General features: G+C 42.3%; 2 protein-coding genes and 1 long non-coding RNA gene across 4 annotated transcripts; 2 read left to right on the forward strand and 1 right to left on the reverse strand.

The window, feature by feature from the left end:
- The first annotated feature begins 7491 nt into the window (after window positions 1-7491).
- On the forward strand, window positions 7492-24147 carry LOC115358262 (meprin A subunit beta-like). 2 transcript variants are annotated; one of them, XM_030050155.1, is made up of 15 exons: window positions 7492-7562; window positions 8129-8156; window positions 8681-8731; window positions 8856-8899; window positions 9843-9921; window positions 10047-10164; window positions 10989-11167; window positions 11767-11985; window positions 12823-12975; window positions 14349-14564; window positions 15530-15786; window positions 16133-16343; window positions 19412-19588; window positions 21078-21240; window positions 24002-24147. In XM_030050155.1, exons 1-15 carry the CDS (start codon window positions 7521-7523, stop codon window positions 24054-24056), a joined length of 1992 nt encoding a protein of 663 aa, XP_029906015.1. In that variant the 5' UTR covers window positions 7492-7520; the 3' UTR covers window positions 24057-24147. The 2 variants fall into 2 exon arrangements, with proteins under 2 accessions (XP_029906015.1, XP_029906016.1); XM_030050156.1 differs by lacking the exon at window positions 7492-7562 and adding an exon at window positions 7869-7878.
- Window positions 24148-45275: 21128 nt separating this feature from the next.
- LOC115358264 (meprin A subunit beta-like) lies at window positions 45276-68861 on the forward strand. Its single transcript, XM_030050160.1, has 15 exons — window positions 45276-45347; window positions 45898-45925; window positions 48671-48721; window positions 48824-48867; window positions 49704-49782; window positions 49893-50010; window positions 53472-53650; window positions 54382-54600; window positions 55425-55577; window positions 56558-56773; window positions 57603-57859; window positions 60680-60890; window positions 61734-61910; window positions 67468-67630; window positions 68735-68861. The coding sequence occupies exons 1-15, from the start codon at window positions 45306-45308 to the stop codon at window positions 68787-68789; spliced, it is 1992 nt and encodes a 663-aa protein (XP_029906020.1). The 5' UTR covers window positions 45276-45305; the 3' UTR covers window positions 68790-68861.
- LOC115358266 (uncharacterized) lies at window positions 56578-65090 on the reverse strand. The gene is made up of 3 exons (XR_003928172.1): window positions 65035-65090; window positions 61719-61982; window positions 56578-56708 (listed from the first exon to the last, which is right to left on the reverse strand). It is a non-coding gene; the product is annotated as an uncharacterized LOC115358266 (long non-coding RNA).
- Window positions 68862-72089: the final 3228 nt, after the last annotated feature.

The raw sequence follows: 72089 nt of genomic DNA on the forward strand, positions 1-72089 counted from the left end.
CCTCTACTATCATGTCCGATGGCAAACCAATAGGGGGCGCCACCGACTAGTGTCAAAACATGGAAAAAACATGATTTCACTATCTTAAGAAAAAAAAAAATTAAAATCTGACCATTCAGGCGTTCTTCCCACACCCAAAAACTTTGATTAAGATTGCAAAATTAGTGATCACCACTTCATATAATAGACATAACATGTTAGAACTACAAAAGCTATGGCGCAGGACAGCTCTGTGTGTTGCAACTCTGCACGAATTGTAGTTCTGGTACCCCTCTTCCGGGTTAGGATAAACATTGTGAATTTAGGTTTAAAAACCATACATACGGTAGTTTTTCAACAGCAAAAGCATAACCTTAACATGTAGCCTATGTTTATACCACGAGTAAAGATGTGTTATGAAAAAAAATATATATATATAGACTATATAAATCTTTAGTGCTATTTTTGACGTGTTCCGACGGTTTGTCCACCCGCTCTGTTTCGCTGACTGAAAGGGTTGTGTTCAATGGCGTAACATATCAGCACATTATCAACTTTCATGCACTTTATTAGATTTTATTGACTTTATTGATGAAAGCTGTCGATTCAGACACGTCGCTGATAAACACTAGGATTATGGGTAATGTAGTGCTTCTCCGTGATATGATATTGCAAATAAAACGTGTTTTCTTAAAATAAAGTTGATATTATACGGGACTTGTGGACACATGCCATCGTTACACATCCTCATAGCTCGTGGTAAGTCTGCCTTGGGTGGTTACAACGTTATGGCTAATAATCAGACCTTTTTTTCAGAATACCGATTAAATTTGCACTTCCGGGATCTATGAACCACCACCCACGGCGTGACGTCTTTGAAGCCGAGAAGCCGGGAGTCACCAGGTAGCATGAAGCGCGTTGCCTTGGTAACGCCGGTGTTTTTCAGATTAAAATAAAATTTCGTTCATTGATTTCAAAATGGCTTAAAATGTGATTTTTGTGGACTAGAAAAATATGAAAATGATGACATTATAAACTATACAGTGGCGGTTCTGCCTATGTGCCGCCCTAGGCGAAATTACTGGCTTGCGCCCTTCCATGTTAGATACTACTCCTACCGGCCATGGCACCAGGCGGGCCGACCGCGGCACTGACCGCTCACCTGTCAGATCCCGCAGACCTGACCGGGTGGGCGCGGTACCAGCCGGTGCCGCGGCCGACCCGCCTGATGCAGGCCGGTGGCTTTTTTATTCAAACAAGATTTTGTCCATATAAAAAGTAGGCTAGCCTATTTTCCAAAAAATGGTCTTGAAAAAGAGGGGTCATCTTAATATCAGGGTCGTCTTTTATGCGGGTCAATATGGTAGGTCTAGTCTAGAAAACTGGCGATTTTTTATTTTTTATTTTATTATTTTATTTTGATTAAATTTGCACTTCCGGGATCTATGAACTACCACCCACGTGAAATTGACTTTCAGTGGACAGCGTTTGCGTGGTGGCCATACGACACGGATCCTAATTGACTTTCAGTGGACGCTGTTTCTGTGGTGGCCAGACGTAATTATAACAGGTTATGTGCCAGGAGCACGCAATGCGTTGTTAAGAGGTCGTGCTCATTTCACGGATTTCTGTGAGATCAGGTTGCATAAAACACATCACTTCCTGTGCAGGAAACGGCTGACACACACACACACACACACACACACACACACACACACACACACACACACACACACACACGTTGGTTTCCATCACTTCTGGGGACATTACATTGACTTACATTCATTTCCTGGAGATTTATCCTAACCTTAACCCTAACCACTACCTGCCTAACCCTAACCCTAACCCTAACCCTAACAGCTATATATATATATATATAATTTCACACACATTATATACATTTACCTTTTCTTACCTTTTACAAACTTCTGTTGTTGTGCGTCCTTCAAAAAAAAACGTTCAGCTTCGGCTTGTTGCTCAAAATCATCTTGTTTGCTGGTCCAGATCGACTTCATTCATTTTAGAGACAGGGAACGAGCTAATAGGTCAAATCTGGAGGATCTATTACACTCTATAATTGTACAGTATGATAATAACTATATGTTTGAGAGCATAAACTACTTTAATCTGACCTCAAATCCCAAATCCTAACCATAAACAGAACCTTTATACAAATGACAGGCTCATTTTTGGAGAATTTTCCCTCCTTGTTCATCCTGATGAGGACGTCTGATCCTCACAACTCATGATACAAGAATGTACAAATACACACACACACACACACACACACACACACACACACACACACACATTCATCTTCTCTGCTGCGCTCATGTCCCTGTTTGGTGGGCAGGAAAATGGAGGGCTAGCTGTGTCATTTTCTCTTCTCCAGCCCTCCTGTGTCTTGAGCTTCCGGCTGCTTGTGAATAAAAACTCCCTCTCACAGGCGGTGCCGTAACTCCGAGGGTGATTTACACTATTGATCGGGCCCTTGGGGAAGTTTCTGCTCTACATACTGACAGTTTGCACCGCTCTGCCTGCGTCTGAGTCTTTGATGCTGAATAGTGAAAGAGCGAAGAGCTCCGCTGAATGAACACTTGTCCGATTTATTTATTAATCATTCAACATTTTCTGGGCTCCGTCTTTTTACAAGGCAACTTGCATGTAAAATCAATGATGAGGACACTACATCCAGTTTCTGCAGCTGCATATTCCACTTGCAAGATGGAGGCACACAAACACCCCTACACTGTCGCAATTACCGCACAATTGAGTTGTGACAATGAAAAAAGTCTTTGCAGAGACATGGATGTTGCGTCTGTTGGTTAGTGCTGTGTTGTAATTTTGTTTAATTCGAACTTCTATGCATTTGTGCACATTCATCTCCACAGAGCTCAGAAACTGCGGCCTCGAAGCTGTCGTGTCATTTTGTCCCAGCAACACAAACTGTCTTCCTCCATGTGGTTTCTTGATTTGGTCTGACTTGCTGATTTCATTTGATCATTCACACTCCTGCCCGGTCTCTCAGTGCTCCCTCTAAAGATTTCTCCCATTATTCCCAGTTTGATCTGTGGGTTCGTTTGTTTTTTTTCTTGGCCATGAAGAGAGCGCTGAGTAAATTCAAACTTGGACGTAGGAAAAACATAACATAACAAAGAACTAAACAAAACGTCACAAAGTAAATCACACAAACCAACACACAAGAGCAGTGGTGAATGAATGAATATATGAATGAATGAAAGAATAAAAAGGTTAGGGAACTGAATATGGCTCCATTGACCTGTTCAGCTGTCAAGGGGAAACAGGGTAAGCAAGGCATTTCACAGCTATGGAGACTTTAATCCCTCTCACTGTGGACTCTATATGTCTGTGTATGTGTGTGTGTGTGTGTGTGTGTGTGTCTGTCTCTGTGTGTGTATAAGCATCAACAGCTCCAGACAATCTGTAAAAGGAAAAAACAAAAGTTGGTCCCTTCATTTTCCACAGAGAAAATGAAGAATCGGATGAATAAATGAAATAAAAGAATGTCATCATGAGGCTGCGTCTCTGGATCAGACACACACACAAAGCACCAGGAAACACACATTTCTGTCACATTTGGTCTCATTCATTTTAGTCTAGATGGAAAGGGGGGGTCCATGTGCATAGGGTGGGTTTTTCATCGGGACCTGTTTTTTCTAAATCCTTGAAGGGTGTATTTTAAGATTCTGCCAGGTACCAGGTTGAAATAATGTCCCATGAGGTTCATTTTTAACCCTTTTTTACAAACCCTGGTACAAAACCCAAAAATGGAAAAAATAGAAAATAGCAAAACTTTTGAACCATATGGGCTCTAGTTTCGCAGACCAGGCGAGGCGGGGGCGTAGCGCAGATGTGCTTCGCCAACTGGGTGTGGCCAGGCGGATTTTCCAAGTTTGGCACGCCGTTCTCGGTGGCGCAAGTACTCCGCCGTCCCTCCTACCGGCGCAAGGGAGGAGAGAAGGCGTGGAGTGGGTTTGACACAGCCGATTCACATGTAACCAATCAAATGAGCCCCTGTCCTCGCCTTTAAAATGCGCTGCGCAAAAGCGTAATGAAAGTTTACACAGCTGACAAAGAGGTCTATTGCTGCAGGCGGAGCGGAGCTCAGGAGACAGGCGCAGAGCGGAGACCGGCGAGCAGTGCGGACACGTCACCAAAACCTCACAGGCAGGCTTCCGGAATGTCAGACACATGAACGATGCAATAAATACCGAAAAAAATACTATTCAATGCTACGATCACAATCAACACATACATATATCTCCATATCAACTGTCCCGTCACAGCTGATGTCAGATCAAAGGAGATTGGCACCGTTTGTGCTGATTGTGAGGTTTTGGTGATGTGCGCCAGTCAGCCAAACTTCCACTGCGCCGGCTCCGCTCCGCCTTGCGCTGAAAGTAGACGTGGTTTCAGATGGCGAGCTTTTGGCGCACCTCGGCGAAGCCTTTTGGCACGAAACTGTCACTGCGCCAAGCCGAATCTGTCGGCACCTCCCCCCGCTGCGCCGCCACTCCCATCTCGGCAAACCTCCGCTTGCGAAACTTGGAAACTGTCCGCCTCTGCCGTTTCGCCGGTCGAAACTAGCTCTGCGCGGGGTTCGCCTCACTGCGCCACCCCGCGCTGCGCCGGGAAACTAGAGCCCTATATGTTACGGGGACAAATGAACACATTTTCCATAGAATTTGGACCCAGGGAATCCATTAAAATTGTTATTATTAAGATTCAAGCACTTTTTGACTCCATTTCAGGACAAAAACTACAAAAAAACTAGGCGAAAATCATCAGATCACATCTATATTTCTCTGTTTACTAAATATTTTGAGTGGATATTTCTTGCCAATTATTTTTTCTCAATCCTTGAAGGGTGCACTTTAAGATTCTGCCAGGGACCAGGCTGAAGTAATGTCCCATGGGGTCCGTTTTGAACCCTTTCTTATCCTAACCAAACCAATAGAGAATAGCATAACTTTTGAAGTTCTCATCATAAAGAGTCAAATGAACACAGTTTTCCATACAAGTTTGGCCAAAGGAATGCATTAAAATGGTTATTACAAAGATTCAAGCACATCTTGACTCCATTTCTGGACAAAAATCACACAAAAACAACAAGCAGACTGATAGTCCAGCGGCTACATGCAATATTTTGATGGAATCGTCACTTTACGATACAAGCATGAAATTTGGCACACTGTTAAAGCATGCCCTAAGCATAATTTTTGGCTATAGGGCCATCGCAGATTTGTCCCATAGTAACCGTGGCAACCATTTTTCAAAATGGCTGCCACCTGCTGTGATTTTACCTGTAACTCAGGTTCTAGACCACCAAGGATCTTGATCTTGGTGGCTAATCCTACATTTTCAAGGATGAGGAATACAGTGGTACTATTTACAACATACTAGCAACTACCTAACTAGATATTTCTGGCATTCAGTTAATTGAACAATAGTAAAAACCATCAAAATATGTATTTTGGTAGAGTATACTGTACATGTTTTCTAAGATGTTGGCAGATACGCCATGAAACGTGTGTGTTATGGCAATGGCCAAAGTGGAACTACACAGCAGTACAGAGACAGGATACCATTTAGCCTAAAGGCATATTTAATAAAGCCAAAGAGGAAAGAAAGTGTGACAACACAAAGTTGCGCATGATGACACAGTCCACCACAGTGACAAAGGGCAGTGGGCTGAAGTGCTGCCTTGGCAAATATGCATCTTCCACAACATCCCTTTCTGCAACCACAGCGGAGGAGGTCGCAACATGCCAGGCTTGCTTCTGGTAGTGTGGTCCAGTCAACTTCCCATCCACCTGTCAGAATCAGAATCAGAATCTTTGTTGTCTCATGACAACAAAGCTTGGGAGGCTGCCCTCTTTGTATGTAGTGCTGCTTCGAGTCCATCAATCGTTCTACCTTTTTGGGTGAACAGCTGCTTCCATGATTCCTGGCTGCTAGTGCGGTCATACGGCAACACCACAAATCACTCAAGAGGCTCCATCCAGTCATTTACGGCGTCTGGTGTAGTCGCCAAGGCACAGAGGGCACGAGTCACATCACTGAAGTTCTTCCATGTATCCCACGTCGTCTTCTTGCCACTGCCTCCAAATGATGACAGTGTCACAACCAGTAAAGGCAAGGAACATCTTGGCAAGGCTTCACATTGATCTGAGCCTAATGCCGTCGCCATCTCATGAGTTGCTAAATGCCGGAAACTCTTCCCAGCTCCAAAGGCAACCCACAGCTGAGCAATGTTGAGGCGTTGGGCTGCCATCACTGCCAGTACCAGCACATCTGTGTCAACGGTGCATATAGAAAGGTTGTCATACCCTTCCTTCACAGCATCTTCCAGGTGTAGTATGATACACGTATCAGCCTCCACATGTGTGCATGGTGCAAGACCTGATGTATCTCAATACATAGATCCTCCAGCCAGTTTCCAGGAATGCCACTGGATGGCTCAACACGTTGACGAATTCCCTTCCCTCTCTTGCTGCGTGTTTCAGCCTTCAGCCTTTCAGGGAAATATTCATCCCACACAACATCGACTCTGCAGACATGCTCCAGCTGAGACTGGATGTATGGCAAGAACACTTGCTGTGCATAATCTGAAAATGTCTTTGCAGCACCAGGTCGCAGCATGTTCACTACAGCAGCCCCATTAAGAATGATGACCTGGACAGTGGGAATGGATGCATTTTCATGTGAAGGAACCAGGTCCATCGAACAGCCCACCAAGTCCGACTTGGTACCAGTTCTCAGCTTGCCCATTTGTGACAGTGCTGGTGGACATGCCTGGTTTTCATGCTCAAAGAACTCACAGAACAGTCATTCTTCAGGGATGATATTTGTTGTTAAGACTTGGATTTTTCTTTGACTAGAGGCCAGCTGAATAGAGGGAGGTTGTGTCTCTTGATGGGATTGTTGATGGGCTTTATCTGGTTAACTAGAAACCCCCCCAACAGAAGCAGCACTACATACAAAAAGGGCAGCCTACCAAGCTGGTCACTGCTGGGGACAGCCCGTGGTTGCAGTCCCTGAACTCCCCTCCCCAGGTGACTGGGGGTGGAAGAGGAAGGACAGAAGTGGGTGAATGAATGAATAAATGAATAATTGAACCCACTTTTTTACACCTGTAAAATGTGTCATGTGACAACAAAGATTCTGAGTCTGATTCTGACAGGTGGATGGGAAGTTGACTGGACCACACTACCAGAAGCAAGCCTGGCATGTTGCGACCTCCTCTGCTGTGGTTGCAGAAAGGGATGTTGTGGAAGATGCAAATGTGCCAAGGCAGCTTCAGCGCACTGCCCTTTGTCACTGTGGTGGACTGTGTCATCATACGCAACTTTGTGTTGTCACACTTTCTTTCCTCTTTGGCTTTATTAAATATGCCTTTAGGCTAAATGGTGTGTGTCGGCTTTTCTATAAAAACCAAATCAGACATCTGCTTCGTCCAGAACGACACACACCTTCGACTGAGTGTGTGTGTGTGTGTGTGTGTGTGTGAAGCTGCAGCCATGGCCTCCAGGTGGACGATCCTGCTCTTTGCTCTGGGACTGGTGAGTCTGGTCACAGTCTGCTAAATGCATGTTTCAATTCATTAGTGGGTTAATTACCATAGTTAAATATAAAAATATGCTTAATATAATATTCTAAAATAGAATTTATCTCCCCTATTGAATCTACTGTATGGATCACAAAATAATAATACTAATAATAAGAATAAGAAGAATGTTGTCATCCATTAAATTATAGACCCGATATTTTTGCAATCCCAGTTTAAGTGACCAAATGTTAACATGTCAGCTGTGAGGTATGGATTTAAGAAGCACCACAGAAGCACCACAGGTGCAGCCGATCCCAGCAGCCTGACGAGTAAATATTCAGTCAGGATCAGATGAGTTTGTTTATTGGTAGCAGCTCACCCACCGTGCCAAAATGTCCTGTTTCTTGTTTGTCTGATTAATTCTCTTTGGTCTAATTTTGGAGCTCCTGTCAGTTTCTGCATCTGTACAGTCGGGCTTTGTCTTTTAAGCACTGAGATTGTATGTTTTAAAACCATTTTTAACTCATCTGATCTCTTTTTTCTCTCTCTGATGATTGATTGTACTTTCTAATCCTGCAGGCAGCAGCCAAGCTGACAGGTGACACAGGTGAGTCACATGTTTAGAGGCTTTTTTTTTTTTAACATATTCCACTGAAGCGGTGAAGGTTAAATTACACTCAGATCAGAGAAGAGCAAGATCTTAAAATAAGTCAACGAAACACAAAGAGAGCGACTCACAAAAAAGTGTTCAGATATTACTTTCTGCAGCTGCTCCAAATTGATCTGAACCTGTTCGTCTTAAAAAAAAAAATGTATTATTAGTGCTTCTGCTGTGGCCATTGCAAGTCACTCCAGTTTTAAAGACGTTTTTAAGGAAAATAATTGTGAGGTAAAGCGTTTCAGTCAGCTGCAGGAGGAAATACTGAAAGAAATTCCCCATGTATATAAGAAAACAAAGAAATTTACATATAATACTAATTTTAAAAAAATCAACAACATCTACTCAAGAACAGCAGCTAGAGAAGTTAATTATTAATTTGTTCCTTACCGGTTCTGATGCTGATGGTGTTGATACTGTGAAATATGTGATCCTGCTTTTTGAGCAGCAAATAATTGTTGTTTCCTGTGCAGAGACGGACGTGGACGAGGGCCGTGACTGGGACATCTTTGACATCAATGAAGGTTTGTTCGTCTGTGTTCATGTCCATAAAAATGGTTTTGTTCTTTTTTGTGTAATCTGCTGTAACTCAAAAAGGACTTTCAACAATGTTTTTTTTTTTTTTTTTTTTTTTTTTTCACTGTGCAGAGGCCAAACTGGACCTGCTGGAGGGAGACATTTACCAGGATGAAGTGAGTTCAGAAAATTAAAATTTACTGTTTTACTGCTGCTGTTTGTCAGGAATCTTTTCAAGCCTGTTTGTTTGGTAGGAATGCAAGACAAGGCAAGTTTATGAGCACATTTGAGCAACAATGCAATTCAGTGTGCCTCACATAAAACACAAGGCAATAAAAAAGACGTTTAAATACAATTAGAAACATTTAAGGAGAAAAAATGAGCTAAAAAGGACCAGAAGATGTGTTTTATAAACTAAGAACGATATTTTAAAATCAGCTCTTTGACAGACAGGAAGCCGGTGTAAAGACTTCAGAACTGGAGCGATGCCATTTTTAAAAAATTCTTGGTCAGGACTAGAGCAGCAGCATTCTGAATCATCTGCAGCCGTCTGATCAGTTTTTAGCGAGGCACTGTTACAGTTGTCGAGTCGACTGAGGATAAATGCAAGTTTGTCTGAATCCTGCTGAGACAATAGTCCTTAAAGGCTTGAAACATTCTCCAGGTGATAGCAGGCTGGTTTGTAATTACCTTAATGTGGAATGTGGAAAATTAAAATTCAGGTCTGAGTCCATGACGACACCAAGACTTCTGACTTGTTTTGTCATTTTTAACATTACCAGTTGTACCGAGGAGAGTATCTGCAACTATATGAACACCATGAATCAGTCAATTAATCATCAATTAATCAAAGTGATACTCTTTGCACTTTAAAAATACTTAAAAAATGTGTTTCCAATCCAATTTGAATTAGCATGTGGTTTTTTAATCATAAATTTAGACAACGGAATTTTCTGAACACTGAGTTACTGTGCGGACAAAGTTAAGGAAACAGGAGCTTTTCTGATGCCAGGGTTACAAAACAGTGATGTCTGACAGCAGATCCAGTTTGCACTTTGTAAATAGTTTATGATATAATGTAATTCTGATTGTTTTTTTTTTTTTTTGTGTTCCCATCAGTCAGAAGAGAGAAACTCCATCATCGGAGACAAGTATCGCTGGCCAACAACTATCCCTTACTACCTGGAGGACAGTCTGGGTGAGACGCCGTCGCATGGAAACTCACATTCACACAGATGTTAGTGAATGCTGTAGCAAGTTTGTAAGCATTTTGTGTGTGTGTGTGTGTGTGTGTGTGTGTGTGTGTGTGTGTGTAACCTGCAGAGATGAACGCAAAGGGAGTTATTCTGAAGGCGTTTGAGCAGTTCAGACTGAAGACCTGCATCGACTTCACACCTTGGAACGGAGAGGAGAACTACATCTCTGTGTACAAAGGCAGAGGGTGAGCACACACACACACACACACACACACACACAGTCAACGTGCACAGCTGCAGCCGGGTGTCGCTGCGTTAAGCCAAAAGAAAGCTCTGCTGGAGCTCCATGAGGAAACCCAAGAAGGAGACGGCAATCTGTTTTATTCTGCTGAACACATGATTCAGTCTGATGACAAACATCAGCAGAAGAGAAAAGAGAAGAAGAAGTAGAAGAAGAAGAAGAGAGAAGAAGGTTGGCATTTCGTCTCCACAAAGGGGTAGATGATAAATAATTATCAGTGGTTATGTTATGTGATGTTATGTGTAACTTCAAATTTTTACTCAGTCAATTAAAAAAAAAAAATGGCTGAAAATAGGTTTGACTAGCCCTTTAACAAAACAAAGTGTTTGAAATTTTGCTTCTAGTAGCTTGCCATACTTACACGAGCAAGTAGAATTGAATTATGAAGTGGAGAAAATATTTTTTCATGTAACAGCAGTGGAAAAGAGCAGGAGCTTTAGCTGGTTTCTAAAAGGCTGTTTCAGACGTGGCTGTTCAGCGAGGACCTGAAGTCAAAACCCAACACCCAGAAGAGTGCCGAGCTCAGCAAAATAAGAAAATTCAGGCGGATGGCAGGGTCTCTGCAGACACACACACAAACACACACACGCACACACACTGTTAGTGTCTCACAGGTCAGGATGGAGAGGATCAGTTTATGAGTCCAAACACTGTTTTTCCCGCTCATTCTGCCTTTAAAACCTCTCTGAGTTCTAACAGACCATATAGAAAAACCTGCATGTCTTTCTCTCTCTCTCTTTGTGTCTGTCTGTCTGTCTCTCTCTCCAGATGCTCCTCTTCGGTCGGTAAACGCCGTGAGGGGAAGCAGCAGCTGTCCATCGGTAGTGGCTGTGATACTCTGGGAACCGTGGAGCACGAGTTCCTGCACGCTCTGGGCTTCTGGCACGAGCAGTCCAGGGCCGACCGCGACGACTACGTCAACATCATGTGGGACCGCATCAAGCCCGGTAACAACCAGCACCAACACTGTAAATTACAGGACGTGTTCAGTCACAGTTAGATGAATGACAGAGGGTTCCTGTTTTTTTTTTCTTTCATATCATTATAAACAATATTCTTGTTTTTCTCACCATAAAATTAATATTTGGTCTTTTTGGCTGATGGTCAGACTATGGAGGGAATTTGAAGCCATCACTATGGATTCTACGAAGTTCCCATGAGACGTTGTCATTACTTTTCACACTTTATGGACTAAATAATTAATAAAACAGTTAACTAGATTTCATTAATTTGGATACTTTTTGCATGTGATAAGTAATTGATTTTTTTTAAAGGAAAGATTGAGGAAAATAATCATTAGTTGCACCTCAAGCAGAAAGAAAAATGTGTCACTGCCTGAAAACTGTCACAGGTCATAGTCACAGGGTTGCTTGTTCGATTCCTTCCAGTCTAAGTGCTACTGATAGAAGACATCCTCCCCTCATATGGATGCTTTCTTCAAACAGAAACCAAGCACACACACGATACTGTTGATCTGTGGTTGCATCTGTCCTTGTAAAAAAATGTCCAAGGTGGCTGAATATTCTCGGACGTGTGCGTTCCTCAGGCAAAGAGCACAACTTCAAAACGTACAACGACACGGTGTCCAGCGCCCTGAACGTGCCCTACGACTACGGCTCCATCATGCACTACAGCAAGACGGCCTTCAGCATCGCCTCCGACCCCACCATCGTCACCAAGATCCCCCAGTTCATGGACGTGATCGGCCAGGACATGGAGTTCAGCGACAGCGACCTGCTCAAGCTCAACCGCCTCTACAACTGCAGTGAGTCACCTCAGCCCGATCAATCAATCAATCAGTCAATCAATCGATCAAATCAATCAATCATATGACCATCATTCTACAGTGATGTGCCAGCCTTGTCTCCCAAAAATTATATTCCCATACAACTAAACTGCATTTTCTGGTTACATTTGGGGGGGAAACATATTTTGTTGCAGATCATTTGTTTCTGATGTATCACAAAAATATGTTTCATTGTATATATGGTTTATACAGGTAAACTTTTTTACTTATGCTCAATTTCTTATTTCTGAATGTATTGTAATATTTTGTAGGAATAATGCACATACTATTTTTTTTTTTTTACAGCTGACTTTTCCATTTCCAAGGGACATATTTCTTATTCCCTTTTCCAATAATTTCACTTATGCTTATAATATATTGCTCTCTTGAGAATTTAAGCAACAGCAACTGACCGAATTTCCCCTCGCGGATCAGTTAAATATTTCTGGTTCTCGTTCTGTTTCTAATCAAAATATCTTGTGTATATTGTTGGTGTGCATATTAGCCATTTTCGTTACTTCGTTACTTCAGCCACCAAAACTTGTTTAAGGTTAGAGAAAGGTTAAGTTTAGGCATAAAAAAACACTTAATGTTACATTTGCAAAAGACAAAAACCACTGTCGCTCCGTGCCGGACTCGAACGTGTGTCACTTGTGTGAAACTTGGTTGTTTCAGCCAGCCAGCACCTCACCATCCTCCCAGCACAGCCTCAGAAATAAGGGATTACAATCGTTCTTGTGATAGAGTCAAATTTAAACACTGAAGTCAGTCAGTGTGGTGGAGGTGGCAGGTTTAAAGAGCTGTGTTTCTCCACAGCCACTTCTTCTACCTTTGTGGATTCCTGTGACTTTGAGGAGGAGAACATCTGCGGGATGATCCAGGGTCCCGGAGGAAACGCCAAATGGGAACAGCTCAGCAGCGTGAGCGGAGGGCCTCAGAGCGACTTCACCAACCAGGGACAATGCAAAGGTAACTACTGTGCCACCACGCTAATTTCCTCCTAAATTATTTCATTGTTTCATTCAGAGATGTCTGTAATAGCTTTTTAACTCATATCAGCCCTCTGCTGTGTTGCACTGTCTGCAGATCAGCAGGATGTGTCACTGCACTTTAACATTTCTTGAACATTTCTTGGTCTTTCTCTAATATTAATGCACCCAAGATGATAGACGCTGAATGAAATGCACATCAAAAAAATAACAGGGATAGGTTCATCAACTGGTTAGTACATACAGAATATTAACAGCTTTCAATAAAGTGCAATGGACAGTTTTTACTAAATGGATTCTGTATGTAATAAACTGACATTGATTACTCATGCAAAATGCAATGGAGAGTCCTACATGTGTTTTGGCATGAAGTGATAGATGGATACACACACACACACACACACACACACGCACGCACGCACGCACGCACGCACGCACGCACACACACACACACACACACACACACACACACACACACACACACACACACACACACACACACACACACCTTTGTTATAGTCATAAAGCAGCCTATCTAGCCTAGTGCTGATCTGGCAGTAAAGGTCAGTGGCCTTGCTGCTGTTTGTGTGAAGACATTTCAGTGGAGCTGCTCCAGGTGATTCACGCTGCAGCCTCAAGTCCCTGCTGGTCAAAGTGCAGGCCGGCGTTCAGCGGCACAACCGCCTGCAGCCTCATCATGCCTGTTGTGTCTGCCAGCAGCGCCGGCCAGCTGATCGCTCCGTTGATTACTTTAAAGGGATACTTCACCCATAATGCATCGTTTTTGTATCAAGTGCTCACCATGTGCTGCCTTTAATCATCGATAAAGAAAGTTTTACTTGCAAGCTTTCATCGTAAACTTATTTTTCAAAAACACCAACTATCTCTGATCTACTGGAGAAATCCATGACTGGATTTTTACAATTTTACAACAGTGAAACGCTATCAAAAGTGCATTACAAGACATTTTTCAGTTGAAATAATACAGTGCACTTCACTGTTAAAGGCAGAATGAGGAGGATTTATTGGCTATGGTTTGTTAACACAACACTCAAAGTTGGCCTCTCCTCCCTGCCTAAGCTAATCACCGACAGTGAGTTTTTGTTTCCTAGGATGGTGATGGAATGAAATCCTGCGCAAAATGTAAAACATTCCAATGTCATACTACGAAAAAAAGACTTTCCTCTTTTTTATAATTTAACTTGTGCTTATATATATCCTTCTCATGAGAATTTGAGCAACTGCAGCTCACCTAGTTTCCCCTCTGGGATCAATAAAGTATTTCTGATTCTGATTCTGATAATGAAGTTTGGAGACCTGATTTTGCCTTCTTTTTGATGCTCTTGTCTGCAGGAAAAGGTTTCTTCATGCACTTCAGCACAGCGTCTGGGAAAGCTGGTGACCGTGCACATCTGGAGAGCCGCTTCCTTTACCCCAAACCTGGAGCCCAGTGTCTGCAGTTCTTCCTGTACAACAGCGGAGCCGCCGATGATCTGCTGAACATCTGGGTGAGAGAGTACGACAAAGTCAACCCTGAAGGACGGCTGAAGCTCTTCAAGACCATTTCAGGTATTTCACAGGAAAGGACAAGAAATCAACTGACATTCTGTGCAGAATAATCTTCAACATGTAAAACATCAAATGGGATGTATTGTTAGAGTGTAAACAAGCCACTGCTTCTTACAGCTTAATGCATCAATAATTTAACTCTCTCCATGGAACCGTTTTCATGATGACGACTTTTAGTTTTCATACTTAGGTAGATTTTATCATTAATACTTAGACATGTTAAGTATAGAATTATAAGTGCTCAAGTAAAATTTTGAATGCAGAACTTAAGTACTTAAGTATCTTTAGGTTTGCTAAAATAAAGGCTTTGGGCACTTTCAGTGCGATTTGTTTGGCTTTTTCAGATTTTTCGTGGGTTGAGTTGTGTGTGCAGTTCTGTTAACAGAATTATATTTCACAACTGAAATACAGACGTGTTGCACATAGACTTTATAGCTATTGCTAATCTTCCTTGATTCTAGTTGGGCTTTTAATGAATTTACATTAATTTAAAATTCTATATACAGAACAATAGACAGTATGCAATGTGATAAAAGGAAGATCAGTTTAAATGCTCTACAACTGCTTAATGTCACCAAGTGCAGAACTAATAAAACACCACAAAAACACTAGAAACATAACCAAATACGATGCCCTATGGCACAACACAATAAAGGACACTGAAATATGTTAACAAACTACAATGTTGCTTGTATTTCTGATTATATTCTTGTCACATGACAACAATATGATTTTTTAAGAATCAATACTCATTTGGGGGATTTCTTTTGAATGATTATGGTCAGTTTTAAATATATTAGTGCAAAATTTCATTGATTTCATTCATTTTATCTGCAGCTTCAGTAAAATATTTACAACATTTACAACACATGATGTATAAACATGATAAATAAACATGATGTATTATGATCTATACAGTACAAGGTGATAGTTATTTAGATACTGCTCGTCCTCTTCCTCCACAGGAGGGGTCATGGGCTCCTGGGAGCTCCACCATGTGAATCTGGACGTGAGGACAAAGTCCCGAGTGATTTTCCAGGGGGTGAAGGGAGAGCTCCCATCGACCGGCGGTCTCTCTCTGGACGACATTAACCTCTCATCCGCCAGCTGCCCTCAGCACATCTGGCGCCTCCGCGACATCACCGGCCTGCTGGCCACCACTCCTCCCGGGACCAAAGTGTACAGCCCCCGCTTCCTGTCGCCCGCAGGCTACTCCTTCCAGGTCAACACACACCTCATACTTCAGCTTCTGGTCATTGATAAATGACTAATTTCAATATGAACTGTACAGTTATCGCTTTAAGGGTCGACATCGGTCATTCACACATTCACACAATTCAGATTAAAATGAACTTTTTAAACAAAACTTACACAAAAGAGATCATTGCCACTGTGGAGAAAAGTTTTTTAGGATTTAAACACAATTGTTACTTTGGAAAGTATATTAAAACTCCAAGTGCAAGTGCTGATATGTACAAATAGGATTTTCCATCTATAAAAGGATATAACATAATGAAATAACAATGACTGTGATGTACGTCCATATGCTCCTGGTCTGTGCTCTGCAGGTCGGTGTGTACCTGAACGGACTACAGGACCAGCCGGGCTACATGGCCACCTACTTCTATCTGACCTCGGGCCCCAACGACCAGGACCTGAAGTGGCCCTGTCCATGGCAACAGGCCACCATGCTGCTGCTGGATCAGCAGTCAGACATCAGGCGGCAAATGAGCATGCAGCGTATGGTCACCACCGACCCCAACAAGCTGTCCAGCGACGGTGAGATCAGCCTGTGAACGTGTATGTAACTGTGCCGCTGTGGCTGAGTGTGTAGTGTGGTGTCGCTGGAGGAGGGTCAGTGCTAGTTCACACCGTGAGAAGTTTCACCAATGAGTCACTATTCTGAGTGACTGTGGGCCGTCCAGGAGCCTCTGATTATAATAAGCTGTGTTGGAATTGCCTTTCATAACATTAGGCAGCATCAATCAAAAATAAATATAAAAACGTCCAAATAAAACCCGTTAGAGGTTACCATGGGCCTCCGTCACTGATGCATGTGTCCTGTATTCCTCAGTAAAAGTTGTAGAGCAAAGCTTTAAATGGCTGTAATCAACACACTGTCCATTTTGCACTTGGTCATGAAACAGTATTAGGATCTACGGCTCTATTTTCGCAGACCAGGCGAGGCACCCAGTTGGATTTTGCAATTTTGGCACACCGTGCGCCTTGGCACAACTACTGCGCCGTTCCTCCTACCGGCACAAGGGAGGAGAAAAGGCGTGGAGTGGGTTTGACACAGCCGATTCACTTTAAACCAATCAAATGAGCCCCTGTCCTCTCCTTTAAAATGCTCTGAGCAAAGGCGTCATGAAAGTTTACACAATTGACATGGAGGAAGAGAGCAGCCGCAACACACACTGAGGACAGTCTTGGCTGCTGGAATGTTGCTGGAGCTACCTGCCATCCATCTGTCCATCCATCCATCCATCCATGCATCCATCCTTACATTCATCTTCCTCATTCCCGTCTTTCCATTACCTGCCTGCCTCGCATCTCTTTTTCCAGTTCTGTCACCGTCTGTTCAAGTTATTGATTTTTACAAGCAAATATAAATTTAACTGTGAAGCCCCTGTTTTTGATGAATGTTTTTACCTCAAAGGATAATTCTCGCCATATTCATATAAATACATGTTTGTTTTGCAACTTTTGACTTCATCACTTACTCATACAACGACACACTAGAGATTAAAACAAAATCCGGTTCATGAAAGCTTTTACATTTGCTGTTCTAAACGCCCAGTGTCTGACAAGGAACTGATGCATTTTACATTTTCAATATGTGTGGAATCAGGGTTTCCGTTAGAAAAAAAATTGGCACCGGACAACGTGACCGGCAGGTTTTCAATTTACCTGACAAATGTTTGAAATTCCGGTCAAATATTATCTGAATTTATTGAGCTTAAAATTATATGCAGGCTACATAAGAATGATATCAAGGCATGTCAATTTATAGCGTAATCTTTTTATTGAAAAGTAGGCTATATCAAATAAAATGAGTGCCGTCAATTGACTTACGTGCGTAACGTAAATAAATATTTAAAATAAATAAATATATATAAATAAATAAATATTGCACAAGCCTGTGCTCTTTTAACATGAACATTGCATACAATTGCAAACAATTGCAACTACAATTTGCAAACAAAAAAACTGGTTCATACCATTTTAATAACGTGGCGTGCTGTCAACTTGAAATCAAATAGATGCAATAAAAACTTAATTCAGCAGCTGAATTAAATTCAAAAGTCTCAAGTGTCTCCCCGCAACTTGCAATGCCAGTCTTGTGACCTTGTTCTTCCCCAGGCGACTTTGCTGCGCTGTTTTGATCCGGTTCTGCAGAGAAAAACCTCTCTCTCTCTCTCTCTCTGGTACACTGGAGACAGGGCTCACGCAGGCTATTTTTAAAATAAATAAATAAATAAAATTACGTGGAAATTGACTGTTTTAATAAAATTCAAATTGTGCTTAGAGGGAATATTTTCACCGGACATTTAAAAATTACCGGACTTTGGCAGATTTTACCAGTCATAGTCCGGTGATTACTGGATAACGGAAACCCAGTGTGGAATATTTATATATATGGAAGAAGAACTGTGTAGTTAACAGGAGCAGCGCCAGACACCATGACTGGAAAAAAGACATCACTGTATGGGACACACTGTTTGACTGACAGGTGATCAGGTTGGGTTTCCATTACGCTGCCAAACGGTGCCAGTCTCCTTTGATCTGACATCAGTTGTATCGGGACAGTCGATATGGGGATACATTTATGTGCTGATAGAGATTATAGCATTGAATAGTGGTTTTTGTGGGTATTTATTGCATTGTTACTGTGCCTGACGATCTGTGAGGTTTTGGAGACGTGTGCGCACTGCCCAACTGTCTGCTAAAATTCCACTATGCCAGCCCCGCTGCACCTTGTGCCAAAAGTAGACCTGGTTTCAGATGGCGAGTTTTTGGCGCACCTCCCCCTGCTGCGCCGCCACTCCCATCTCAGCGCACCTCGGTCTGCGAAAATACAAAACTGTGCGCTGGTCCAAAATAGCTCTGCGCAGGGTGCACCTCACTGCGCCACCCTGCGCTGCGCCGGGAAAATAGAGCCCCTAGTGTTGCTCATCTTTGTAGGACAAACTAAAACCCACAGGGCTGTGCTTACCGGACTCATCCCCAGCAGTGTTTATATGTCACAGCCAAGAGGCTCCAGTAAAAAAGTAAGTCAGGAAGTGACATTCAAGTTCCCAAGGGTGTCAGCGAAGGTCCAGTAAAAATGGGTTACCTTCAGCTGACTTGACTGTGTTGTTCGCTGTGTGGAAGCATAGCAAGCGTGTTCACTTAGCCTTGTTAAATAGTCACAGTGAAATGAAAAATGGCTTTTAATGTACACATATTTTACATGAAAATCCCCAAAATTCAAAATATTCCCATATATTTTTGTGTCAAAATCCATTTATGTTCACTTACCAGCAAACAGTGTATCTACAGGCTCCAGCAGATAAAAGCCAACCAATTAAAACATCACAGATTGTTTAATAAGTTCACCTTTCTGCCTCTCCCATCAAATAAAGCTGTGAGTAACACCCCTCTGTTTTATGTCCCAGTGTCATAGTTTCATGTTTCAACAAACAATACATCAAATTAAGGAAGCGACATTCTCTAAAAATTCTGTATCATTGTGACTTTTCAGTTAAAAAAAAACAGCCCTGTTCTGTCAGTGACTTGTTGTCTATTGTAGATGGTTGTATAACAGCATCAGTCCGATCATCACAGCTCACCTGTCTCTCTCCCAGGTAAAGAGTACTACTGGGACAACCCCAGAAAAGTTGGATCTCTGGTGACTGAGGCCGACGGCTGCAGCTACTACCGCGGGCCGGGCTACGGCACAAGCGTCTTCCTCAGCCACAGCACACTGAAGAGGAGGAAGTTCATCAAGGGAGACGATGCCTTCTTCCTCCTGAGTTTGGATGGTGAGCGGTCACACTGACATCCAGAAACCACCTAGCTTGGATTTATGGTGCCTTTAGAAAGTGTTCAGCTGAGTTTACTTTTCCTGATCCATCAGAGCTCATAAGGTCAAATTAGATTAAGTTATTTACAGATTTTTACATATTAACACTTAGTCATCACTTCAGCAAGCCTAACCACCATCCTACACGTTATAGTCTACTTCCTTCTTTATTGTCCTTGTTGTTTTCCTCTGGTTTTCTTTTCTGCTGATAGTTCAGCCTCCAACTATGAATCAAAAGTTCCATATCCTCCATGTAAATTTGGTGATTTTCATGCTGTAATGACTCCCTCGCTCCAGCAGGTGTCGTCGTTAGTTAGCTTGGTTTTAAAGAGTAGCTCAGCCCTAAATCATGTAATGCAGAAAACTTGCTGCACTGCCCTCTAGAGGTTGAAACTTGTAGGCATGTTGGACCTCTGGCCACACACATTAGTGCAACATGGACTGGGCTTTATGCATGGAGTGATATATCACAGCTGCTTCAAGTCACCAACCATAAGAAAGTGTAAAACCTTTCTTATGGTTAGTTAATACCTAGGTAATGTGAGCTGGACTGGATTGGACTGGTTTTTACATCATTGTTAGCTAAGCTAAGCTAAGCATGTTTAGTTACCTTACATGACGTCAATTTAACTCTGAGAGAGAAGCAAATGTCTCTCAGAGAATGAGAGACATTTGGTTCCCCCCATGCAAACAGGAAACTGACAGCTTTAAGAAATATGAACTTAAGAATGGTATTCATAACAGAATAATCAGCTTTAACATCATTAGGGAAATGAAGAGAAAGACAAAAACAAAATAAAATATTGGGCACATTAGTGGGAGCAGAGTCTCTCACGCAGGGGGAGACAGACAGCGCCACCTGCAGGTTTTGCTCCACCTACAGCATCATTTGTGTCTTGTTCTTGACATTTATGAGTGAGGAGAAAACCATTTTGCATAATTAGGAGTTTTGGAGGGGTAAAAACACCTTGATGGCGCTCTGTGATGGATGGATACTGGTGTCCCACAGGCAGCCAAAACCTTTCCAAACACAGTTTTCAGTTTCAGAGTGCAGTCCAGCAGAAGCTCCGTGAGTTCATCTTGATCTTTGTTTCTTTAACTAACTGGAAACGATGACTCTCGCCCCGTCCCGTAGCAGCATGTGTGTTGCACTTGATGCAAGTAGAAAAAACCTATCCAACGCATTCAGTTGAGCTAATATTATATCTCGGCGATATCTCTGTTTTATTCACTTATGAACTCCATTATACATGTAATAAAAATAATATTTATTTGAGGTAAAGTTTATAAAGTGAGTAGAAAAGTTACAACAAGCCGATTTTGGAGTGTAATCCTGCAGCCTTGTGACCCTCTGATGGCGTTTTGCTGCTCATTCCTGCATTCGAACCAGCCAGGAACCCAGCAGTAACACCTCCAACTTGTCTGATGATGCCTCCACTTCCCCTCAGATATTTCCGAGCTGCTGATCCCCCAGCCTCTGCCGCGCTCAGCGGTCCAGGGTGACAACTCCCAGGTGAAGGCAGCCGTCCAGGAGACACCGACGGGACTCGCTGGTAACCCCATGGCGGGTCAAGCAATGAGGTCTCCCTCTTCTGTGCTGGATTTCTCCCGGTATGTTTGTATAAAGGAATACTCCCACATTTGGGGCAAAATACCCTTTTTTCCAACTTCCACAGACTGAGACAAGATGTTGGATACCAGTTTCTAGCTTAGCATAAAGATTTGAAGTCAGTGGGAGTCGTTAGCCTGGCTCTGTCTCTGTCATGTGGATTTGTCATAGTGGACCAACAGAGGTGAACATGGTACTGAACATCTTGTCTCAGTTGGGGATGGTTGCAAAAAGGGGATTTTGCCCAAAAGCATTGGTATCCCTTTAACAATGCTGCACATCACCAAGTCTGCAAATGAGCCCTTGCTCTTTGATTTTTAGGGGTGGACGCTGACAGGAAATACTGTTTTATATCACTGAATTTCTTTTCCTCTTTGTGTGTTTATTTTATTGGCTATATGTAGGGTAACCGTTTTATAATATAAATATAACAAATATAAAAAAATCTGCCATGAAAAATCCGTTTTGGCTTTTTTGTTTGCATCGTTGTTTTTTTTTATTTGCAACGCAGTGTTTTCCTTTTTTATTTGCATCGTTTTTTTTGCAGCATTTTTTTTATTTGCAGCGATCGATGAAGAAAAAAATCAGTAATTTATTGGTAAAAATGCAACAATAAAACTGAGAACTATTCATTCTTCCACCAAGCAAGATAGAGTGGACAGAGTGGTTGCCAACAACATGTTAAATTATTATTATTATTTTAAAAATATAAATATAAAAAATATAAATTACTTATCAAACGCACCTGTGATAACATAGATTGAAAAATAAGCCAGAGTGATACCTCTTCTCTGAATAGACAAGCTAAGCCAGTGTGCTGCTGTTAGCCAGTGAAAATAGAGCAGAGTGGCAACTCTTCGCATTGTTACACAATCTATGTCAGTGCGCTGCTGTAGTCTGGAAATCTTTGCCTTTGCCAGACATACGTTCATATTCCACTCAAAAACAGCATTTCATTCAAATTATGTCAAATCCCGCCATATTCCGCGTAGCGGCACAACTTGGTCTATATACCGTCTTTGGTATCACTGTTTCTGGTGCATTAAAAAAAAAAAAAAAAACTATTTAAAATAAATAAACAAGCAATGCTTAGCCTGGTGGGGGCAAGAAAAGCCCGGCAGCCCGCCGATAAAGCACTGGGGGAAACCCTGAATTTCTATGAGGGGCGTAATGGTTCACCTAACCCATGGTTCTGTTCAAACTTCAGTTTTTGAATCACAGCTAGGTTCAAACCTCGGTTTTCAAAAACTACTAAAGAAACGTTTTGAAAACTTCTAGAAAAAAAGAATGGGGCTTTTAATGACCCAGTTGTCAGTGATATAATGTCCAACCATGTGTAGTTAAATATATAAATAAATAAATATAAGCAACAGTTGTTAAGAAAATTCTGAGATCACCTCCTGACAAAGGAGACAGACAACGCCCAGTTGAGTAGTAAATTTTTACTTGCAAGGAGTGAGTAGCTTACCACGTTGGGCAGCGACCTCTCACTGAGGCACTTGTTCACACATCAACAGTTATCTATTCTATTCTAACAGGAAATGAATCCTTATATGGTAATATTCAACAATCCAGCTACAATACAAGGATACAAGGTCATATTACACTCTCACTTGGGTGAAGAGTGGAAAACTACTGTCTACACACTTCTATATAGTGTCATGGAAATAATGGTAATATAATGTAATTCTATAAGATTAAAATGCAATTTTTATAACAAACTGCTTTCCAGTGTTGGCGCTGCAACAAACATCTGTCTTTTAAAAACTCACCGGCAGACGTTTCATTTCAGCTGGGGCTGTGTCACTCCAAGCTAACGTTAGCTCCTGTTAATGAGGCTGAGCAGCAGCAGTTGAAGTGTCTGTCGGTGTTTGTCAGCTCGGCTTGGAGACATCTGCACTCGTCACTCTCGCGTATCTCTCCTTTTTCTCTTCTGTCTTGTCTTCCTTGTTCAGCCGTTTATCCAAACTTAGGTCGCCAAAGAAATCAAAATTTGACAACCAAGCGGTCCCTTATGCAGGCGAACAAAGTTGACAGCGGCCGTTGATGCGGGTTTGAGTGGAACGTTTCGTGTTGCCATAGAAACCACACAGACTCGGGCGATAAGATGTAGGCGGAGTAATATTTTCAGTGATGAGGTTTTTAAGCGTTGATTGATTGGTTGGTTGGTTTGGATCCCAACGCTACAGCTATTCTTCCTGGGGTCCTACAATAATCTTTACAACGTGTCAATGCAATTAACATCATATACAATACAATCCATGTTCTAAATACAACGTAAAATAAAATAAATGAAAATAAATAACCGGTATATGTAGTATTTACATATCAATAATATTAATGTTATTACGCGAGAGGGTGTGCTTGACCGTTATTATTGTCACGACGGTGATGCGGCCGTTTGATAATGTCCATCCTCACTGATATTAACAGTGAAGCCAAAGTGAACCGAGGTTCAGGAAGACGGAATGTCCCCTCAGACTCTGCAGAAAGATTAATGTGAAATAAAATTATATTAATATTCATATTTATAATGTGATCAGACTGGCAAGCGAATTCAATTTGGGTCAGTTTGGGCTCGGTCAGTAATTTATTGTGCCTCATCCGATATATATATATAAAAAAAAAAAAAAAAAAAAAAAAAAAAAAAAAGACAAAGAGCCGAGGTGTTAATGTGCTCAGAAGGAGACAAACCCTCGGTGTGTTCAGTTTGTGTGAGGAGGATCGATGTTCAATACGTCCCTGTTCTCTTTTTCTTGACAGGAGAGCCAGGCCAAAGACTCGCCGCCGTCTATCATCACGCCGTAATACGTCCTGATCAAAGGGAAACACCACCAACACTGATCAGACAGAATGAGCAAAATGATTTTCACAACCTCACAATCTCAGCAAATAAAGTTTGTCTTCAATTTTTCTGATGGAAATAAAATCTTTGATGCATGATTCAACTTGTCCGTTCACTTCATAAAACAGAACCTGAATCAGAAATACTAATTGACCCCTGAGGGGAAATTTGGGTCAGTTGCCGCACTCCACCTGTCCAGTCTAATGCAGTTCAATGCAACATAAATTCTACCTTTTAACAAAGTTCATAATGTTCAGTTTGTGTTGACATTGTGCAGAATGTGTCACTTTAATTTAATTCTGTGTTTATTATTGAGGTTGCAGTTTGCAGAGGTCTTGCACTGGACTACATTATATTGAGAGGTGTTTCTGATTTTTTGTCCTCACACACACACACACACACACACACACCCATATTATCTTGACTTAGAAAACAGCATATCAGTGGATTAAAGTGTTTTGGAAATGAAACCCAAAATGTACCAGTCCCATCATGAGGTCACTTTATGATCCTCTTTAGTTTTAAACAACACTGAGCAGAGTCTTCCTCACTCACCTGGACGGCCTGACAGCTCTGCAGCACCAGCAGTGGCCACATGGAGGCGCAACACTCAACATGATAACGCCACACCTGCACAGCAAAGTGTAGCTTTTCTAAAACTCACAAGACCGACCTCTTGATCAAGTTACATTTATCAATGAGTAATGTATGAAATGATGGGAAACAACATGACTCACACAGTTTAACCCTTAAACAGGCAGGAACGGAAAATGATACAGTTTAATGTTACTACTTTTCTCATTTGCACCTGAGTAAAGCATTTCCACACTTATTTTTTTAAAAATATATTGTATATTTTTGACTTTCATGAGTTGTATCTCCCAGGGTATTAAGGTGTAAAGAGTCAAGATGGTAAACACATAAACTTTTTATCTGATGAATCATAGATACGACAATCATTATAATTAATTTTATGAAATTATATTGTTTCATCATTTAAAAATAACTAGGATTAATATTTAATAGCATATCACATGGTCAGCACTGGTGGCGATGATGATTTCTGATCACACTTATGATAAATTATAACTTGATTGGATGAAAACCTTCAAAACCTTCTCCTACAGGATGTTAAAGAACTTAAAGGTGAAAAACAGCATCTGCAGGCCTACATTCTGATCTCTGGGAGTAAATTTAGAGAAAGGTTTGTCCTGAAGCATCAAGCGCAAGATCAAACACACACAGTGGCTTTAGTGTTTAGCAACACTAAACACACTTTCTGAATATTCTTATTTGATTTAGTTTTCTTAGAACACTATCATTTCAGTTAGTTATTGTTTTTCTTCTATAGGTTTTTATTTTATTTCAGTTGACTAAAATGTTTCTTTCACACCGAGTTTTAGTTTTTAGTTTAGTTTTCGTGAGCTGTAATAACCTTTTTGGCCTGTTGGTGGCGCTGTGCTGGACCACTGACTTTCATTTTTTTGGAGACTGGATCAAAGTAAAATCTTTCCCTAAACATTCATCAGATGTGACCGGGCAGTGAGGCTGAGCGTGAAGCTTGGGGCCCTGTTGGCCTGGTGGTGGCGCTGTGGTGGGCCAATCAGGTTTATATTCAAAATGTCAAAATCCATCATCCCCCCCAAACTTGTCCCAGTCGTCCTGCAGAGGCTCAGAAATCAAACGTGTCGATGTCTCTTCGATCTCCCTTCAAGTGGAGGTTAATTACACGCTGATTCATGTCATTTTTCAAGAATTACCTGAAAGAAAAGAGGTGACCAAAGATAAATTGTGTATTTTTTTTTAGTCCCCGGGCTCTTTGTGTGCATGAAAAGTCCTTTGAGGCTGTAAACAGTGATACTGGACTTTAAATAAATCTGAACTTAAATTACAACTTAATGATTTAGACCAAAAAACAAAACAAATTTAACCAAAGATCCAGATCCATGCAGTCATATTGAGCTTCCAGGCCTCAGCAGAGTGTGCATCTCTTAGTGCATCCATTCCTCATGCATCCAGAGAGCTGCTTGGATTAATCATGCAAGCTACAAGAAATTAGGCTAAATAAATCTCACAAAAGCACATTAGCTTTAATTCTTATTGCAGTAAACGTCTTTGGTGATGGATGTGTTGTTCAATATTAACTTCAAAATAAAAGCACAATAGCAAACTCTATAACGTAACCACTATTATACAAGTATATCATAAATTAAATGAGACAAATTTATTGCCACAAATTCCTTTTTTTACAAGACTATCATAATCTAAAAAAAATCGAAAACTTTTAGAATTTTAATAAATATATTACAATCTAAAATAAATATATATTATACTTTAAAATAAATATATTACAATCTAAAACAAACAAACAAAAAAAAAACATTTATTAAATCATAATGTTCCTGTAACTCTTTTTTTTTTTTTTTTTTTTTTTTTCAATATTTCATTCAGGATAAAAGCTATGGAGGACTAAAAGGGACAGAATGAAATAAATAAATACATCTTTAAATAAATACTTAAAAGTGTCATTAATTAATTAAAATGGGAATTAAATAAATAAATGTGTCATTAAATAAATAAATATGTCATTAAATAAATAAATGTGTCATTAAATAAATAAATGTGTCATTAAATGTGTCATTAATTCATTAAAATACCAGTTCATTTAATGTAAAAACATATATATAATTATTTCATTATTTATTTAATTATTTCATGGACCGGTGTTGCAGTGCTTCATGAATTAATTTTATCTGTCAAACTCACCCATCAAAGTCAGTGGGCGGATCCTAACACCTGATTGGTTACCCGGCACAGCAAGCCAAGACAGATCGACTTCAGATAATCGATTGATGCAGAGCAAGTAAACATATTCTAGAGTGAAAGTTTTTAACTGTTTTGCTTAACCCAGACGCTCAGGTTGCATAACCTACAGCCGAGAGACTTTACTAATCATCAGGTAAAGCATGCTGCAAGAACTGAGGCTCTCTGCTTTGATGTGGACACACTACGCCAGCACGGGATTTTACCTGCGTCTACACCGGCAGCCACCAGGGAGAGGAGGGAGCGCAAGCGGTGCAAACGTAAACAAATGAGGGGGAAGAGAGCCGGGATCCACGCTAGGCTACAGGCTAAAGGCTAAAGGCTAAAGGCTAACCCCTCCAGACCAATGTTCGCTCCCTCGACAACAAGCTGGACGAGCTACGCTTGCTAAGAGACACCCGCAGGAGAGAGACTGCTGTGTGCTTGCTTTTGCGGAGACATGGCTCCATGGAAACATCCCATCCCTGCAGGAGTAGAGCACTGAACACTGTCAGAGACCCTTCTCACCCGCTCCACAAATACTTTGAGCTGCTTCCATCAGGCAAACGGTGAAAAGCAAAACCGCTAGAATGAGCAACAGCTTCCTCCAGAAAGCTGTTAGACTTTTAAACTGCTGACTTTACCATCAGTCGGGGATCCTAAGTGAAAAACTCTATCTCATTTTGTGTGCACTACTGCTGTATGTGTAGCTTAATGACAATAAAGCTTGATTTGATTTGATTTGATTTGATTTGATTTGATTTGATATTCTGACACACTTGGTGGCGCAACCTTTACTCGGTTCAAGCAAATGGGGGATTTGCAGGAGCAAATGTTACTGCGGTGTGCGATGCGTGCTAGATAGGTGCAGCCACAAAATGTCGAGAAGTTACCCAGAACTACTCAGAGAAGCAGTAACTTTAACTGGAGAGGCTCTCAGCAGAACTCCGGCTCCGGCAGACTTCCAGGCTTCAGACCTAAGCAATCGATTAGGCTAGATTCACGTTAGTCCCGCCCACTGACTTTGATGGGTGAGTTTGACAGATAAAATTAATTCATGAAGCACTGCAACACCGGTCCATGAAATAATTAAATAAATAATGAAATAATTATATATATGTTTTTACATTAAATGAACTGGTATTTTAATGAATTAATGACACATTTAATGACACATTTATTTATTTAACGACATATTTATTTATTTAATGACACATTTATTTATTTAATTCCCATTTTAATTAATTAATGACACTTTTAAGTATTTATTTAAAGATGTATTTATTTATTTCATTCTGTCCCTTTTAGTCCTCCATAAAAAGCGGGGGTGAGGTTAAAATTAGCCAAAAAAAAAAAAAAAAAAGAAAAGAAAGAAAGAAAGAAAGAAAGAAAGAAAGAAAGAAAAATAAAGCTAGCTCAGTTTAAAATCAGCAGTTGTTGGATACGAATATTCTAATCTAAAAATAAAAATCTAAAACCTTTCATACTAGGTATAATATTCTTGACAAACATATTACATATTCTTAACAAAACCGTAATTTTGAGGTAATCGTGTTCTTACATTCAGGTTTTAATATACTAACAGTCGTGCTTGCTATTTTATTGTAATTATCGTTCTTTTTTTTTTTTTTTTACAAGGATACAAGGTAACAAGGAAGGATACAAGGAAGTTTATTGGTCATTATACACCAGGTTGTATAATGAAATTAAAATGTGGTTCCCTCTTGATTGATTAATTGATTGTATAAAAATAATAAATTATTAAACATGGAGGAGTGCAGGTGGTGCATTTAGTAGTCTCACAGCCTGAGGGAAGAAGCTGCTGTGTAGTGTGGTGGTACGGCAGCGGATACTTCTGTATCTTTTGCCTGACAGCAGCAGGGTGAACAGGCTGTGGCTGGGGTGGCTGTTGTCTTTTAGGATCCTTTTGGCTCTGCGCAGGCACCTCACCTCCGCGATATCACTGATGCTTGGTAGATGGGTGCCAATGATGTTGTGGGCAGTTTTAATCACTCGTTGCAGAGTCTTCCTGTCCCGGACCGTGCAAATCCCATGCCAGTTTGTGATGTTTCCAGTCAAGATGCTTTCAGTCGCTCCTTTGTAGAAGTTGACAAGAACTTGGCGTGGGAATTTTGTTTTCTTAAGTTTCCTTAAGAAATACAGCCGTTTCTTTTTCTTTTTTTTTTAACCAGGGCAGAGATATGTGAAGTCCATGACAGGTTCTCTGTTATGTTGATTCCCAGGAACTTGAAACTGCTCACTTGCTCCATATCAGCTCCATTGATGTAGACAGGGTTGTGTGTCTTTGCCTCCTTTTTTCTAAAATCAACTATCAGCTCTTTGGTTTTGCTGACGTTGAGCAGTAGCCTAAAGGCTGAATTATGCTTCAGCGTTGGAAGAGCGTACGGGAGTTGTGCGAAGCACGCATTTCCTACGCAGCGCGTGTGTGTCCAACATACCTCTGCAAACACACAGAGCAATTCTCCTCCCACCAACGTAGACTCTGTGACGTGTGGTCGCTGCTCTTCTGTGGCGAGTGGACGAGTCGTATAGGTGCGGGCACTCTCCAAAGTTTTCAAACACAACCGATGAGTCGAGATGTAACCGGTTGGATGCGACTCTGCGTTGTAGGAAGGGTCTGAGACGATTACACCTTTGGAGGCAGTCTCCGTTTATTTCACACCTGACAAAAGGCATATAAAAAATATTTCCCTCCAGTCAGCTCCCCCAAAACACTGTGCCCCTCTCCCATGGAGATCAATAACAAAAGGGCAAAGGCAAAATGACACAAAATTAAGGATGGAACATATCGTACCTGACAAAAGGCATATAAAAAATATTTCCCTCCAGTCAGCTCCCCCAAAACACTGCGCCCCTAAAAATTAAATGATTAATAAATATGTTAAAACACATAGCAAGCACCTCACAGCTAGCTATTAAACATATAAACACAATCAAATGATGCTAACTCGCATAAACTTCCTAGCTACAAGACCGCTTACCTCTCCCATGGAGATCAATAACAAAAGGGGCAGTACCACACAATATAAGAACGTTGGGGGTACAGACACAAATTTATGTTCCGGTCCCCATGAACTGACTCGGAGGCCCAACCTGTCAGGTACTAAATGAATAAAAATAAAATAAATGTAAAAAAACAGTACACAGATTTTGGGTAATTATAACAGTAATAATTATAACAAACAATAACTACTGTACATAATGTTATATATTTTCCTGCTGCACAATTGACCCTGTTACACTCACCCCCCTAGAATTACACAAAATTCTGGGTTACAAAACAATTCACATAAACACACTGGCCTTCAAGAAAACAACCAAACGACATGAACCAGCCATATGAGCTTCCTAACTAAAGGATAAGAGAATGAGAGTTTTGCTCGGCGCCTAGCAAGAACTCACAGTACTCCACAGACAAGGTGAGGTGCCCGATACACCACACGCACACAGGCCAACAATGTGGGTGAGTGAAGAAAAAAAAAAAAAAAAAAAAAAAAAAAAAAAAAAAAAATTATAAAAAAAGGAGGCTCTATACAGCAGCATATAACCCTAACAACATTAAGAGCGGCTTAGCAGAACACGCCACTCTGGTTCACACATTTCACACATGAAGAACAGCACGGGGGCTTGACTGCACCCCTAGAATGGACTCAAGTTGGGTCATGGACTCAATCAAGCGGCACACTGGCTTAATGACTCTGCCAAACCTCGAGGTAAGTTGGCCATCTGCAGCAGATGCTTGAGGTGGATTGGCCGGAGGTGGCTGTGGTGGGAGAGCTGGGGAAGCGGTTGGGGGGCTCAGAGCTGTAGCAGGGCCACCAGCAGCAGGGGAGGCTGCTACAGAGGGAGGTGGTGGACAGTCTGAAGTAGGAGGCTCATCCATGGAGGACTGCTCACGGACCCATGAGGCAGTGCGGCCATCATCCCAGTCATCAACACTCGGAAGAGAACCAGCAAGAGAGGGCACAGCTGTTGCAGCTGCCGTGTCCAAACCAGACACATCTGTCACATGCCAATCAGATTCAGGGGGGGCATCGGTCATGCTAGGGGCAGGCAAGGACATGAGAGCATCATCATCATCCAAGGCCTCCTCCAGCGGAAGGAAGTTGACCTGAAGCAGCAGGTTTCGGTGAACAACACGTTCATTTCCCTCTGGATCCCTGATCCGGTAGATATGCAGGGCAGGTTTTGAGGCCACCACAGTATATACAACAGGCAGCCACTTGTCAGAAAGCTTACGTTTCCCCTTGATGCCTTTGTTTGCCAGTAGCACTTGGTCACCGAGAGACAGAGGTTGACCTTTGACCCGTTTGTTGTACTGGTCACACTGATGTCTCTGCTCAGCTGTGCAGTTCTTCTGAGCCAGTGCCATGGCACAGTGCAGGTCTTCCAAAAGGGATTTCACATAGCTATCATAGTCACATACAGTCACATCATGGAGCACATTCCTGAAGAGAAGGTCAACCGGCAGCCTAGGGGTTCTCCCGAACATCAAGTAGAAGGGTGCAAACCCGGTGGTCTCATGAACAGTGCAATTGTATACAAAGGTCATGGTCTGGATCATTTGCGGCCACTTCTGCTTGGAGCGAAGGGGTAGAGATCTCAACATGTTGCCCAAGGTGCGGTTAAACCTCTCCGTGCCGCCATTCCCCATAGGATGGTAAGGCGAGGTGTGGGACTTGTCAACTCCTGACAACTTCAGGAGCTCAGCAATCAGCTCACTCTCGAAGTTTGCTCCCTGGTCAGAATGGAGGCGCTGAGGGAAGCCATAGATGCAGAAAAAGTTGTCCCACAGCTTCTTGGCTACCCTCTTGGCTGTTTGGTCCTGACAGGGAAAAGCGTGTGCCAACTTCGTGAAGTGATCAGTGATTACAAGAACATCCACGGACTTGTTGTGATTGTCTTCAGCCGACCAAAAGTCAATGCACACGAGCTCAAGAGGGGCAGAGGTCTTAATGCTCTCCAGTGGGGCTCTTGCGGAAGGCTCAGGAGTCTTGCTGAGAACACATCTGTGGCAGTGCTTCACATGGTTGCGGACATCCTTCTCCATGTTGTACCAGAAGAAACGCTGGCGGGCCAGAGAAAGTGTGCGGGGCTGACCTTGATGACCAGCGTGGTCATGAACACCTGACAATGCATCCGCCTTCAGGGACTCAGGCACAACAAACTGGAACCTCTTCTGTTTGGTTAAGGGGTCCCTTGTGACCCTATAGAGGATGCCATTCAGAAGTGTTAGTTTATCCCACTGCTTCAGGACTCTCAAGGTTGGCTGACTCTCATTGCAGCGTTCACGTCTGGAAGGTCTGCGTTTCCTGTCAACAAAGTGAGCGACCCTTGATATGACTGGGTCGTGTTGCTGGTGTGACTGAAGCTCGGCGGGGGACAAGGAAGGCAACATGTCCTGGCCAGGAGGTTCCAAGGTGGTGAGGTGGTCAGCTAGGGAGGCCGCACGCTGCCTGGGAGCAGAGTCCCACTCGTCCAAGGAGGAAAGAAGGGAGGAGACATCATCTTGAGACATAGAGCCTTCAATAGCAGCAGAGTGAGAGGGACCCCCAAGTGACTGTGGCTGGCAGGTGAGGCGGAATGCATCCTGCACATGTCCATCACTGACATCACAAACCTGGTCCAGCAGCTCAGAGTAAGGTTCGCACAACAGTCGCTGCCTCAAAGGCTTCACGAAGGGGTCTCTGCTGAGAGCATCTGCCACCACATTCAACCTGCCAGGAATGTGTTTGATCTCAAAGGAATACGGAGCCAGCTTAGAGACCCAGCGCTGCTCACAGACATCAAGTTTCGGTTTGGTCAGGATGTATGTGAGAGGATTGTTGTCCGACCAGACAGTGAACCTGTGACCCTTGAGCCAGTGGCTAAACTTATCGCAAACCGCCCACTTCAGAGCCAAGAACTCCAGTCTGTGGGCAGGATAGTTGGCTTGACTGCGACTGAGAGTTTTGCTCGCAAAGGCAATGGGTCTTGCTTTCACCTCACCAGCAGGCACCTGGGACAGAACGGCACCCAGACCATCAAGGGAAGCATCAGTGGAGAGGATGAAAGGCCTATCAAAGTCAGGGTGTGCCAAGACTACACTGTTGAGGAGTGCGCTTTTCAGATCCTCAAATGCTTTCTCACAGGCTGGAGTCCAATCCTGAGGAGTTAGTTCACGGAAGGTGCCAGCTCTTCTCCGACCAAAAGAGCCTTTAGCCCTCCTTTTCTGCCCTGCGGTCAAGGTGTAGAGCGGCTTTGCGATGGAGGAACAGCCAGGAATGAAATGCTGATAATACAGCACCATCCCAAGGAAAGATTTGACCTTCCGCTGAGATGGAGTGCAGCGGTCATCGTTCATGAGGTCCTCCTTCCTGAAAGCTGAGATGACCTTCACCTTCTCCTGGTCAACTGAGACACCACTACTGTCCACCACATGGCCAAGAAACCTCACAGACCTGCGCAGGAAGTAGCACTTCTTCTGTGCCAGCTTCAGGTTGTTGGCTCTAAGACCTGAGAAGACAGTCTCCAGCCGTGTCAGGGCTTCCTCCTTGGATGGAGCGAAGACGAGCAGGTCATCCAGATAACAGAGGAGGCTGGAGAAGTTCAAGTCACCGAACACACTGATCATCATCCGCATAAACGATGCGGGGCTGTTGCATAAGCCCTGGGGAAGTCTGTTGTACTCGTACAGGCCTAAGGGTGTCGTAAAGGCCGTGTACCGCCTGTCAGACTCATGGAGGGGGATGTTATAGAACCCCGATGTGAGATCCATGGTGCTGAAAAAGGCATTTCCACCAAGAGCAGCAAGACAGTCGGACTGGTGAGGCAGCGGGTGGGCGTCTTTGACGGTCTTAGCATTAAGCCAGCGAAAGTCAGTGCAGATCCTCAATTCTCCTGACTTCTTCCAGACCAGAACCAGCGGTGAAGCATATTCACTGACTGACTTACTGATGATGCCTTTCAACTCCATCTCAGACAGCACCTCTCTCAGTTTATGATAGTGTGCCGGAGGGACACGGCGAAGGGGCGATCATCAGTGAGGTGAATCCGGTGGACAAACTCTTTCGCTTCCCCGCAGTCCAGCTTGTCTTTGGAGAAGACATCCTGGTAAGTAAGCAAAAGTTCAGCTAGCCGCTGTTTCCATTCATCTGACACCTCGCAGCCTTCAAGGTTGATGTCTGCCAATCCACAATCCTTAAGTCGCTGAAAGGGGGTAGAGGTGGCTTCTGAGTTGGGTTTAGGGTCAGTAGGCTGACAGGTGTGTTGCCTACTCACACCCTGGGAAAGGGGAAGATCCTCCACCGCCACACAAGGAAACACATCTGCCACTTTAGCATTGCGGCGCAATGTCAGAGGTCTCATGGTTGGGTTAAGGATTTTCATTGGGACCCAACGATCTCCCCACATGGGCGCAACAACCCGTCCAACAATGATGTCTCTAGGGGCTGAACGGGAGGAGGTGGGCTCCACCATGATAGTGCTCCCAGGTGACACAGGGGCACTACTGGGTAGCTTTCCCCACACCAGATACTCCCCCTGTGGTGCAAGAGTGATAGCCTGGCGCAGCTTGACTGTTCCAACTTTGTCAGGCAGTTCAGGACCAGACCAACGGGTGATGCAGCTGAGCAACTGAAGAAACTGCTCACAATCAGGGTCTGAGGTGTTGGAGCAGATGAGCTCCCAGTATTTTTCATCAGACTTCATTCTCTGTATTATGGGCCTAATGACATTGCTTCCAATGATAAGCTCGTCTCTCTGCCCCGGGACAAGGAAAGTTGGCACGATGAATCTGGATCCATAAATCTCAATCTCCAGGTCATAGATACATCTGGGTTGTGTCGTAAGGCCACCACAGCCAATAAGGACCACATTTTCAGGCACAGGCTGAGGACTAGGGAGAACACCAGTGGCTCTAAGCTTGGACTCCGCCTCCACACTGAGTGTGCACGACATGCTCCCTGAATCAAGCATCCCTCTCAAAGTAGACTGACCCCCGACAAACACTGGAGCATAAAACAGATCACTAGCTCCTTCCACTCTATGTGAACCGACAACAATCACAGTCTTGTCATCAGAAAGATTACTACAGCAGTTCACATAGGTCGACTGCAAGTCATTTACTCCACTGAGGGTGTCACCAGCACCGCCCATGCTACCCCTCTCACTACACGGGCGGGCTAGTTTAAATCAGCATTGGAGGGAGAAGGGGACGGCATGGCTGGGGAATGAGAGGCCTGCAGGCACTGATTTCTAATGTGACCGGCACTGAAGCAGTTGAGGCACAACCTGTAAAGCCTACAGTGTGCATGGGTTGTGTGGTCTCTGGAGCCACAGACTTTGCATGCAAAGGGCTCAGAAGACTGCTGGGTACGGGGTCGACCAGTCTGACGGTGGGCTGGTTGGCGAGTACCTGGCTGACGGTTGTTTGACCTTTGACTGGTTGCAAGGGATGCGTTGCACAAAGACAGAACTTTGTCAAACATTGCCACAACCTGTTGAACACCAGGGTTGGTAGTAGGTGACTCAAGAGCAGTATGAGCCAGGCCAGAGACAGCAGAAGGATGTAGGGGTGACAAAGCAGGCTCACATGGGCTCGATACATTGTCTGACTGAGGCTGACTGCAGCTTATGGCAGAGGCTGATAGAGAGTTAGGAGGGGGCATTGGCTGGTGTGCCACTGAAGCAGCCTGGGGGAAAAGCAAGGTTGAGAGGGTGAAAAGAATCACCCCCGGAACACTGATTGTAGGCTGACAAACTCACTGTGTGTTGGGACTGGGCTGCTGTCTTTCTCATATTCCTCATGTGAGCATCCAAACGCTCCTGAACCTCAGCTGCAGTCCACTGTTCAGGTGCCTTCAGTTGGAATGACATGGCGAGCCTGGCATCAGGACAGTGATTAATGAACATCAAAACCACCTCAGCACTGGGGTCCTCCACGGACTTACCTCGCCTCCGAAGACACTCGTCGGCTGCATCGATGGATTTGTTAAGGCGAATCCAATAGTCCATAGCACACTCACCAGCACGGGGAACAGTGCTGTAGAAATCTTTCATGGGTAAGTTAGAGTATGACAGCTCACTGAAGTTACCTTTCAATATGTCAAACACAGCTGTGGGCAGGTCAGCTTCACTCAGTTCAGGGCGGCTGCGGAGCGACACTTTCACCACATCCCTGGCTTTGCCTGTAAGTCTTGACATTATCAGGTCAAACATTTCAGCATGAGTGTCACATTTGACTCTATTCAGGTAACATCTCATCATGTCCTCCCATTCATGAACAGAGAAGGCATCAGCATGATCACCTCTGAAGTACGGTGGAGCTTTGGTGTCTGGCTGCACAACAACCTTCAACTGTGACAAACCAGCATCACTGGATGACTGCCTTGTAGCGGGAGACTGAGGCTGGACACTACTGGGCTGGTGCATAGTGTTAAGGCTGGCTGAGATGTTTTCTCCAATCTGTTTAGCCAGATTTGTAATCATGTCTCCAAAATCATCAACAGATATGACCTGTGTGGGCCTGGGGTCTGACTGGGTAATTGGTGTGGAACTAGCAGTTGGGGTCAAAGGTGGGTTAACTGACTGATCAGCTGTGTATTTGGGAACACTGGAGGACAACCAATCTCTACCAGCGATCCGCTGGCCCCTCCCCACCCCAAATGTGACATTATGCAAATGTTCATCCATATTATCAGCTATATCAATACAGCAACAGAAGTGCAATGTAGGCAGAGGAAAAAAAAATTAAAACAAAATCAACACTGTAACTGTAAGGCACACTGTCACAGTTGTGCAAAATTCAACAGTATGAGCCAAGGAAAGCAGAGTATAAGTAAAGCACATCAAATCCCCCACAATATAACTAAAATTCAATGTGCATGACCATTCATAAGTGATGACAAATACAAACAAAACAAAATGATGTAAACCAAAAAGGCTCAGTTCACCAAATACTCCACCAATACAAATCATAAGCCCACAAACCCGTATACAGTTATACTACTCCCTCAGGTCTTTTTTTCCGTTTTTCTTTATCTGGGTCCTTAGTTACACAGTTCCTGTTTCATCAAAGTGTCCAAGCAGTGTACCGGCAGGTCACACCAGTAATACAAGCACAAACCAGCACGAAACAAAATTACAGGAGGGGAAAAAATATATATATAAATATCCACACACTCCAAAACTGTGTGCGAGCGTCTCTTTACCGAGTTTATAATTGGTCAGTACACCCCGCGCGCACTCGGGAGCGAGCGCAGTTTTCCGACACCGCAGCAGCAGCGATGAGCAGGGAGCAGCAGCAGACAGGAGCCAGGTGTCAGCAGCCGTACCCCGGGGACCAGACGGGCGCTGATCGGGGATGCAACGGGTCGTCACGGCACCAAGTGTAACCGGTTGGATGCGACTCTGCGTTGTAGGAAGGGTCTGAGACGATTACACCTTTGGAGGCAGTCTCCGTTTATTTCACACCTGACAAAAGGCATATAAAAAATATTTCCCTCCAGTCAGCTCCCCCAAAACACTGCGCCCCTCTCCCATGGAGATCAATAACAAAAGGGCAAAGGCAAAATGACACAAAATTAAGGATGGAACATATCGTACCTGACAAAAGGCATATAAAAAATATTTCCCTCCAGTCAGCTCCCCCAAAACACTGCGCCCCTAAAAATTAAATGATTAATAAATATGTTAAAACACATAGCAAGCACCTCACAGCTAGCTATTAAACATATAAACACAATCAAATGATGCTAACTCGCATAAACTTCCTAGCTACAAGACCGCTTACCTCTCCCATGGAGATCAATAACAAAAGGGGCGGTACCACACAATATAAGAACGTTGGGGGTACAGACACAAATTTATGTTCCGGTCCCCATGAACTGACTCGGAGGCCCAACCTGTCAGGTACTAAATGAATAAAAATAAAATAAATGTAAAAAAACAGTACACAGATTTTGGGTAATTATAACAGTAATAATTATAACAAACAATAACTACTGTACATAATGTTATATATTTTCCTGCTGCACAATTGACCCTGTTACAGAGACACAACAGTTTAAAAAAAAAAAAATAAAAAAAAAAAAAAAACGGCGCTGACGGCACAACAACAGGAATGTGATTCCGGTTGCAACGAAATGCCGGAAATAGTGTACTTCGGCGGACCAATCACAGCTCTTGTGGGGCTGCGGAGGGTCCGCGTAGTTACAATTTTTGGGAGGCGCGCGGCAAGGCTCTGCGGCGGTCGCACAACCACCGTAAGCTCCGCACAACCTCCGTACGCTCTTCCAACGCAGAAGCATAATTCAGCCTTAAGTTATTTTCTGTGCACCATTCTGCAAGATGGTTGATTTCCATCCGATATGAAAACTCATCATTGTTGGAAATCCGGCCGATGATGGTGGTGTCATCCGCAAACTTCACAATAGAGTTCTCTCCATGTCGGGGGTTGCAGTGATGATGATGATGATGATGATGCTGTCGGTTCACATTCCCGTCTCTTTTGTCGGAATGCACCTGCTCATTCGCTGTATGCTAGTCGGTAACCCACTTACGGAGCCGTCATCGGTGCGGGCTGATGCGGGGCTGATGCTCGGTGCTCCTCATCCTCCCTCGCAGCATCCTCCTTCCTCATGATGGATGCAGGCGCCTCCCAGGAGAGCCTCTGGAAATATGAAGCCTACCCCTCTGCCTCTCTGTAGCCACGGGAAGCGCAATGTGCAGTGAATGCTCTGCATGTCAAATTCAAGTTCAAATTCAAAAAGTGCTTTATTGTGATTAGAAACAGGCATTCGTATTGGCAAAGCAGACATCAACTCACAGGACAGGAAATCAGCACATATTCAAATCCAAAATCACATCGTATACAAAAAACAACTAATGATGACAATGTATGTGATGCTGCATGTAATCACAAACATGCAGGACAAGAAGATATATACTTATTTATATACACTGGCATACACAATAAATCAGCACATATATGCATACAGGATTTAGCATCACATCATGTACAGGCAGCTAAAAAAGTAATGATTACAATGCGTGTAATTACAATGTATGTAATGTCCTGAAATCACACACAGGACAAGAAATCAGTACATGTACAAGACATTAAAATACTCATATACACTGGCATCTACAGGAAATGAGAACAGGGACAGGTGGAGTGTGATAACCACGTTTCTCTCTCAGTCTTTACCTTGACGTGTGCCCTCCTGTCGCGCGTGAAGGGAAACCTCACGCCAGACTAAATTGAAAAATCTGTTAATTTAAGCTGACCTTGGTTGTCTGCAAATGCACATACCTCACAAACCATAATTTATATATTTTTTTCTGATTCGATAGTTTCTTCGGGAAAATTCGGCGTACGTGTAACCCACCAGGCAGCACTGATGTAAATAAATAATTTTTTTTTTTTTTTTTTTTTTAGAAGTGGTCCTCGCTGCTCCTTACCACCAACCAGGGTGTGTTGCTGTGAAACTGGGGATTTTATTGAAAGGAGTGCTGCGTGGCGTATCGGATGTATGCCGAAATGAAGAGAGGATCTTAGTTATAAATAAAATAACATGAAACGTTTTTTTTTTTTTTTTTTTTTTTTTTATCAGGGACATTGTAAGTCTAGATGGAACCCTTTCCATCTAGGTCCACGCGTATAGGGTGGGACCTGTTTTTTCTAAATCCTTGAAGGGTGTATTTTAAGATTCTGCCAGACAGGGGCGCCGCCAGGGATTTTTGGCCCCATGAAAAGAAATCTTATTGGGCCCTTGTATGGCCGGCCAATAGGCTGGCGAAAAATTTTGATGCTGTTTTATATAAAACTATGCATTTTAATTATATTTTTGACTATCATTCCCATATTTGTGAAAAGAACAACATGACAGTTACTTGGTTACTGCTCACTGTCTCCCTTGTAGTCCTGCATGCGGGTCTAATTTATCTCCAAAACTGTAGACTCACAAAAAAATACATATATGAGGCTATATGGTCGTTGCAATTTAATCTTCTGATTTCCAGAAAACATAAACATTTCTCTGATTGTATTGAGAGCAGTCAGTCAGTCTGCATGTACCAGAAATTTTCTCCTCTGTTCCTACTGCAAAGCAGGGTGGTGAGAGTCCCAAACTACTGACCAAACATTCTATTTCAGTGACAGCTGAATTTGAAATATATTATATATACAAATACATATACAGTACAGGCCAAAAGTTTGGACACACCTTCTCATTCAATGCGTTTTCTTTATTTTCATGACTATTTACATTGTAGATTCTCACTGAAGGAATCAAAACTATGAATGAACACATGTGGAGTTATGTACTTAACAAAAAAAGGTGAAATAACTGAAAACTTGTTTTATATTCTAGTTTCTTCAAAATAGCCACCCTTTGCTCTGATTACTGCTTTGCACACTCTTGGCATTCTCTCGATGAGCTTCAAGAGGTAGTCACCTGAAATGGTTTTCACTTCACAGGTGTGCCTTATCAGGGTTAATTAGTGGAATTAACAGCCCTTTTGGACAACTGTTAAAATTCATATTATGGCAAGAACCAATCAGCTAACTAAAGAAACTAAAGAAAAACGAGTTCATAGTTTTGATTCCTTCAGTGAGAATCTACAATGTAAATAGTCATGAAAATAAAGAAAACGCATTGAATGAGAAGGTGTGTCCAAACTTTTGGCCTCTACTGTACATATGTATACAAAGTATACCACACCAATCCTTGTTTAAATCAGAATCTGAATCGATTGGTGTGTGTGTGTGTGTGTGTGTATATCTATCTATCTATATCTATCTATCTATATAGATATATAGATATAGATAGATAGATATAGATATCCCCATAAAGTTAGAACAAGGCATTTAAAAAAGGCAAAAAAAAGCATAATAATAATAATAATAATAATAATAATAATAATAATAATTTAACTCCTGGGTTAAAATACAAATTCACAAAAAGAGTACAGAAATGAAAATTACAGAAACCCTAAATGCTACTGTGTATGTCATCTAGCCAATGACAAGCAGAATAATAAGAATCACTTCACTGTCATGGTTAACAACAATGTGAGTTAACGAAGTAATGATGCACTCTTTTCCAGGCGAGGAATTGAACCCTCAGTCTTCTGCGTGGCAGGCGGAAACACTACCCGCTCTGCCATCAGGACTTGAGTGTTTACCTTGCAATTGGGCAGATTCTCCCTTCATGTTGATAACTTACGAAAAACAGCAAAGTACGATTGATTTGAAAAGCTAACGCAGCTGCAGGACCAAACCATTTCATGCAGATAAGGGGGGGGGTTACTTTGTGGTCAATGGGGATTTTTAACTTTTACTGCCAAAAACAAGTAAAAACAAAGAGATCATAATGGCAGTATTAGTAGTTATTTTTGAAATATATATATATATTTACTCGATGATGGTTTAATAATTTTATATTAGTTTTTACCTATTTTTGGGGCCCCTGTCAGGCAAGGGCCCTTGGAATTGTCCTAACTTTTCCCCCATATAGGCGCCCCTGCTGCCAGGTACCAGGCTGAAATAATGTCCCATGGGGTTCATTTTTAACCCTTTCTTACAAAACCCTGGTACAAAACCCGAAAATGGAAACAATAAAAAATAGCATAACTTTTGAACCATACATGCTACGGGGACAAATGAACACATTTTTCCACACAATTTGGACCCAGGGAACACAAAGTTGCATACCACCACAGTGACAAATGGCAGTGCGCTGAAGTGCTGCCTTGGCACAAATGCATCTTCCACAACATCGCTTTTTGCAACCACAGTGGAGGAGGTCGTGTCATTCCAGGCTTGCTTCTGGTAGTGTGGTAGTGTGCAAATGTGCCAAGGCAGCACTTCAGCCCACTGCCCTTTGTCACTGTGGTGGACTGTGTCATCATACGCAACTTTGTGTTGTCACACTTTCTTTCCTCTTTGGCTTTATTAAATATGCCTTTAGGCTAAATGGTATCCTGCCTCTGTACTTTTGTATAGCTCCACTTTGGCCATTGCCGTAACACATAAGACCCGTTTCCACCAGAATGTTCCTGGTAGTATTTGTGGGGCAGGAGCTGCTACAGGAACGTCCTCTGGCTCGGCCCTCTCAGCTGCCATGTCTCCACTGAGAGGGCCGAGTGAGAGGACGTTCCTGTAAAGTTACCGGGCGGTTGCGCGACTGTGACCGGGGCATCAAAATGCGTGTTGTTAAAAAAGCCTGTTGTTAGTGTTAGCTAATGTCCGCTAAAGCTAACGTTAGCGCCCCTAAAATGCCGGCTAAAAAGTGTGTTTTTAACGTTAGCTAGCACGTTAGTGTTAGCTTGGTAGTGTTGGCCATGTTGCTAGAGACGCCTGCTTTCTGTTGACATCACATTGTGCCGTGAGTAAACCCAGGAGTTTTTTCGGGGCGCTCAGAGTCCCTACCCCGAGGCAGGGCCGTTTTTTAGCCCCTGTAAAGGTTCTTGAACTCTCTCCTTCGGGGTGGTTCCGGCGGTGGAGACACGCGACAACGGCCACGGCCCCGTAAAATTACCCCGAAGTTCCAGCGGTGGAAACGGGCCTATACATTTCAATGCATATCTGTCAACATCTTAGAAAACATGTACAGTATACTCTACCGAAATACATATTTTGATGTTTTTTACTATTATTTAATTAACTGAATGCCAGAAATAAGTAGTTAGGTAGTTGCTAGCATGTTGTAAATCCCTGGTACAAAACCCGAAAATGGAAAAAAATAGAAAATAGCATAAGTTTTGAACCATACATGCTACGGGGACAAATGAACACATTTTTCCATAGGCTACAATTTGGACCCAGGGAATCCATTAAAATTGTTATTATTAAGGTTGACTCCATTTCAGGACAAAAACTATTAAAAAAAAAAAAAAAAAAAAGGCAAAAATCGTCAGATCACATCTATATTTCTCTGTTTACTAAATATTTGGGTGGATTTTTCTTGCCAATTATTTTTTCTCAATCCTTGAAGGGTGCACTTTAAGATTCTGCCAGGGACCAGGCTGAAGTAATGTCCCATGGGGTTCATTTTGAACCCTTTCTTACACATATCCTAACCAAACCCCAAATAGAAAAAATAGAGAATAGCATAACTTTTGAAGTGCTCAACATAAAGAGACAAATGAACACAGTTTTCCATACAAGTTTGGCCCAAGGAATGCATTAAAATGGTCATTAGAAAGATTCAAGCACATCTTGACTCCATTTCTGGACAAAAATCACACAAACACTACAAGCGGACTGATTGTCCAGCAGCTACATGCAATATTTTGATGGAATCGTGCACTTTACGATACAAGCATGAAATTTGGCACACTGTTAGAGAATGCCCCAATGATAATTTTTGGCTATAGGGCCATCGCAGATTTGTCCCATGGTAACCGTGGCAACCATTTTTCAAAATGGCTGCCACCTGCTGGGATTTTACCTGTAACTCAGGCTCTAGACCACCAAGGATCTTGATCTTGGTGGCGAATACAGGTGAGGAATACAGTGGTAGGCTACTATTTACAACATGCTAGCAACTTCCTAAGTAGCCTACATATTTCTGGCATTCAGTTAATTAAATAGGCTAAAAACCATCAAAATAGGCCTATGTATTTCGGTAGAGTATACTGTACATGTTTTCTAAGATGTTGACAGATACACCATGAAATGTGTGTGTTATGCAATGGCCAAAGTGGAAGCAGTACAGAGACAGGATACCATTTAGCCTAAAGGCATATTTAATAAAGCCAAAGAGGAGAGAAAGTGTGACAACAAAAAGTTGCGTATGATGACACAGTCCACCACAGTGACAAACGGCAGTGGGCTGAAGTGCTGCCTTGGCACAAATGCATCTTCAACAACATCCCTTTTTGCAACCACAGTGGAGGAGGTCGTGTCATTCCAGGCTTGCTTCTGGTAGTGTGGTAGTGTGCAAATGTGCCAAGGCAGCACTTCAGCGCACTGCCCTTTGGTGTAAATTAGGTTAGCTTCTGGGTAAAATCTGGCTTTTGGTCTGTGAGCCACATGTGGGCCACATAAGAGCCATTAGGCTTTACCCGAACTCAGCCATACAGGCATGCTGTATGAGGCCCAGCTGTAAGCCATATGATCTTTTGGTGTTGGTACAGCTGTGGCAGAGGTCTGGCTATGTTATGGTTCAAACACAGCTTTCATATACCTGGGCCAGATATGGGCTGTCATTCACTTCCGTAACTGGGCCACATCTTTGCTGTTCATTTGGGCCACATCCAAGCCAAACGAAATTTGCTATTGGGGAAGCGGACTGATTGTCCAGCGGCTACGTGCAATATTTTGATGGAATCGTGCACTTTATGATACAAGCATGAAATTTGGCACACTGTTAGAGAATGCCCCAATGATAATTTTTGGCTATAGGGCCATCGCAGATTTGTCCCATGGTAACCGTGGCAACCATTTTTCAAAATGGCTGCCACCTGCTGGGATTTTACCTGTAACTCAGGCTCTAGACCACCAAGGATCTTGATCTTGGTGGCGAATACAGGTGAGGAATACAGTGGTAGGCTACTATTTACAACATGATGCTAGCAACTACCTAAGTAGCCTACATTTTTCTGGCATTCAGTTAATTAAATGGGCTAATAGTAAAAACCATCAAAATAGGCCTATGTATTTCGGTAGAGTATACTGTACATGTTTTCTAAGATGTTGACAGATACACCGTGAAATGTGTGTGTTATGCAATGGCCAAAGTGGAAGCAGTACAGAGACAGGATACCATTTAGCCTAAAGGCATATTTAATAAAGCCAAAGAGGAGAGAAAGTGTGACAACAAAAAGTTGCATATGCCACCACGGTGACAAAGGGCAGTGGGCTGAAGTGCTGCCTTGGCACATATGCATCTTCCACAACATCCCTTTTTGCAACCACAGCAGAGGAGGTCGCAACATGCCAGGCTTGCTTCTGGTAGTGTGGTCCAGTCAACTTCCCATCCACCTGTCAGAATCAGAATCAGAATCTTTGTTGTCACATGACACATTTTACAGGTGTAAAAAAGTGGGTTAAATTATTCATTCATTCATTCATTCACCCGCCTGTGTCCTTCTTCTTCCACACCCAGTCACCTGGGGAGGGGAGTTCAGGGACTGCAACCACGGCCTGTCCCCAGCAGTGACCAGCTTGGTAGGCAGCACTTCAGTGCACTGCCGTTTGTCACTGTGGTGGACTGTGTCATCAAGTGCAACTTTGTGTTATCACATTTTCCTTCCTCTTTGGTTTATTAAAAATGCCTATAGGCTAAATGGTATCCTGTCTCTGTACTGCTGTGTGTTGGCTTTTCTACAAAAACCAAATCAGACGTCTGCTTCGTCCAGAGCGACACACACCTGCGGCTGAGTGAGTGTGTGTGTGTGTGTGAAGCTGCAGCCATGGCCTCCAGGTGGACGATTCTGCTCTTTGCTCTGGGACTGGTGAGTCTGTTCACAGTCTGCTAAATGCATGTATTAATTCATTAGTCGGTTAATTACCATAGTTAAATATAAAATATACATAATATAATTTTCTACAATATATCTGCCCTAGTAAATCTACTATATAGATCACGAAATAATAATACTAATAATAAGGATAAGAAGAATGTTGTCATCCATTAAATTATAGACCCGATATTTTTGCAATCCCAGTTTAAGTGACAAAATGTTACCATGTCAGCTGTGAGGTATGGATTTAAGAAGCACCACAGCCGATCCCAGCAGCCTGACGAGTAAATATTCAGTCAGGATCAGATGAGTTTGTTTATTGGTAGCAGCTCAGCCCATCGTGCCAGAATGTCCTGTTTCTTGTTTGTCTGATTAATTCTCTTTGGTCTAATTTTGGAGCTCCTGTCAGTTTCTGCATCCGTACAGTCGGGCTTTGTCTTTTAAGCGCTGAGGTTGTTTTAACTTTTTTTTTTTTTTTTTTAAACTCATTTGATCTCTTTTTTCTCTCTCTGATGATTGATTGTACTTTCTAATCCTGCAGGCAGCAGCCAAGCTGACAGGTGACACAGGTGAGTCACATGTTTAGAGGCTGTTTTTTTTTTTTTAACATATTCCACTGAAGCGGTGAAGGTTAAATTACACTCAGATCAGAGAAGAGCAAGATCTTAAAATAAGTCAACGAAACACAAAGAGAGCGACTCACAAAAAAGTGTTCAGATATTACTTTCTGCAGCTGCTCCAAATTTATTTCAAGAAAAAAAGTAAAAAGCTCTATTACAGTTTTTTTAAATTGCTAAAACACAAAACCCAATTCTCTAAACTAAATGACCAGTTCTCTAAACACATTTTATAAAACTAGCCTCCATTTGCCAAAACCATAAACACATTTCACATGAAGACACAATTCACAAAATGCAATCCTCTTTTTCTCATAAATCTAAACACATTTTGTCTTGCTAAAACACAAGTTGCAAAAAACTCTGCTCAAATTCTCAAATTAAAGCTCATGTGATGCAAAATGCTTGCCACAGTCAGCAAAATTTGAACACAACGAACATACCTGGCTTCATTCATTAAACATAACTCAAAATTGAAGACACTTGTTGAAAATGATGTGACCACACCTATATAAGCCAGTTCAGAGTGCACAGTTTGCTGAAGGATCCAAATGTACACAGTTCACAGTACAGTGGGTGCACATACTGTGTTGCTCAGTGGCCTACAGTACTACTGTGCAATACTGCGCTAGTGTATTGACTGTTGTTCTGAACACCTGAAAACACTTTCACATTTTCACAGAGGATATTCCGGTTGGACTCGATGGCTGCACAAATACCTTTTTTGGAAAAATACTACTTATATGGACAAAATCTTGTTTGCATAAAAAAGCCACCGGCCGCCATCAGGCAAGCTGGCCGCGGCACCAGTTGGCATCAGGTGAGCCGGTCGGCATCAGGCGGGCCGGGAGCAGCACCAGTAGGCATCAGGCGGGACAGGCACGGCACCGCCCCAATGCCGACCGGTGCTGCGCTCACCTGGTCAGGTCTGCCGGATCTGACGGGTGAGCGGCGCACACATACTGCCATACCTTTCATTATAAATCAACTTTTGTTCATAAGCGGCTGCAGCAGCACAACGGACAATGACACAGACAACATGGTTGATTATTGACTGCGCAATGCAGCCTTTCGCCGGTAATCGCGGCATCAGGCGAGCTACTGGTTTACATAATTATGCAAGTAGGCTACAATACATGTGTATTTGCTTAGACCCCCAATATTAGACAAGGGCGTTTTTTCAGGGCATTTTCAATGGAAAAAATATCGTCCTATATTCAGATGAATACGGTAATAGAAAACTGCTTTGCAGTGCTGATGATGCCGCACGATCATTGTGGTGTGTAGTCCAGTAATTTTAGGCCAAAATTGGGGTCAACCTAGGACAAATTGCAAGAGAAGCAAACTCAACTGATTCTGTATCCTCAGTTTGTCCTGAGTGAGGGGAAAAAAAGTCCCGAGAAATCCCATTGGTGGAAAGTTTTGAAAATCACCTATTTATGACCACATATTACCAAAAACACTGTTTTTAACACACGGAAAAGGGGTTCAAAATTTTACTTTCAGATATCACTATAAAAATTCACAAGATGATTACACACACAAAGACAAGAAAAAAAGTCTATTACAAGTTCTTTGAATTATTCTGTTTACACATGAATATCACACATGATCTGATTTGATATGCGCTAACAAGGAATATAAGGAATAAATGCCAGAAGAGATATTTAAACAGTAAATTAAAAGGTTACTATATATATAGTAACCTTGAATTAAAAGGTTACTGTATAACAGTGAATTAAAAGGTTACTATATAACAGTGAATTAAAAGGTTACTATATATATAGTAACCTTTTAATCCACTGTTTAAATGTCTCTTGACTGGACTAGTGTGTGTGTCTCTTGACTGGACTAGTGTGTGTGTGGTATAGTTCCATAAAAAAAAAAAAAAAAAAAAAAAACATCACACCCTGAACATTGTGTTTTCAATGAGTATTGTTGTGTGTAATGGATCCTCTGTAGTGTTTGCACTGAGTTGTCATACAGTACAGTAGTGTACATACTGTATTTTCTGTAGATTTACATACTGTACGAAACACACATCTATGAATGCCCAATACCCTACAGTAATATATTTTGAGAACAGATACTGTAAGGTTTCTAAAAATGTGCTTTGACAGTTGTGAAAAAACGTAAAAAGAACATCCTCACACACTGAACATTGTGTTTTCAGTTGTTTTGTTGTAGAGTGTAATGATGCGTATAGTGTTTAAAATTTTGTAGGCTTTGAGCAGCTGTTTTGGTGTGAAAGTTTGAGTTTTGAAAAGAGAAGGTGTGGTTTTGTGTATGTAGCTTTAGAAAAGTGTGTTGTGTTTAGAGTTTTGGGAAAATGGAGGAAAGTTTTGTGAAATGTGTTTTAGCAATTTAAAAAAACTGTATTAGTGCTTCTGCTGTGGACATTGTAAGTCACTCCAGGTTTAGAGATGTTTTTAAGGAAAATAATTGTGAGGTAAAGCGGCTCAGTCAGCTGCAGGAGGAAATACTGAAAGAAATTCCTCAGGTATATAAGAAAACAAAGAGATTTACATATTATACTAATTTAAAAAAAAATCAACAACATCTACTCAAGAACAGCAGCTAGAGAAGTTAATTATTAAAATGTTCCTTACTGGTTCTGATGCTGATGGTGTTGATACAGTGAAATATATGATCCTGCTTTCTAATTATTATTTCAAATAATTGTTGTTTCCTGTGCAGAGACGGACGTGGACGAGGGCCGTGACTGGGACATCTTTGACATCAATGAAGGTCTGTGTTCATGTCCATAAAAATGGTTTTGTTCTTCTTTTTTTGTAATTTGCTGTAACTCGTAAAGAACTTTCAACAAACAATGTGTTTTTTACTGTGCAGAGGCCAAGCTGGACCTGCTGGAGGGAGACATTTACCAGGATGAAGTGAGTTCAGAAAATTAAAATTTACTGTTTTACTGCTGCTGTTTGTCAGGAATCTTTTCAAGCCTGTTTGTTTGGTAGGAATGCAAGACAAGGCAAGTTTATGAGCACATTTGAGCAACAATGCAATTCAGTGTGCCTCGCATAAAACACAAGGCAATAAAAAAGACATTTAAGTACAACTAGAGACATTTAAGGAGAGAATTGGAGTGATGCGATTTTTTAAAATTCTTGGTCAGGACTAGAGCAGCAGCATCCTGAATCATCTGCAGCCGTCTGATCAGTTTTTAGCGAGGCACTGTTACAGTTGTCGAGTCGACTGAGGATAAATGCAAGTGTGTCTGAATCCTGCTGAAACAAAAGTCCTTAAAGCCTTGAAACACTCTCCAGGTGATAGCAGGCTGGTTTGTAGTTATCTTAATGTGGAATGTGGAAAATTAAAATTCAGGTCTGAGTCCATGACGACACCAAGACTTCTGACTTGTTTTGCCATTTTTAACATTACCAGTTGTACCGAGGAGAGTATCTGCCACTATATGAACACCATGAATCAGTCAATTAATCATCAATTAATCAAAGTGATACTCTTAGCACTTTAAAAATACTTAAAAAATGTGTTTCCAATCCAATTTGAATTAGCATGTGGTTTTTTAATCATAAATTTAGACAACAGAATTTTCTGAACACTGAGTTACTGTGCGGACAAAGTTAAGGAAACAGGAGCTTTTCTGATGCCAGGGTTACAAAACAGTGATGTCTGACAGCAGATCCAGTTTGCACTTTGTAAATAGTTTATGATATAATGTAATTCTGATTGGGTTTTTTTGTGTTCCCATCAGTCAGAAGAGAGAAACTCCATCATAGGAGACCAGTATCGCTGGCCAACAACTATCCCCTACTACCTGGAGGACAGTCTGGGTGAGACGCCGTCGCATGGAAACTCACATTCACACAGATGTTAGTGAGTGCTGTAGCAAGTTTGTAAGTCTTTTTGTGTGTGTGTGTGTGTGTGTGTGTGTAACCTGCAGAGATGAACGCGAAGGGAGTTATTCTGAAGGCCTTTGAGCAGTACAGACTGAAGACCTGCATCGACTTCACACCTTGGAAAGGAGAGAAGAACTACATCTCTGTGTACAAAGGCAGCGGGTGAGCACACACACACACACACACACACACACACACACACACACACACACACACACACACACACACACACACACACACACAGTCAACGTGCACAGCTGCAGCCGGGTTTCGCTGCGTTAAGCCAAAAGAAAGCTCTGCTGGAGCTCCATGAGGAAACCCAAGAAGGAGACGGCAATCTGTTTTATTCTGCTGAACACATGATTCAGTCTGATTACAAACATCAGCAGAAGAGAGAAGAAGAAGAAGAAGAAGAAGAAGAAGGTTGGCATTTCGTCTCCACAAAGGGGTAGATGATAAATAATTATCAGCGGTTATGTTATGTGATGTTGTGTCTAACTTCAAAGTTTTACTCAGTCAATTAAAAAAAAAAAAAAAGATGGCTGAAAATAGGTTTGACTAGCCCTTTAACAAAACAAAGTGTTTGAAATTTTGCTTCTACTAGCTAGCCATACTTACACGAGCAAGTAGAATTGAATTATGAAGTGGAGAAAATATTTTTTCATGTGACAGCAGCGGAAAAGAGGTGTGAGCGGGAGGTTTAGCTGGTTTCTAAAAGGCTGTTTCAGACGTGGCTGTTCAGCGAGGACCTGAAGTCAAAACCTGACGCCCAGAAGAGCGCCGAGCTCAGCAAAATAAGAAAATTCAGGCAGACGGCAGGGTCTCTGCAGACACAAGCACCAACACACACACACACACACACACACACACACACTAGGGTGGCCATTTCCACAACACCAAAAAGGAGGACACTTTGGGGGGTGTGGGGTGGGGGGTGGGGATGCGGGCCTAGGGTGTGTGTGTGGGGGAGGGGTGGGGGGTGGGGGTCCACCAGTCGAGTCAGGTCCACCAGTGTTTTTAGTGTTAAAACTTTCGTCTAGTCACTAAATGTGACTAGACGAAAGTTTTAGTCGAAGAAAATCCAAAGTATTTGTCTAGTTTTAGTCAGCATTCTTTTTTAGTCTTTGACCTGCATCATGTTGTTTTTTTTTTTCAATTTAACAATATTTTAAATTATTATTTAAAAAATTTAAATTACTTATCAAACAGACCTAACAATTCAGCTAACAATGAATGAGCAGTAGTATGCCTGTGATAACATAGATTGAAAAATAAGCCGAAGTGATACCTCTTTTCTGAATAGACAAGCTAAGCCAGTGTGCTGCTGTTAGCCAGTGAAAATAGAGCGGAGTGGCCACTCTTCGCTTTATTACACAATCTATGTCAGTGTGCTGCTGTTTTAACTTTGTTCGCTACGCTTCAGACAGCGCCACACACACACACACACACGTTGGTTTCCATCACTTCTGGGGACATTACATTGACTTACATTTATTTCCTGGAGACTTATCCTAACCTTAACCCTAACCACTACCTGCCTAACCCTAACCCTAACCCTAACCTTAACCTAACCCTAAAGTTATCTTAGCTTTAAATCAAGTCTTCACCTTAAAATTAATGATTTTCACTTATGGGGTCCCCACAACGTGACTGTGTAAACAGATTTATGTCCCCACAACATTAACAATACCAGGTACACACACACACACACACACACACACACACACACACACCGGCATGAGCACACAGCAGCGCAGGAGAAAAACTAACGCGCATCCAATTAATGCACTTTCTGGATTGTAATTTAAAAGTCTATGACGAAAAATATGACTGATATCGATGTACAGTCCGGGCCTGTTAGGCCGGAGCTCAAAGAACAGAACCCACAATGCAGATACGGTAAAGAATAACAGTTTTAATAAACAAATAACGATCCAAGACAGTACGAAAACACAGAGATATCCAGGAATGGCTGGGCGCAGCAGGCAGGACACGAGGAGGCAGGCAGGAGACAAGGGCAGGCAGGGCAGGGTCTAAAAACAGAGCAAAAATCCGAGGATCAGAAAACTGGTCAAAAAATGAGTGGAGCAAGGTCAGAAATAGGAGCCAAGACGTTACCACGCATGGTACAGGACGAACTGGCGATGAGTGGAGGTCTGAGCCGGGGATATAAGGTCTGTAGATTGGTGAGATAATGGGCTCTAGTTTCGCAGACCTGGCGAGGCGGGGGCGTAGCGCAGATGCGCTTCGCCAACTGGGTGTGGCCAGGCGGATTTTCCAAGTTTGGCACGCCATTCTCGGTGGCGCAAGTACTCCGCCGTCCCTCCTACCGGCGGAGAGGAGGAGAGAAGGTGTGGAGTGGGTTTGACACAGCCGATTCACATTTAACCAATCAAATGAGCCCCTGTCCTTGCCTTTAAAATGCGCTGCGCGAAGGCGTAATGAAAGTTTACACAGCTGACATGGAGGTCTAGGCTGCAGGTCTACTGCCGCAGGCGGAGCGGAGCTCAGGAGAAAGGCGCGGAGCGGAGACCGGCGAGCAGTGCGGACACGTCACCAAAACCTCACAGGCAGGCTTCCGGAATGTCAGACACATAAACAATGCAATAAATACCGAAAAAAAAAACACTATTCAATGCTACGATCACAATCAGCACATACATATATCTCCATATCAACTGTCCCGTCACAGCTGATGTCAGATCAAAGGAGATTGGCACCGTTTGTGCTGATTGTGAGGTTTTGGTGATGTGCGCCAGCCAGCCAAACTTCCACTGCGCCGGCTCCGCGCCACCTTGCGCTGAAAGTAGACGTGGTTTCAGATGGCGAGCTTTTGGCGCACCTCGGCGAAGCCTTTTGGCACGAAACTGTCACTGCGCCAAGCCGAATCTGTCGGCACCTCCCCCCGCTGCGCCGCCACTCCCATCTCAGCGCACCTTCGCCTGCGAAACTTGGAAACTGTCCGCCTCTCCCGTTTCGCCGGTCGAAACTAGCTCTGCGCGGGGTTCGCCTCACTGCGCCACCCCGCGCTGCGCCGGGAAACTAGAGCCCAATGACAGGATGGAAACCAGGTGCGTGAGCGGGAACAGGTGAGTGGGAGAGACCAATGAGCCTGCCACGCCCAGCCTGTAGGAAAAAAACACACACAAACACAGGGGGAAGGGAAACAGGGGAAAACACACACAGACAGATGCGAGTCCTAACAGGGCCAGCGTTGCGTTCAAGTGCAACTCCAAAAAGGGGGACAAATAAGTGTGCCGGATGCCAGACAAGGCATTTAAATTCCGGACTGTCCGGCCTAAATCCGGACGTATGGCCACCCTAACACACGCACACACACACACACACACACACACACACACACACACACACACACACACACACACACACACACACACACACACACACACACACACACACACACACACACACACACACACACACACACACACACACACACACACACACACACACACACACACACACACACACACACACACTACTAGTGGCTCACAGGTCAGGATGGAGAGGATCAGTTTATGAGTCCAACACACTCCAAACACACAGACCATATAGAAAAACCTGCATGTCCCTCTCCCTCTCTCTTCTGTCTCTCTGTCCAGATGCTTCTCCTCAGTCGGTAACCACCGTGTGGGGAAGCAGCAGCTGTCCATCGGTAGAGGGTGTGATCGTCTGGGAAAAGTGGAGCACGAGTTCCTGCACGCTCTGGGCTTCTGGCACGAGCAGTCCAGGGCCGACCGCGACGACTACGTCAACATCATGTGGGACCACATCAAACCCAGTAACAACCTGCACTAACACTTTCAATTACAGGAAGATGAATGACAGAGGGTAACATCTGTTATTTTTAAAACTGCTAAAACTGCTTTTAAAAATGCTATTCAACTTCTCATCAAACAACAGAAAATTAACTGATTATAATTCAAATGGTCGCTTGTTTTCGTCATTTATCAAGTAAAAACATCAAATATTTGTTGATTCTAGCTTCCCTAACATCACTAAGATGGTAAGATTTTCTTGTTTTTTTTTTTCTTTCTTATAATTATAAACGATATTCTTGTTTTTCTCACCATAAGATGAATATTTGGTCTTTTTGGCTGCTGGTCAGACTATGGAGGGAATTTGAAGCCATCACTTTGGATTCTACGAAGTTCCCATGAGACTTTGCCATTACTTTTCACACTTTATGGAGTAAATAATTAATAAAACAAATAACTAAATTTCATTAATTTGGATACTTTAATGTAATACACTTTACACTTGATGAGTAATTGATTTTTTTAAAGGAAAGATTGAGGAAAATAATCATTGGTTGCACCTCAAGCAGAAAGAAAAATGTGTCACTGCAATTCCAGTCTAAGTGCTGCTGACAGAAGACATCCTCCCCTCATGGATGATTTCTTCAAACAGAAACCAAGCGACTAACACACACAGTCCTTGTAAAAAAAAAAAAAAAAAAAAAAAAATCATGTCCAAGGTGGCTGAATATTCTCGGACGTGTGCATTTCTCAGACCACACGCACAACTTCATAAAGTACAACGACACGGTGTCCAGCGCCCTGAACGTGCCCTACGACTACAGCTCCGTCATGCACTACAGCAAGACAACCTTCAGCATCACCTCCAACCCCACCATCGTCACCAAGATCCCCGAGTTCATGGACGTGATCGGCCAGAGGATGGAGTTCAGCGACAGCGACCTGCTTAAGCTCAACCGCCTCTACAACTGCAGTGAGTCACCTCAGCCTGATCAATCAATCAGTCAGTCAATCAGTCAATCAAATCAGTCAGTCATATGACCTTCATTCTACAGTGAAGTGCCAGCGTTGTCTCCCAAAAATTACATTCCCATACAACTAAACTGCATTTTCTGGTTACATTTGGGGGGGAAACATATTTTGTTGCAGATCATTTGTTTCTGATGTATCAGAAAAATATGTTTCATTGTATATATGGTTTATACAGGTAAACTTTTTTACTTATGCTGAATCTCTTATTTCTGAATGTATTGTTGTAATATTTTGTACGTAGGCTATTTTTTTTACAACTGACTTTTCCATTTCCAAGGGACATATTTCTTAGTCCTTGTTCTAATAATTTCACTTATGCTTATAATATATTGCTCTCTTGAGAATTTAAGCAACAGCAACTGACCGAATTTCCCCTCACGGATCAGTTAAATATTTCTGGTTCTCATTCTGTTTCTAAGCAAATTATCTTGTGTATATTGTTGGTGTGCATATTAGCCATTTTCGTTACTTCAGCCACCAAAAGTTATTGTTTAAGGTTAGAGAAATGTTAGGTTTAGGCATTAAAAAAAAACACTTAACGTTACATTTGCAAAAGACAAAAACCACTGTCGCTTCGTGCCGGACTTGAACTTGTGTCGCTTGTGTGAAACTTGGTTGTTTGAGCCAGCCAGCACCTCACCGTCCTCCCAGCACAGCCTCGGAAATAAGGGATTACAATCGTTCTTGTGATAGAGTCAAATTTAAACATTGAAGTCAGTCAGTGTGGTGGAGGTGGCAGGTTTAAAGAGCTGTGTTTCTCCACAGCCACTTCTTCTACCTTTGTGGATTCCTGTGACTTTGAGGAGGAGAACATCTGCGGGATGATCCAGGGTCCTGGAGGAAACGCCAAATGGGAACAGCTCAGCAGCGTGAGCGGAGGGCCTCAGAGCGACTTCACCAACCAGGGACAATGCAAAGGTAACTGCTGTGCCACCATGCTCATTTCCTCCTAAATTATTTCATTGTTTCATTTAGAGATGTCTTGTCATGAAGTGATGGATGGACACACACACACACACACACACACACACACACACACACACACCTTTGTTATTGTCTAGAGAGCAGTCATAGAGCAGCCTATCAGTGCTGATCTGGCAGTAAAGGTCAGTGGCCTTGCTGCTGTTTGTGTGAAGACATTTCAGTGGAGCTGCTCCAGGTGATTCACGCTGCAGCCTCAAGTCCCTGCTGGTCAAAGTGCAGGCCGGCGTTCAGTGGCACAACCGCCTGCAGCCTCATCATGCCTGTTGTGTCTGCCAGCGACGCCGGCCAGCTGATCGCTCTGTTGATTACTTTAAAGGGATACTTCACCCATAATGCATCGTTTTTGTATCAAGTGCTCACCATGTGCTGCCTTTCATCCTCGATAAAGAAAGTTTTACTTGCAAGCTTTCATCGTAAACTTATTTTTCAAAAACGCCAACTATCTCTGATCTACTGGAGAAATCCAGGACTGGAATTTTACAATTTTACAACAGTGAAATGCTATCAAAAGTGCATTACAAGACATTTTTCAGCTGAAATAATACAGTGCACTTCACTGTTAAAGGCAGAATGAGGAGGATTTATTGGCTGTGGTTTGTAAACACAACACTCAAAGTTGGCCTCTCCTCCCTGCCTAAGCTAATCACCGACAGTGAGTTTTTGTTTCCAAGGATGGCGATGGAATGAAATCCTGCCCAAAATGTAAAACATTCCACTGTCATACGAGGAAAAAAAGACTTTTCTCTTTTTTATAATTTCACTTGTGCTTATATATATATCCTTCTCATGAGAATTTGAGCAACTGCAGCTCAGCCAGTTTGCCCTCTGGGATCAATAAAGTATTTCTGATTCTGATTCTGATAATGAAGTTTGGAGACCTGATCTTGCCTTCTTTTTGATGCTCTTGTCTGCAGGAAAAGGTTTCTTCATGCACTTCAGCACAGCGTCTGGGACAGCTGGTGACCGTGCACATCTGGAGAGCCGCTTCCTTTACCCCAAACCTGGAGCCCAGTGTCTGCAGTTCTTCCTGTACAACAGCGGAGCCGCCGATGATCTGCTGAACATCTGGGTGAGAGAGTACGACATAGTCAACCCTGGACGACAGCCGAAGCTCTTCAAGACCATTTCAGGTATTTCATAGGAAAGGACAAGAAATCAACTGACATTCTGTGCAGAATAATCTTCAACATGTAAAACATCAAATGGGATGTATTGTTAGAGTGTAATAAGCCACTACTTCTTTCAATAACCGTTCTTCATGAGGACTACTTTTAGTTTTCATACTCAATATTTTTGTTAAAATAAAAGCTTTGGGTACTTTCAGAGCGATTTGTTTGGCTTTTTCAGATTTTTCGTGGGTGGAGTTGTGTGTGCAGTTCTGTTAACAGAAGTATATTTCACAACTGAAATACAAAGATGTGTTGCACATAAACTTTATAGCTATTGCTAATCTTACTTGATTCTAGTTGGGCTTTTAATGAATTTTCATTTATCTAAAATGCCATATACAGAACAATACACAGTATGCAATGTGATAAAAGGAAGATCAGTTTAAATGCTCTACAACTGCTCAATGTCACCAAGTGCAGAACTAATAAAACACCACAACAACACTAGAAATATAACCAGATATGATGCCCTATGGCACACCACAATAAAGGACACTGAAATATGTTAACAAACTACAATGTCGCTTGTATTTCTGATTACATTCTTTTCACATGACAACAGTATGATTTTTTTTTAAAATCAGTACTCATTTGGGGGATTTCTTTTGAATGATTATTGTTGGTTTTAAATATATCAGCGCAAAATTTCATTCATTTCATTCATTTTATCTGCAGCTTCAGTAAAATATTTACAACATTTACAACACATGATGTATAAACAGCACGTATTATGATCTATACAGTACAAGGTGATAGTTATTTCGATACTGCTCGTCCTCTTCCTCCACAGGAGGGGTCATGGGCTCCTGGGAGCTCCACCATGTGAATCTGGACATGAAGACAAAGTCTCGAGTGATTTTCGAGGGGGTGAAGGGAAAGCTCCCGTCGACCGGCGGTCTCTCTCTGGACGACATTAACCTCTCATCTGCCAGCTGCCCTCAGCACATCTGGAGGCTCCGCAACATCACCGGCCTGCTGGCCACCACGCCTCCCGGGGCCAAACTGTACAGCCCCCGCTTCCTGTCGCCCGCAGACTACTCCTTCCAGGTCAACACACACCTCATACTTTAGCTTCTGGTCCTTGATAAATGACTCATTTCAATATGAACTGAACAGTTATCGCTTTCACAGTCAACATCTGTCATTCACACATTCACACAATTCAGATTAAAATGAACTTTTTAAACAAAACTTACACAATAGAGATCAGTGCCACTGTGCAGAAAAGCTATTTAGGATTTACAGTTTTTTTTAAATTGCTAAAACACAAAACCCAATTCTCTAAACCAAATGACCAGTTCTCTAAACACATTTAATAAAACTAGCCCCCATTTGCCAAAACCATAAACACATTTCACATGAAGACACAATTTACAAAATACAATCCTCCTTTTCTTATAAATCTACACACATTTTGTCTTGCTAAAACACAAGTTGCAAAAAACTCTGCTCAAATTCTCAAATTAAAGCTCATGTGATGCAAAATGCTTGCCACAGTCAGCAAAATCTGAACACAGTGAACACACCTGGCTTCATTCATTAAACATAACTCAAAATTGAAGACGCTTGTTGCAAATGATGTGACCACACCTATAAAAGCCAGTTCAGAGTGCACAGTTTGCTGAAGGTTCCAAACGTACACCACAATGCACAGAAGCAGAGTCAGAGGAGGGAGAGGAGCAAGCCAAGGAGGGAGAGCAAGACAAACTCGCACCGTCATTACAGACGAGATGCGAGCAACAGTCATTGACCATGTCATTGTCCATGGCATGACAATGGCTGAAGCAGGACTAAGAGCCCATCCAGACTAGGTTCTCAGTGGCCACTATTATCCGGGCATTCAGAGAACACAACAGGTGCTGTACTGTACTGTATTGCTACACTATATTACCAAAAGTATTCGCTCACCTGCCTTTACTCATACTATGAACTGAAGTGCCATCCCATTCCTAACCCATAGAGTTCAATATGATGTCGGTCCACCTTTTGCAGCTATTACAGCTTCAACTCTTCTGGGAAGACTGTCCACAAGGTTGAGGAGAGTGTTTATAGGAATTTTTGACCATTCTTCCAAAAGCGCATTGGTGAGGTCACACACTGATGTTGGTCAAGAAGGCCTGGCTCTCAGTCTCCGCTCTAATTCATCCCAAAGGTGTTCTATCGGGTTCAGGTCAGGACGCTGTGCAGGCCAGTCAAGTTCATCCAAACCAGACTCTGTCATCCATGTCTTTATGGACCTTGCTTTGTGCACTGGTGCACAGTCATGTTGGAAGAGGAAGGGGCCCGCTCCAAACTGTTCCCACAAGGTTGGGAGCATGGAATTGTCCAAAATGTTTTGGTATCCTGAAGCATTCAAAGTTCCTTTCACTGGAACTAAGGGGCCAAGCCCAGCTCCTGAAAAACAACCCCACACCATAATTCCTCCTCCACCAAATTTCACAGTCGGCACAATGCAGTCTGAAATGTACCGTTCTCCTGGCAACCTCCAAACCCAGACTCGTCCATCAGATTGCCAGATGGAAAAGCGTGATTCATCACTCCAGAGAACGCGTCTCCACTGCTCTAGAGGCCAGTGACGGCGTGCTTTACACCATTGCATCCGACGCTTTGCATTGCACTTGGTGATGTGTGGCTTGGCTGCAGCTGCTCGGCCATGGAAACCCATTCCATGAAGCTCTCTGCGTACTGTACTTGGGCTAATCTGAAGGTCACATGAAGTTTGTAGCTCTGTAGCAATTGACTGCGCAGAAAGTCGGCGACCTCTTTGCACTATGCGCTTCAGCATCCGCTGACCCCTCTCCGTCACTTTACGTGGCCTACCACTTCGTGGCTGAGTTGCTGTTGTTCCCAAACGCTTCCATTTTGTTATAATAGAGCTGACAGTTGACTGTGGAAAATTTAGGAGCGAGGAAATTTCACGACTGGATTTGTTGCACAGGTGGCATCCTATGACAGTTCCACGCTGGAATTCACTGAGCTCCTGAGAGCGGCCCATTCTTTCACAAATGTCTTGTTTCACATTCTGCATGCCTGAGTGCTTGATTTTATACACCTGTGGCCAGGCCAAGTGATTAGGACACCTGATTCTGCTTATTTGAAAGGGTGAGCGAATACTTTTGGTAATATAGTGTATGTTGGTCACTACAGTAGATTTTTAGGTAGGAGTAGGTAGGAGTAGGCCTAGTAACATGGAACATGGAACATGGAAGTTTAGGGCTACCCCACGTGTCAAATCCCACTTTAACCACTGCCTATGGGGTACCCTTTGTGCGCAACTCTGATCATATCAAAGACCTGCGTTATGAGTACGTGCAAGTAAGTATACATCCATGTACACAGCTCACGAACTAACCAGATTAGAGAGTGGTTCAACATCAACCAACAATTCCTCAATGTCTGTCTGCCACCCAACTCACCTTTCCTCAACCCCATAGAAGAGGTTGATACATATATCATAGAGGGAAAATATTGCCTGCAATGTAGATGAGGTCCTGTGGCCCGACCCAGCTTGACGATGTGATGCCGCACAGTGATTGTGTTGTGTGTAATGGAGATTTACATACTGAAAGTTGGAGTTATGAAAAGAGAAGGTGTGGTTTTGTGTATGTAGCTTTAGAAAAGTGTGTTGTGTTTACAGTTTTGGGAAAATGGAGGGAAGTTTTGTGAAATGTGTTTTAGCAATTTAAAAAAAACTGTAAACACAATTGTTACTTTGGCAAGTATATTAAAACTCCAACATTTCTGGCAGAATACCCTTTATTAGTGCTGATATGTACAAATAGGATTTTCCATCTATGAAAGGATATAGCTTAATGAAATAACAATGACTGTAATGCATGTCCATACGCTCTGGTCTGTGCTCTGCAGGTCGGCGTGTACTTGAACGGACTACAGGACCAGCCGGGCTACATGGCCACCTACTTCCATCTAACCTCAGGCCCCAACGACCACAGCCTGAAGTGGCCCTGTCCATGGCAACAGGCCACCATGCTGCTGCTGGATCAGCAGTCAGACATCAGGCTGCAAATGAGCATGCAGCATATGGTCACCACCGACCCCAACAAGCTGTCCAGCAACGGTGAGATCAGCCTGTGAACGTGTGTGTCACTGTGCCGCTGTGGCTGAGTGTGTAGCGTGGTGTTGCTGGAGGAGGGTCAGTGCTAGTTCACACCATGAGAAGTTTCACCAATGAGTCACTATTCTGAGCGACTGCGGGCCGTGCAGGAGCCTCTGATTATAATAAGCTGTGTTGGAAATGCCTTTTATAACATGACATTGATATGAGGTAGGATTAGGCAGCGTCAATCAAAAATAAATATAAAAACATCCAAATAAAACCCTTTAGAGGTTGGTGTTGTGTTGGAGTTGTGTTCACATTCAGCTGTCAGTGTTTACAATTTTGTAACACGAGTGTATGATAGTGTGAAATGTGTTTAGTGACGGAGAATGTGTTTATGGTTTAGCAAAAAAGAGTGGATGAGTTTTGCAAATTGTGTTCAAGTACCTGAACAGTGTTTAAGGTTTGGCCAAAAGAGTGTTTGATTGGAAAAATGAGTTTAGGCCATTGAGAATTTGGTTCAGACAATGGAGTTTAGTGTTTTAGCAACTGAGAAAAACTGTAATGTATACATATTTTACACGAAAAGCCAAAAAATTCAAAATATTCTCTTATATTTTTGTATCAAAATCCATTTATGTTTAATTACCGGCAAACAGTGTATCTACAGGCTCCAGCAGATAAAAGTCAACCAATTAAAACATCACAGATTGTTTAATAATTTCACCTTTCTCTAAAAATGCTGTTTCATAATGTTTTTCAGTTAAAAAAACAGCCCTGTTCTGTCAGTGACTTGTTGTCTATTGTTGATGGTTGTGTAACAGCATCAGTCCGATCATCACAGCTCACCTGTCTCTCTCCCAGGTAAAGAGTACTACTGGGACAACCCCAGCAAAGTGGGATCTCAAGTGACAGAGGCCGACGGCAGCAGCTACTACCGCGGGCCGGGCACCGGCACGAATGTCTTCCTCAGCCACGGCAGACTGAAGAGCAGGAAGTTCATCAAGGGAGACGATGCCTTCTTCTTCCTGAGTTTGGATGGTGAGCGGTTTACATTTGGACCCAAAAGGCAGGGGCGCAAATCCAACTCCACCTCTGAGGGGGTCAAGTCTTCTATTTGTGAAGAGAGGAGGGGACACCAGTATTAACCAATGTACAATATAGAATGCACATGCTGGAGTAGTTGCACGCTATACACTACACCAGGGCTACTCAACCCACGGCCCATTAATCATTTTTATGCGGCCCGCTACTGTCATATAATAAAAATATTATTCTATCTAATTATTAGGGTCCTCGCCTCTCTGGGAGAGGGGGGGGGGGGGGGGGGGGCTTAGCTGGAGGCAAAAGATCTCAAACGCGCTAGCGGATTAGCATGTTTTAACAGAGTGTTTGTGCTAAAATGGACGAGGAAAGCAATTTCAGTGGATATGTGAGTACACTCACTCTTCACGACCGTGAATGTTATCTAAAAAAATTGACTCTCGCTGATGGGACGAAATTCCCCGACCCCTATATGATCACTCATTGGATGGACGATTTGACGGTACTGCCCGAAAAGATATAACAAAATAAAGATATTACAAGAGATATTACAAGAAGTTAGCGGAACCACTATGGGGCTTACCGCAGCATGCTGCTCCTGCCTGGGGTCTGTTTCACGAAGCAGGTTCAACAAACTCTCGGCTTAATCTCATGCACATCTTATAACCATCTCCTGCCGAATATTTAACTCTCTGCGCAGTAACACTGCACCTTCATCCACGGGATCGCTGTCGAAAGGACATGCCATGTGAATGAATGAGGAAGTTACCGTGTAATAATAATAATAACGTGTGTGGCTGAAAGAGGGCTGACACCAGGGCTGGGTCTAGCCAGGCATGTATGAGGGGGCAGCCACAAATGTTGAGGGGGCATTGTGCTCCAGCACCTTTTACCATGTCTAACTGAATATATTTTGGGGGATTTAGTTTGAGGGGACACAACATTTATTTGAGGGGGCCAGGCCCTCTCTTGCCCCTGCGTAGACCCGGCCCTGGCTGACACAGGTTTCATGAGAAAAACCTGGTCCCGACCAGGTTAGTTTCATGGAGTCTGTTACTGCGGTAACTGACCAAGAGCTTAAGTTACCTCCCTCTGTGAAACAGGCTGGAGTTACCCCTCTTTCTCTGCTTTGAGTTTCCTCCCTTTGGGAAACCGAAAACTCAGAGTTTCCCTCATTTCAGGTTTAACAGACTCAAGAGTTTTCACTAAACCTGCTTCGGGAAACGGACCCCTGAGGGCTCAACATTCCCAGGCTTTGTGTTCACTATCAGGCTCAACAAAACCTAAAGCTCCAGTCAAAGTTAAGTGGTATCACGACGGTGGTTCTCATCAAGGTTTGTTCAGTCCGGCTGTCAGCTTTGTGCTCTGGGCGCGTTCACAGAAAATGGGGCGTTTTGGCCTCATGTGATTCTACTTCCGCGAAAAATGGACCGTTCACGGGCTGCGTATTTCACGCAAGAGGAGCAGCTTGTCCTCATGCTATGGAAATCTTAAAAAATAAAATGAACGCTAAGAACAACACTGTGGCCGCAAATAAGGTGAGAGAGGAGTGCTGGCAGAAAATTGCTGACCGAGTGAATGCATAAATCAACACTGACTCTCATTATATTCTATATAATCATTCAATATTATGGATTTTAGTTTAGAAATATGTAACTTCAGTAGCTTTATGGGAGTGTTGTCTAGGAATTGGAGGTAAAGCCTGAGGTGAAGTCAGGTGACTGAAGGTGTGTGTGGATGACGGAGCAGGCGGTGGACACCATGGTTAAAATTTTGACCACTATTTACGCTGCTTAGATCTCCTTGTCAGTAGTTTCATATAATTGTTCGTCACATTTAAAGTTTAACTGGAATTATGGAGCCATTTCTGTTGATGTTTGTTGGCTCATTTTTCATTAAATCTTTTTTTCTAAATGGGAATAAGTGGCGTTTGGAGTGCGTTTGAATCACCACGGGCTGCTCCCGTCCAATCATCACCTTCGGATGCCGTGACAGTCACCGTTATAATATAAAGGGTTTCCTTTAAAAAAAAAAAAAAAAAAAAAAAAAAAAAAAGTAGGCTACTATAACAAAGTCTGTGATAAAACGGAATATTTCTAACAAACATGCAGTCTGTGTGTAGCGGGTCCCGGCTAGTACCCCGCTAACAGATAGCTAATCCTTGACAGGAGTGCTGGAAACACAGGACAGCAATAACTGAGGCAGAACCACAACTGCTCATTCTCCAAGTCAGTCAGATTATATTTATTCTCACATTCATATTACACTTTACTGCAATCATAGATTATTTCTGTTATTTTTGTTTGCATTAAAGCACTGGTATATTAACCACATTTGAATGACCTCGACATAAATGTCTATGTTGTTCACATGTTTTCCAGAAATAAACATTCAAAACATTCAAATTAAAATCTGTGCTAAACTAAAGATAAACACTTTCCTTTAATCATGCTATCTGTCTATCATAAATCACATTGTATATCATTAATCATGTAATCACTTCTCCCTTAAACACACATCATCCTTTATCCTCTCATCAAGAGTATTTTTTTTATGTAATAACTATACATTGAGTACATTAAGTGCTCACTTAAAATAACAGAATAAATCTCACTTGCAGGTTAACTATTTCACATTTTCACTGTATGAACACTAACTGAAATAAATAACATGGCTGGCCCATAGCTTGCCGCTTTAACCGTGAACTCGAACCATATGATTTACGTGCCCGCCTTTAACTAGGGCTGCAGCCGTAGCTAAGCTTAACCGGCACATTAGCATTAGCTTGAACAGCTCCGTAATACACTACATACACAACATATTCTCAGGCGCACACTAATAGCACACAAATGCCGATTTTAAAATGATATACCACACACATGCTTATTTTACACACACAGCATTACCCCACAAATGCCGAGGAGCCAAAAGAAAATCAACGACAGTTAACATTTGACTACGGCGCCGGCGCCATTTTCCCTACTACACTGATCACGTACCGCGACACTTTTATTTTGTTTATTTACACACTTTACGAGCTTCTAGCTCATGGACCACACATCACCGGGGATTCACATGCTCTTATAAACATCTGGAGTCACAGAAAAAGTTGGTAACTAACCTGGAAACACAGGACAGCAATAAGTGAGGCAGAACCACAACTGCTCATTCTCCAAGTCAGTCAGATTATGCTCCACTTCCGCGATGCAGTGCAGAGTCCCAGTGACGGTAAGTGCTGCCACCTAGTGTCCATCTCACATAACATCATGTCATTGTGTGTTTCTCTGTGGTTTCTTATTCTTAATTAGCAGAATAAAATAATAAAATAAAATGATACAATATCAATTAACAATAAAAAAGTGACTCTCAGAGGAAATGAAACGAAACAATAATACCTCAACAAAACACTTATTTTGTGAGTATCACATGTGCACCACTAACAGTAGGCTATATCTGCATTGTGCATATGTGCCACCAATCACCGGACAAAAATTACTTGAGTGAGATAGTGAGATAGCGCCGCTTTTATCAATAAACTTAGCTCATAACCTGGTCGGGACCAAGTTACCATGGTGACCTAGCCAGGTTAAAAGAGAGCCACCTTGGTGATACAGGAAAGCCTGGCTTTAGACTCAACATACCTGCTAACCCACTAAACCTGCTTCGTAGTACACCCCTCTGGACAACACTGTGTTAGCTAGCGGTTAGCATTAGCGTTAACGCGTAAATAATGTTTTACTTAACGTTATTTCAGTCACAATTTAGTCTTGTCTATGAGGTTATTCAGGCTGAAACGAACGATATATTGCATATCAAACACCTTACCTGATATGAAGTGTGCGCTGCAGACACGGGCGTTTTTTGATGATATTTTCGGTCCAATCATTTCGTTTAATCGCGTTCAACCACCACTGTCTACGATTTTTTGAGTTGCAGCTGCTGGTATTCGATAACATTTTAAGTTTGTGTTTTTAGTTTTGGCACCCAAAAACACAGCAGGACGGCATTCTTCGTACAGTGTGTACAGTGCTTGCCTTCAGCTTCAGTTTATTTTGCCTCCAGTAGGGATGGGCGTATATCAATTCTGTGGTATCGATATATCGATACTTACATGCTACTCATTTGGCATCAATTTCCTCAATCAAATATCGATACTAACAAATAAGAATTGGGGGTGCATGTATAACTTTCAGCTGTTTTAGATAGCTTCCTTCACTTACTGTGTGCCGAGACACCCCTGAGCCTGGCGGCGTATTGATCTGGCCCGTGTCACGTGACGGCCCGACAGCACAGCCAGCAAGAGCGGCTTAATGGTTTTTTTTTTTTTTTTTCTTTTTTTGACAAGAAAAGTGCAAGAAAACAACAATAACAGTGAAAATGTGCAAAGTTTTGTTCATATTTAATTTATTTAATTCATATTTATGTTATTAATTTTAATTTTAGTTTTATTATGCATTGACCATAATAAATATGGTATAAATGGTCTGTATTTGTCATTTAATTTGTCTTAAATGTAATACTATTTTGAAAGAAAAAAATTGCCAATAAGAAATTATCAGTATCATTATCAGTATCGGTATTGATGAAAATGCAAGAAAAAGTATCGGTATCGTATCGAATCCTAAAAGTGTGGTATCGCCCATCCCTAGCCTCCAGCTAGCATCGTGACGTCACAGTGACGTAGGCCATGAAGGAGTCTATTGTATTTGCTTAGTTTTTTCGTTATTATTATTACGCCACTTTGACACTTAATTTGACACCCTAAACATCCACAAAAACTCACCAAATTTGGCACGCACACCAGGTCTGCCAACAGGAAGTCTGCAATTTGCGTTTGAAAGTCACGTTTTCACCCAAATTTTCGCTTTTCAGAAAATCTATCTTAATAATGGAATCGACTTGAAAAGCTAATAGATGACAGAGGATTCAGTGCTTAACATAAGTTCTTCATGATTTAGTATTATTCCGAACTGTTTGGATTTGACAAGCCCTCAAAGTTGGACCGGCCAAAACTGACAGCATCAGTGGAGCAGTTGTGTCTTGGAGAGGAGAAAACCATTTTGCATAGGTACGAGGTTGGGAGGGGTAAAAGCACCCTGATGGCGCTCTCAGATGGATGGATACTGGTGTCCCACAGGCAGCCAGAACCTTTCCAAACACAGTTTTCAGTTTCAGAGTGCAGTCCAGCAGAAGCTCTGTCAGTTCATCTTGATCTTTGTTTCTTCAATTAATGGCTGGAAAAAATGTCTCTCCCTGTCCCGTAGCAGCATCTGTGTTTGATGCAAGTAGAAAAAACCTATCCAAGGCATTCAGTAGAACTAATGTTATATCTGAGCAAGATCTCTGTTTTATTCACTTATGACAAAATTAATATTTATTTGAGGTAAAGTTTATAAAGTGAGTAGAAAAATTATAACAAGCTGATTTTGGAGTGTAAACATGCAGCCTTGTGACCCTCTGATGGCATTTTGCTGCTCATTCCTGCATTCGAACCAGCCAGGAACCCAGCAGTAACACCTCCAACTTGTCTGATGATGCCTCCACTTCCCCTCAGATATTTCCAAGCTGCTGATCCCCCAGCCTCTGCCACCCTCAGCGGTCCAGGGTGACGACTCCCAGGTGAAGGCAGCCGTCCAGGAGACACCGACGGGACCCGCTGGTAACCCCACGGCGGGTCAAGCAATGAGGTCTCCCTCTTCTGTGCTTGATTTCTCCCGGTATGTTTGTATAAAGGAATACTCCCACATTTTGGGCTAAATACCCTTTTTTCCAACTTCCACAGACTGAGACAAGATGTTGGATACCAGTTTCTCGCTTAGCATAAAGATTTGAAGTCAGTTGGAGTCGTTAGCCTGGCTCTGTCTCTGTCATGTGGACGAACAGATGGGGAACATGGTAGGCTACTGAACATCTTGTCTTAGGTGGGGGAAGGCGCAAAAAGGGGATTTTGCCCAAAAGCACTGGCCTATCCCTTTAACAATGCTGCAAATCACCAAGTCTGCAAACGTGCCCTTGCTCTTTTGTTTTTAGGGGTGGATGTGACAAAAATACTGTTTTAGATCACTGAATTTCTTTTCCTCTATTCAATATCAGTGTAGCTGAGCTGACAGTATTAACTTTTGGCTCATCAGAAACAGCCAATCCAAGGTCTTAGATTGTGTCAGAGTCCTAAACCTTAGTTATCTAGTTTGTGGACGGCGGGAGAGACTGTACCAGGAGTGGGCGGTTAGTCACCCTACCCACTGGCCCACTGGAGTCCTACAATAATCTTTACAATGTGTCAATGCAATTAACATCATATACAATAGAATCCATGTTCTAAATACAACGTAAAATAAAATAAATGAAAATTAATAATCAACAGTGCACAGACAAAATAGCTCCTCCAGTTCAGCAGCGGATTATGTAGTAGCCTATTTACATATCAATAATATTAACGTTATTACACGAGGGTGTGCTTGACCGTTATTATTGTCATGACGGTGATGCGGCCATTTGATAATGTCCATCCTCACTGATATAAACAGTGAAGCCAAAGTAAACCGAGGTTCGGGAAGACAGAATGTCCCCCCAGACTCTGCAGAAAGATTAATGTGAAATAAAATTATATTAATATTCATATTTATAATGTGTTCAGACTGGCAAGCGAATTCAATTTGGGTCAGTTTGGGCTCGGTCAGTAATTTATTGTGCCTCATCCGATAAAAAAAGACAAAGAGCCGAGGTGTTAATGTGCTCAGAAGGAGACAAACCCTCGGTGTGTTCAGTTTGTGTGAGGAGGATCGATGTTCAACACGTCCCTGTTCTCTTTTTCTTGACAGGAGAGCCAGGCCAAAGACTCGCCGCCGTCTATCATCACGCCGTAATACGTCCTGATCAAAGGGAAACACCACCAACACTGATCAGACAGAATGAGCAAAATGATTTTCACAACCTCACAATCTCAGCAAATAAAGTTTGTCTTCAATTTGTCTGATGGAAATAAAATCTTTGATGCATGATTCAACTTGTTCATTCACTTCATAAAACAGAACCTGAATCAGAAATACTAATTGACCCCTCAGGGGAAATTTGGGTCAGTTGCCGCACTCCACCTGTCCGGTCTAATGCAGTTCAATGCAACATAAATTCTACCTTTTAACAAAGTTCATAATGTTCAGTTTGTGTTGACATTGTGCAGAATGTGTCAGTTTAATTCTGTGTTTACTATTGAGGTTGCACTTTGCAGAGGTCTTGTTCCGGACTATATTAGGCTATACTGAGAGGTGTTTCTGATTTTTTGTCCTCCGTATTTACTATACATGAAGTGGACAGAATAGTTGAAACAGCTGAAACAAAATGCAGTCCAGTCCATAGACATGAATGAACACCTCTATTACTGTGAAGAAAAGCTGAGTATTACAGGCAGCAGGAAAGGAACTGTGCACTGTGTAAAAATATGTGCATTAATCCTACAGTAATATTACAGCAATATACAAAGAAACTGGTCATACATTAACCCTGTCAGTTATTCAGTCGACCGTTCAGGGTTCTTTTTAGGATCAGTGGGTCAGCAAGGCTTTATTTTCATTCTGAAATAATGATGAGTTCACACACACACACACACACACACACACACACACACACACACACACACACATACATCTTGACTCACAAAACAACATATCAGTGGATTAAAGTGTTTTGGAAATGAAACCCATAATGTGCCAGTCCCATCATGAGGTCACTTTATGATCCTCTTTAGTTTTAAACAACACTGAGCAGAGTCTTCCTCACTCACCTGGAGGGGCTGTCAGCTCCAACTGTTATTGCTCTACCTTTTTTTTGACAGCTGAACAGCACCAATAGTGGCCACAAGGAGGCGCCACACTCAATATGATAACGCCACACCTGTACAGCAAAGTGTTACTCACATGACCGACCTCTTGATCAAGTTACATTTATCAATTAATAATTTATGAAATGATGGGAAACAACATGGCTCACACAGTTTAACTCTTAAACAGGCAGGAATGGAAAATGAGTTGTTAATAAAACAGTTTAATGTTACTACTTACCTCATTTGCACCTAAGTAAAACATTTCCAAACTTATTTTATTGTACATTATATTACATATTTTTGACTTTATGAGTTGTATCTCCCAGGGCATTAAGGTGTAAAAAGAGTCAAGATCGTAAACACATGAACATTTTACTTGATGAATCATAGATAAGATAATCATTATAATTAGTTTTATGAGACTAGAGAATTTTTTTTTCATAAAGAGAATTTTTGTTTAATTGTTTAAAAATAACTATGATTAATGTTTAATTGCGTATCACATGGTCAGCACTGGTGGTGATGATGATTTCTGATCAGACTTTTGATAAATTATAACTTGATTGGATGAAAACCTCCTACAGGATGTTAAAGAACTTCAAATTAAAGGTGAAAAACAGCATCTGCAGGCCTACATTTTGATCTCTGGGAGTAAATTTAGTGAAAGATTTGTCCTGAAGCATCAAGCGCAAGATCAAACACACACAGAGTGACTTGACCTCAGTTTCTACTGGAAGAAATCAGAAGAAAAACAAGTGGAAATAAAATATTACCTAAACTGCTGTTCAGCATCATTCCTGGTAAGATGAACTTGTCACCAGAAAATACAGAGAACAATCACAGGTTGAACTTTGAACTTTAGATTCAAATGATTTCGCAGCATCCTGATGAGACAAGAGGAAAGAAAGACTGAACCATAAAATCACCTGCCACCTGAAGGTCCATCCAGGTTCACAGCAAACTGAGGAGAAAAAGCTGATGACATTTTTCTCATCCCAACTTTTTGCTCATTCCCGCTTGAGGAGGATGAGCACATGGTTTAATGGAGTGAACATGATTTTCATTGGCTGAACTCACTGAGAAACAAGTCAGCAGAGATCCTGATGCAAGGTGTCTTACATGTCACTTAATTTTTTTTTTTTTTTTTTTTTTTTTTTTTTTTTTTTGGACATGTGATGTTTGGTGTCTGAAATATTGATGCTGCACAGAGTTGTTATCGTTTTGTATTTTTCATTTGTTTTCATTTTAATTTCCTGTTTAATTTTTGCTTTCACATCACATCTTTCCCTAAACATTCATCAGATGTGACCGGGCAGTGAGGCTGAGCGTGAAGCTTGGGGCCCTGTTGGCCTGGTGGTGGCGCTGTGGTGGGCCAATCAGGTTTATACTCAAAATGTCAAAATCCATCATCCCCCCCCAAACTTGTCCCAGTCGTCCTGCAGAGGCTCAGAAATCAAACGTGTCGATGTCCCTTCGATCTCCCTTCAAGTGGAGGATAATTACACGCTGATTCATGTCATTTTTCAAGAATTACATGAAAGAAAAGAGGTGACCAAAGATAAATTGTGTATTTTTTTAGTCCTCGGGCTCTTTGTGTGCATGTAAAGTCCTTTGAGGCTGTAAACAGTGATACTGGCCTTTAAATAAACCTGAACTTAAATTACAGCTTAATGATTTAGACCAAAAAACAACCCAAATTTAACCAAAGATCCAGATCCATGCAGTCATATCGAACCTCCAGGCCTCAGCAGAGTGGGTGTTCCCCCTCTTGTCCGTCCTGGTGATAAAGCGCTGCCGCCACACACATCTCCATTTATTCTATTAGTGCATCCATTCCTCATGCATCCAGAGAGCTGCTTGGATTAATCATGCAAGCTACAAGAAATTAGGCAAAATAAATCCCACAAAAGCACATTAGCTTTAATTCTTAATGCAGTAAACGTCCTCGGTGATGGATGTGTTGTTGCTTGGGCGTCTCCAAGGCGTTGTATTAACGTTAAATAATGATAATAATATGAATAACAGCAGACAGGCCTGGTTGACTTCTTTCTCTTGTGATTCCTTCGCAAAAGATTGTTTGCGTCACAGGGTTTTGTCGCAGAATTTCTTTTTCTGACCAATTTAAACAAGAGCAAAGAGGCTCAGATTGAAAGAAAAAGTTCACATCTGGAAAAGATGACAACTTGCAGCAAACAGTATAGAAACTGGAATAAATTGTCGATTTATTCATGGGATTTTTTTTTAAATGAAATCAGGAGCCAAATTATACACATATCATATTAGATTTGAAACTAATCATATTAGTCCATCATGCTGTCCAAAGCAGCTTCAAGTCCAAAGAAGAGAATCTATTTTTG

This window comes from Myripristis murdjan, chromosome 4 (genome assembly GCF_902150065.1).
Source record: "Myripristis murdjan chromosome 4, fMyrMur1.1, whole genome shotgun sequence".
NCBI classification, from domain to species: Eukaryota; Metazoa; Chordata; class Actinopteri; order Holocentriformes; family Holocentridae; genus Myripristis; species Myripristis murdjan.

Excerpts from the sequence above, each read along its gene's own strand:
- LOC115358264 (XM_030050160.1), top strand. The coding sequence starts at position 45,306 with ATGGCCTCCAGGTGGACGATTCTGCTCTTTGCTCTGGGACTG. Across the intron at positions 48,868-49,703 it reads GAGACATTTACCAGGATGAA|TCAGAAGAGAGAAACTCCAT; the intron begins GTGAGTTCAGAA and ends TGTTCCCATCAG. Across the intron at positions 60,891-61,733 it reads CAACAAGCTGTCCAGCAACG|GTAAAGAGTACTACTGGGAC; the intron begins GTGAGATCAGCC and ends TCTCTCTCCCAG.
- LOC115358262 (XM_030050155.1), top strand. The coding sequence starts at position 7,521 with ATGGCCTCCAGGTGGACGATCCTGCTCTTTGCTCTGGGACTG. Across the intron at positions 8,157-8,680 it reads CAAGCTGACAGGTGACACAG|AGACGGACGTGGACGAGGGC; the intron begins GTGAGTCACATG and ends TTTCCTGTGCAG. Across the intron at positions 21,241-24,001 it reads TCTGTGCTGGATTTCTCCCG|GAGAGCCAGGCCAAAGACTC; the intron begins GTATGTTTGTAT and ends TTTTCTTGACAG.